We start from the raw sequence: 56,107 nt of genomic DNA, 5'->3' as shown, positions 1-56,107 counted from the left end.
GCAACTCATGCAAAATAGTTTAAGGCCACAGTGAACATACTCTATCCAGCTGCCAATATTCACATACATGTGTTCTATGCAAATATTTTATTAACAAACCCAGTCAAGATAAGCATGTATTTGATCAAGAAATGCATGATAAACTGGTCACTGTACTGTGTGTCAAATTGTGTGCCTGGATGTGGAACTGTTGTGAGAATTGAACTAAGGCTTTAAGTGCAGCATATGGACTGTACAATTTGGTTGCTTTAAACAGTTGTCTTACAAATAATTGGTACCACAATTCCATCCTTACCTAGACAATATATTGTTAGAGCTGAAGGTTTTAGGTTGGAAAAGGTTAGAATAGAATTCCAGTACTTAGATTTATTTATAGTACTTGTTTGGGTTTTTTTCAGATAGTGAAAAAATTATCATACTTCAAACATAAATAACACACTACACAGTCATAAAGGAACATAGTTTGGTTATAACTCCTCCCATTTTAAAACAACAAACCATAAATGAATCAGAGAAATTGAAAAGGTACTTGAGTCAGTGCATATCTAACTGAAGGTGGCAGTACCAAGCTGATGCTGGTTAATCTCAAAAGCTAAACAGGGTTGGTTATGGTTGGCATTTAGGGGAATCTCTTGCGAATAACAAGGCTCTAAACTGGATTACTAAACTGAAAATACAGTATACCCTGAAAGAAAGTAATGGAACACTGTTGTGATATATGAATCCATTTCAACAGGGGCGTGCATAAGCGCACCATTGTCCCTGTCCTATTGGTTTTTTTCTTATTCGTATCCATTTCATGTATTCATAACCATGTTTATACTTATTCCTGTTATCTAATAATCGCTTGACAAAATAAAATAAATAAAATAAAACATGGGAACAGAAAATTAGTTTTTACAAACTACAGTGGAGATCTCTGTAACTTTGTCATTATCTGCCATTCAAAGTAGTTTATTTATTTATTGTATGGCATGTACAGGTCATGCAATCACTGATACACAAATTTAGTTTAAATAAAATGTCAGCATTATATACACACGCAACAAACATATTATGTGGACAATACAGTATAGGAGATAAAATATTAAGATAAAACCATAATAAAATTGTCATAATATGGAGTCATACAATTGCAATGGGATAGATGTTATAATTCGATATTTAAGGAGTTAATAAAGTAGTTAACTTTCTTCAGAAGTTTTGGTGGAGGGAACACAAATGAGACTAAAATTACATGTAAGACCAAACTAATGACAACCAAGCTTAGGAATGATAATGAAGACTTTGGTCAGTACCTTCCGTCTTTTAGAACTATGCAGATGTTACTCCATTGTAGCTCAACAGTTAGATGTGATAATATATAGCAAAATTTCCAATTTTCAAACCTGTATCTGACCTTGGGAAATCAAGCCTATGATTCAGTCATTATTCTGAAGTCTATTATTGTAGCCTTCTAACTGATATCCTCCATGTATTTTGTGATTGCAATTCTCAGAAATATCAGCCAATATGACTAAATCTACAGGATGCCAGATTGAGGTTTCAATAATTACATGTCATTTATTCCTTGTGATTTAAAATTTTCTGTATGGGTTGTGTTTTGTTAGCGTCTTATCAGATCATTGTGGGATTCTTCCTGCATATTTTAAACTAAGTGGCACCTTTGGTAGTGCAAGATGAACAGAAAAGCACAATAAATACAATCCTTAAGAACTTGTCTGGACTTGTAGATAATGCATTACAAAATACTAATGAGATTTTAAAAAATAACTTATGAATGCATTTTAATTTTTTCTGACCTGAAAATATGACTGTCAAGCAAATATATCCAAAAGACTAAATGTTAACTAAAATGCAGTTTCAATAATTAAGATAGAAGAGACATTATTTCACATTTCTGTTCTTTTTCAAAACCAATTTCTGTGAGTTGTATCAGAGTCTCTAAGTTCTTTCAGAATGAGTTTCCCACGTTGGGAGCTTATGAACATGAGTGAGAAATCAATCAAATAAAAAAATATACTCAGGAAACCACTGGAACTGTGGGGACAATGTCAGAGAACTTGCTGCAATTCCAAACCATATAGAATTGGTTCAAAAAGCACCAGTGGACTGGAGGAAGGAAAACTGTCTATACTGTTTTGGAAAGGATAAAATTCCCTTTAAAGAAACAGGTTTGCACTAGGTGGATGTTTCTGGATCTCAGAATACTTAAAAAGGCACCATCCTTTACTTTAGTCAGCTCTCTAAGGCACTGGATGTATGGATTTTAATCTTATTCAAATGATTGCTTTATTATGGCATATTTGGCACTGATAAATCTTCACATTTTAAAAAAAGGCAAATTAGTAATTTTTGAATAACAAAAATACAGCTGGATGAAAAAACCCAAAAGGCAATACTTTGCACTAAACTGCATAGGAAATGAAATTATCTGTAACTTTTAATTCTCATGCAGGAATCTTTTCAGATTATTCTGCACTTCCTTAGGTCTGCTTCAAAAGGCATTTCCAATGCTCAAAACAGGTCATTTGCCTACATCAAACCTACTCAATAATAATCTGCAGATGAACTCGATAGTCCCTTAAACTAAAGAACTGTGATGGGACGGTAATCTGAGAGTTACTAGTATTAGTTTAGTGCACTATTCGCCCTACGCACAGCAGCAGAAAAAAACCCACTTTGCATAGAAGAGAAAGTACAGTTGATTTCATCGCTCTTTAGTCTCGTTTATGAGACACCGCGTTATGCGGGCATTTTTGTTTTGTTTTAAGGATTGCAATCCTCTGCCTACCTAAAAGTAATTTCCATGGAACTTTATCGGCCTTTACGTCTTAGTAAATAACAGGGAACTGTAGGGAAGAGAGAACCGCGACTACTTCCGACGCGCACAGGACAACAACCTCAAATCGAATAACTTGCCTTAAATTCTTTACAAAATTAAGTGCGCAAAAGAAAATGGCAGTTGACTCGATTTCAAAAAAAAAAAACCTCAGAAAAGTTGCTTACACACGCTCCGCCCTGGAGGAAGAACTTATGGTAATTTTAAGGACCGCCTCGCCCAATAGTTGCTTTTCTTGAGCCGCGTAGGCGGACCTACATGTGGCTAAACGTGGAAAGAAACCCAAGACCTGTTTGAAAACAACCGCAAATGAGTGGAAGGAACTGAAACTGGTTGTCCGAGGAGAAAGAGCTAGAAATCTGCGATCAGGGACTTCTGAGGAAAAGGGTGACTTTTCAGCCTCTTCACTTTTAAGTAACAAGTTCTTTTAATGTTCTTCCTCTCTCCTCCTTGTCGCGCCGAAGAAATTAGAAGGATGAAATTGCTCGTGCGCCAGGGCCATCTTATTACCCAGGAGGTGCAATGTGTTGGGTTTTCTCCATCTGAACCAACGCGAGCACGGTTCGCTCCGTTGTTTAAAATGATAATTTTAAAAAAGTGCACGGGAACACGTTTTGCTTGCCCGTAGTTGAAAAAACTCGTAGAAAGGGAAAGATGTTGACTTTTCTGGTGTTTCAGTTGCACTCAACCAGATAATTCTGGTTACCAAATCAGCTTTTGGCCAATCTGATCAGCGTGCGGTGTTTTCGGAAGTAAGTTCCGCTGTACTGAGTAGTTAGACCTTGCTCTGTGAAAGATTGCAGGCTGAGCTACAGGTACCGGAGGCTGCGTACAATCCTCAGTTTCTGTTCGATAGATCTCGCTACGGAATAAGCCTCAGATCTATAGCACGTGCACAGCATTGTAGCTTGAAATCGAGGTTTTTTGTTTTTTTAAAAATAAGTCTTGCTATAAAGGCAGCAGGACGTACTTTGAAGAAATACGTTTATACTAACATGTTTTACAGATTAACCCTCCACGTATTTTATACTCCTAATCAGCCTACTATTGATTTTTCTGATTATTAGAAACGGGGTGTGAGTGCTGTTGCGTAACGGGCTTGCTTTATACGGAGTGGAACTTTTGCATGCCGTGGCTGCCGTTCTTTAACGGGAATCTACGAAGGCTTGCCAGGGTTCGAAGTAGCATAATCCGTGGAAGTAGCGCTTCCATACCTGGGCTGCAGATACGCAACAAAAGATAGAGGAAATTAACAATCCTAGATTGTAGGTCCTATGGAAAATACCGTATGTTAAGTTCTTCTCGATTTTTCAGTTATGGCCCTCTGAAGTTAGAAAGCGACAGACTGTTCCCCCATCCAAAACATAGTAGATAATCTTTCCTAGTATGGACTGTAAATTTCCCCCTTTAATTTCTATAGGGCTTCGATTTTTCCTCTCACGCCAATTATTTTTATGAGTCAGTAAAAAAAGTTGATAAGCAGTATCCCGTGGATAATTTTGCTCATATTGTTTATCTGACTGGAAAATAATGCTTCTAGCTAGTTTAAATAAGTAATGCTATTGGATATGGGTTTTTTCCTATTTTTTTTCTACATTTCGTATCTGATGTACTTGAAGATGTGGGTAATCATTGCCTAGTTGGAATGTTTATATGTGAATACATTTATTTGGGTTTTTAGACCTTTGTTGTCTCCGGCAATGGACAAGGTATCATATAACATAGGGTTACAATTGGTGAAAAAAGAATACAGTATAACTATTGAAAAACATGAAGAGCACAGCCTTTGGGCTAGAGAACAAGGGTGTTCAAACTTGGGAAGTCTAAGACTTGTGGTCTTCAACTCCCAGAATTCCTGAGCTAACATGACCAGAGGAGGAATTCTGGGAGTTGAAGTCCACAAGTCTTAAAGCTGTCAAGTTTGAAAACCCTTGGGCTAGAATAATACTCATTAGGCCCTAATCCTCTCTGGAACAGCCATGTTTTCAAGGCTGTTTAGAAGCAAATGAAGAAGAGGATGGTCCAGATATCTGAATATAGTGGCTTATCAAGAATGCTCAGTTGCATTCCCTTTGGCAGTGGATCCTCAGGAAGCCTTCTTTTTCTCATCTTGTTGATTCAAACATAGAGAAGATATCTCTGAGTTATCCTGAATCTTGAAAGGCTTTCAAGATAATAAGCAGCACCTTCAGTTGTATCTGGCTGCTATTCAGCAACCAATTTATCACTTGGCAGGGATGTTACTTGAAAAAAAAAAAACCCTTTGTTGAACAGTTGTGGCTTCTGAGTAGTCTTTGAGAACTACTTATGTGCAGTAGCCAAGGCAGGAGGTAACAAGGGTGTGAATAACTGTGCAAAGCCTCTTTTAAAAAAAGCCACAGCTTATGCAGAGGATGTTTTAGCCACAACCTCACTTAATGCATAGCAGGAACTATGAGTCGAAAAAGACCCCCAAACTGCACAGTTTTGTTTGGGGAAAGAGTAATCCAGGCCTAATGATAAGACACTTTCCATTCCATCTTGCTTAGATTTGGCCTAAGCCTATTTAATTTATCCAGACCCTGATCGAAACTGCACCACATCTCTTGCTCAGCTCTGAATGGCGATATACAGTTCTGTTTGTAGCTTCTACCAGAAGATGACCTCTTCCAGCAGATTTATATAGATGTTGAAAACAGGTATGATAAACTAAACCTGCAGCATTCTGCAATTCAGTACTCATAGATGTGATTTCTTCTCCACTGAAAATAGCCTCTCAGAAAGGAAGACCAGTGAAAAACAGTGCCCCCCACTTTCAACTAGCCTAGATCCAAGGTATTCAAGATTCAGCAGAATGAGGAGTCTTGCATTCTCCTTATCCCACTCCCACTAAAGATCATCAACAAGAACAATTAATTGTTTTTCTCCTATGCAGATCTGAATCCCAACTGAAAAGTGTCCAGCTAATCAGTTTTTTATAAAATATGAAGATTGGAGACTGATAATTATTGAGGATGGGTAGGTTCAGTACCTCCTTGGCAGCATTCACAAAACTGATAAAGGCCGGGATTTAGTCTTCACATTGCAGAGCTTACAGCACATAGAATCCTGCCCCTGTTCCTCAAGAAGCACAGACTCAAACTGATCCCAAATAATCTTGGAAGACAAGGCATCTATCTCAGCTAATGTCCAACTCACAGCAAATCCTCAAAGGATCAAATCCTTTGATCCTCCACATACTTAATAACCCTTCTTCTAGCCTGGATTAACAATGGGATAAACAAAGGGATAAACCAAGGCTCTTCAAACTTGGCAAGTTTAAGACTTGTGGACTGTTAGGGTTTGGAGATTAACCCCTAGCAGAGTATTGCAGCAGTAGTCAAGCCAGGCAGCCAAGCGAGAGCGGAAGGGCCCCAGAGTATACACACACTGAACACAAACACTGTTTGTAGTTTAAATAGTTTTTAATCCAGTTAGAGTTTAAGCATTGTCATTCAGTCCATTAAGTCATTCACAGTATTTCCATCCAGTAAGACTCACTAGTATAGTCCAAGTTTAAGGTCTTTGCAATATCTTTATCAGCCGATAAAGATATCTTCTCCTCCTCCGGTTTCACTCTCCAGAGAAACAAACGCTGGATATTCAGCAAACAGTAGCAAACAATAACAGTTCAGTCACAGGCACTCACAGTCAGTAATCACAGTTAGTCGCAGCAGCACACAGTTACAGTCAGTTCACAGTTAGCTTACCAGCTTCTAATGCTTCCTTATATAGTAACTTCTAACCGCACCCTTAATCGGCTAATTGCCTGCTGCATTGTGCTTAAAGTGATAAGCACTTAAACCATGATATCTAAGTTTTATATATTTATTCACCCAAACCATATTTGGTATCAATGTTATACCTAACATACTCCCTTTTGGGTGAAATAAATATATAATACCTTACAATCTTATCCCATATTTTTCACAACTCTCCTGGTGCTTACTGGCACCTTGGGCTTTAGTAAAATTATCAGCTAAATTGTCCTCCGACATACAGTACTCTAGCTGAATCATCTTACTTCTTACAGATTGTCTCACGTTTAGGTATCTTAGATCTGTATGCTTGCTCCTTGTTTTTACTCCAATATTTGTGGCCATTTGAATTACTGCCTGATTATCTTCATGTATAATTATAGGATAATCTACAGTTATACCTATATCAATTAACATTTGTTTATACATTATTAACTCTGTACATAACAATGATAAACAGGAGAATTCTGCCTCCATAGTAGACAAACTTATATGCTGTTGTCTTATTGACTTCCAGCCTATTAATGTCTTACCCAGCATTATGGCTGTTCCTGAAGTCGACTTTCTAGTGTCTCTTTCTGATGCAAAACTAGCATCTGCATAAGCACACAGAATTAAATCACCCTTTGGTTCTAAATACAATGAATAATTCATTGTCTTTTTAAGATATCTTAATATCCTCTTAGCTGCATTCCAGTGTCTTTCACATGGTGCAGAATTGAATCTAGCCAACTGATTCACGCAGTACGATATATCTGGTCTAGACCAATTACTAATATAACTCAAACTACCAATTAAAGATTGATAAATCACCTTATCAAACTCAGGGCTTTGTACATCAGTGTTGCTAAACTCCTGACTCATTGGAGTCTTAGCTGGCTTACAAAGCTCCATCTTGTAATCTTTTAGCAATTTGCTTATCTTATCTTCCTGAGATATCTTAAAACCTTTCCGTGTTTTCTTTATATTCAAACCGAGATACTTCTTTATCTCCCCTAATTGCTTGATCTTTATTCTCTTTCCTAATGATGCTATTATTTTATTTGCTTCATCATTAGTTTCAGTTATCAATGCAATGTCATCTGTGAATAGTAATAATAATGATACTTTCCCATTTGTCTCCCTCTTAAACAGACATGGATCGGCTAAACCAGCTTTAAATCCTATATTGTCTAGTTCCTTTACAATATACTGGTTCCATTCATAGCCTGATTGTTTTAGACCATAGAGGCTTTTCTTTAACAACCAACAATCATTATTATCCTTACTTTCACTTTTAATACCAACAGGTTTTTTCATATAAATAATATGTTTTAATGGGGCGTGCAAGTAAGCAGTTTCCACATCTAAATGGTTAACTATATAGTTTTACTAGCTGCCCACACTAAAGCTGCCCTCAAGGTTGCTGCCTTAAGACTAGGTGCAAACACCTCATCATAGTCATTAGCATTCTGCCTAAAACCTTGGGCTACTAACCTTGCCTTATGGATTAAATTACCATCTTTATCTATTTTTACCTTAAATATCCATTTGCAGCCAATGGATTTCTTTCCTACAGGTAATTTGGCATTTTCAAACACCTTCATATCACTTAATGAATTCAGTTCCTTATTCATTGCTGCATACCATCTTTCTTTTTCCTTATTAGGATACTTTTAATTTCTTCAACAGAATTAGGAACTTGATTAATCTGACACACTGTGTTAGCCTGGTACCTATCAGGCGGTCTAGATACACGTGTAGTTCTTCTGGGAATTACAGGGCTTACAGGAGGACTTTGTTGAACTACTACCTGTTCATCTTCCTCATCCTGTTCAGCTATTGAATCTGTTTCTTCCTTTATGGGCACTATTTCATCCTGTATTTGTCTCTTTACTTTATTTTTAAAGTTACAGGGATAACTAATGGGATTTCTATAGGATTCAATAATTACATCTTTATTGGCATCCTGTTCTATTTTCTCCCATCCTTCATGTTCTAGAAATTGGGCACTAGCACTACATAACACTTTAGATGTGCCTTTCTCCCAAAATCTATATGCCCTATGGTTTGCCTGATAACCAACGAAGAAAAATCTTTTAGCTCTATGTTGCCCTTTTTTTCTGAGTTGTGCAGGAATATGCACCCATGCTGGTGCACCAAATGTGTGCAGGTAACTTAGATCAGGTTTCCTGCCATGCCATCTGGTGAATGGCATTTCACCTGTTGTTGTATTAACAACGTTGTTCAATATGTTATTAGCACACATTGTAGCCTCCCCCACAAAGAATCAGGTAACCCAGAATCATTTAACATTGTTCTAACCATTGCCTGTAGTGTTTGGCCTCTTCTTTCAATAAAAGCATTATGTTCTGGCCTGTATGGAGCAGACTTCTTATGCTCTATTCCAGCTACCTTAAGTCTGTTCTGGAATTTGTTATTAATAAATTCCGTGCCATTATCTGTCACCAGGGTTATCAGTTGTCGTTTAGACTTTCTTTCAGCAAACCTAAGCCAATTGAAAAAATGTTGATATGTTTCAGTTTTGCTTTTCATTAAATAGCAAAACCCATATCTAGAATAATGGTCCATAATGCTCAGTATATATCTAGCACCTCCCATACTGGGTTTCTTTGGACCTATTATGTCTGCAAATACTACTTCTAAAGGTTCTTTTGTTTTGAAACCATTTAGCCTATTTGCAGGCAATACTTTGCTCTTATCTTCACAGCAAACATTACAACGCAAATATTTATCACAAGGTTTTAACCTTATTCCTTCAGATAACTCAACTGTACGTTTTAGCATTTTAAAATTTACATGCCCCAAACGCCTATGCAATAAATGGATACATTCATTATGAGGTTTTATATTATTAAATACAGTTTGAGCCTCCCCTTTCTTACTATTATCTAATACATATAATGTTCCATTTAAAGCTGCAGTTACCCTTTTGTTATCTTTTTCAATTATGCAATTATTATCCTTAAAAGTAATTACATAATCTAATTTATCTAATACCCTTACTGAAAGCAAATTAAACTTTAGTTGCGGTACATACAACATTTTTATATCCTGGTTTATGTACGGACAACGTGCAAAACCTTGACCTTTCGCTTTCAGGTTCCAGCCGTTAGCAAGAGATATATGTTGAGAACTTGTAGACATTTTTATAAATTTTGTCTTATCTCTTGTGATGCAGTGGGATGCGCCACTGTCAACCACCCATAAATTATTCTTCACATCAGAGTTGCTAAACGTGGCTAGTTCAAATGCTTTCTTTGGCTTTTTACATTCTGGCTTTTTCTCTTTTTGCAGAACTTTGCCAGATGTCCTCTGCCTCCACAATTAAAACACTTTTTAATTGTGTATGCTGTCGAAGATAAATTCTCTTCTTCCAGGTGCTTTACTTTGCTTTGCTGGTTTCTTTCAAACTTTGAAGATAATTTCTCTTCTTTCTTATCTTCTCTCAGCTCGTCACGCTCACGCCTTCTTCTGGCTTCTTCTAGTAGCCTGCCTGTAATATCGGTTAATGAGAGGCTTTCTTTTGGCAATACCTCTAACGAAGTCACATAGTCATCATAGCTTTGATCTAATGAAGATAATATTATGTAGACTTGTTGCAGTTCATTAAATATAAGCTCTTTTTCTTGCAAATCTTGAAAAATGCTTTTCATACAGTTTAAATGAACTAACATATCTCCATTCCTCTGAAGATGCGTTCGAAAAAGCTTCCGTGTAAGATTTATATGTGCTCCTACACTGTCCCGAACATAAATCTTCCTGAGGTTCTCCCAGCAGTTGCAGCATTTTCTTCTCCACGAATATGGACAAGCTGCTGATCACAGAAGTCAGTCCTATGATGCATAAAGCCTGCTCATTCTTCAGTTTAAAGACTTGTAACTTTTCTTTATCATCATCATTAGCAGGATCCCAGCTACTCACATCTGGTGGGTTTGCTATAATGTCCCACAAACCTTCTCTGCGTAGAAGTAAACTACATTTCATTGACCATGAAACATAGTTTGTTCCATCCAGCCTGGATATCATGGACAGTTGTGACAAATTTACTTGTGCCATTACTCTTTAGATATTTTGACTATTTTAAACTAATTAAAACAGTTTGTTTTTACAGTAATGTGCAACTCACACCAACTCTCTCTGCTATATCCTGGTTAGTTAGACTATGCTGCTGGGCCCATAACCAATGTTAGGGTTTGGAGATTAACCCTAGCAGAGTATTGCAGCAGTAGTCAAGCCAGGCAGCCAAACGAGGCGGAAGGGCCCAGAGTATACACACACTGAACACAAACACTGTTTGTAGTTTAAATAGTTTTTAATCCAGTTAGAGTTTAAGCATTGTCATTCAGTCCATTAAGTCATTCACAGTATTTCCATCCAGTAAGACTCACTAGTATAGTCCAAGTTTAAGAGTCTTTGCAATATCTTTATCAGCCGATAAAGATATCTTCTCCTCCTCCGGTTTCACTCTCCAGAGAAACAAACGCTGGATATTCAGCAAACAGTAGCAAACAATAACAGTTCAGTCACAGGCACTCACAGTCAGTAATCACAGTTAGTCGCAGCAGCACACAGTTACAGTCAGTTCACAGTTAGCTTACCAGCTTCTAATGCTTCCTTATATAGTAACTTCTAACCGCACCCTTAATCGGCTAATTGCCTGCTGCATTGTGCTTAAAGTGATAAGCACTTAAACCATGATATCTAAGTTTTATATATTTATTCACCCAAACCATATTTGGTATCAATGTTATACCTAACATGGACTTCAACTCCCAGAATTCCTGAGCTAACATGACTGGAGGAGGAATTCGGGGAGTTAAAGTCTTAAAGCTGTCAAGTTTGAAGACCCCTGGGATAAACAAAGGGATAATCAATGCAGTCCCCTGTACATTTATGTGTTGCTATGAATATTTATTGAATATTTTTTCTCTCTATACAATTATGTCTGATTCTTGGACACTGCCTAGACAAGCCCCTGCAGGTTTTTGGCAAGGTTTTTCAGAAGTGGTTTGCTATTGCTTCCTTCCCAGGACTGAAAGAAAATGACTGTTCCAAGGTCACCTAGCTCATAGTGTTTGGGTATTTAGCCTGATGCCTTAACCATTACTACAGTAGTGAAATTACTGTTGAACACATAGGGCATTAGCTAGCAAAAGCATGGACTAGATCCATTGGTGGGCCTTGAGAAAATTTTGGTGGGCTGCAGAGAAATCTCACTCCCAGAGCACCCCCCCCCCCAGCAATTAATCCAGGCAGTGCAGAAACACAAGGCTGTGCCACCCGCCGGAACGCTCCCTACTCACTCACTCCTTACCTGGCAAACTTGCCTGCTAAAATTGCTATTTTTCCTTTTTCCGACCATCATCTGTTCTGCTGTGCCGGGAGATTTAGATTAGCTAGGAAGCAGGAAATGGTTGGACTTCTTGCTTTCTAGCTAATCTTTAGATCTTTGGCTCTGCTTTTAAGCACAGCCGAACCTCCCTTAGGACTGAAGGTTTGCTTGCAAGCAAATTCAGTGCAGACTTACGGCAAGCAAATTTGAGAGACTGAGCTAGCCGATGGCAGATAGATAGATCACTGAATGATTCTGTGAGCAACTCAATCTGCCTGCTTTGCCTGATTTTGGGTTAAAATTGCTCTTTTTTAAAGTAAAAAATTCAATATTTACATACAGGGTGTGTTGTGAGTTAATTTTGTGAGTTTGCTTGCTAGCAAATTTTATGAGTTTGCTTGCAAGCAAATTTTATGTGAAAGATTGAGCTAGCCAATGGCAGATAGATAGCTTTCTGAATGAATCTGTGATTCTGTGAGCAACTCAATCTGCCTGCCTGCTTTGCCTGACTTTGGGTAAAAGTTGCTCTTTTTTATAAAAAATTCAATATTTATATAAATATTTATAATATTTACATACAAGCCATGCCGTTAGTCACATGACCACCAAGCCACACCCACAAATTACACCATGCCCACCGAACCAGTTAATGGTCCCTGGGATCAAAAATTATGAGTTTGGTGGTCCCTGAGGTCCAAAAAGTTGGCGACCACTGGACTAGATGACCTTTGTTTCTTCAAACAGGTCTTACCTTTTTTAAAGAAATAGCTCTCATTTTAGCTTCTTATGGTTGTAATATAATGTACTAAATTATAGCCTACAGTCTTTTGCATTTTTATGTAGTGCTTTAAAAAAAACATGGAAACTAGAAATTAAATGTTAAGGCACTGCCAATGGGTTTAAAATATGCTCTTCCTATATTATAACCCTAACCCTATATTATAACCAGGATATTTCTTTAACCTAATTGCTCTTAGAAAGAAAGACTTCAGTTAGTGATAGAAAGTAAAAGCATGCCTCATTTTTTTAATATATAAATAGAATTAGGAATGTGCAGGTCATTTTGGCTGCAATTATAAAGGAACAATGATAATAGTTGTTCATATAGGTTATTGCAAAAAAGAATATTGCCTTGCTTTTCAATGATTTGTTTTTCAAATTATTTGACATATTTATGCACAATTCTCTTGTAGAATAAACATAATTTCCATCATTCGCTACTGAGATAAATATTTATTAAACAAATATATGACTGCTTGACTCGCACATGACTTACTAATCCTTTGTTTGCAATTATTTTCTAATTTAAAAAAAAGATTACTTCCTTTGATGCTGCAATGGCAAAGATGCTAAAATGAAGTTGAACTGTTTCGAAGAGTGTGTTTTTGAGGAAGAATAAGTAAGATCAGTTTTAGATTCTAAGTGATTTGCTCCAGCCATTTCCTAGTAGAAGAAGAGAAATGCTGGGAGAGTTAAAGTTTAGTTTGACTTTTGGTGAAGCATCAATAATGGGGATACTTGACTGAATTTTTAGCATTGCTATTTTTAACTAAAGACAGCTGCTAGCTATTCAAATGTTACACTATATCATTAAGGGGGAGGCTCTATACACTAAAGCAGGCTAACTGGAAGGTCAGGGAGAGTCTTTTTTAAAGGGTGGAGTGAGGTTAATCATAAGCTATAAGTGCACATTCTTTTGTAATAGAAACGTGAACCCAAATAACATTTATGGCAGCCCTTTCAGGTGCAGTTCTGCCAGGAACATTTTAATACAATCTTTAGATGATTTCTTTTGAAGTCCCCCCCCAAGTTTGCATTTTACTGTACTTTTTGACAGCATTCTTGGCTTCTCATAAGTGCACCTACTGAATATATTGCTGAATAATAAATTAATGAACTGCAAAGGTGATCTAATACTTTTTGAAAGTGCAAGTACTCTAGTAGGAGAGCAGCTGTTTATGTATCTGCTGAGGTTCAAAACAGGCAGCTTATAGCTGTTCTTAAACATTCCTGTAAGTTTACTTTACTTTCCTGTGTATGTTCACTTAGAAATCCCATTAAGTTTAAGGAATCTATTCAGAAAGTAAATTAGGGGCTTGAATTCTGGGATGGGAATAAGAATTACTCTGACAAGCTGTTTGGAGGCCATACATTCACCAGTAATTCAGCCACAGCCTTCTTTATCGCTGTGGTTTTTTTTTTCCCCTGGGGAAAAAGAAGCGGGTTGAATTTACCATTACAGGACATGCATTGATAAGGATCTTTTATTTTGCTCTTTTACCTTTGAACCTTAACCTGTTTGACCCATTTATCTGCAATTACCTCCATCGCTGATATCTCAAAGTAATATATCCTCCTTTTTACTTGAGATGGTTTCGTCAACTTCTAACAAGGCATCACCCCCCCATATTATTTTTAAGCAATCCTCCGTAGGATCACCTGGCTTTTCTCCTTTTACATTGGTTGTAGCGGCCAGGGACAAACTGTCCAATCAGATTCGGGCGCTCGTGTTGGTGTTGCTGGGCAGAAGAAAAACAAACAGAAACCAAGGGAAAGCGAGTACTGGCGAGGGCGACTTAAGGGAAGGGGGAAAAAAAAGAGGTGTGGCCGTCTGGGCAGCTCCGAAGCCGCCGCCTACGGTAATTCGACTCCCTAGCTGTCCTCGGGGAACGTGACGTTAAAAGCGGAGGACTCGCCTTTTGGGCGGCGCTGTGAGGGGGAGATGTATTTTTTATGTCTGAAGTCGGGAGAGAGTTACTTTTCACATTTCGGAACTGCCCCTCTCCCGCTTCTCGAACTGGTCGGGGGGAACTGCTGTGCCGTCTCTCCTGGCACTGGTCCTTTCTGAGGTAGAGGTTCAGACAGAGATCGCAGGTCTCGTGCGGCTTCCGCTTTCGGTCTTCTTTCCCCTGCTCTTGGTCCCGTTTCACACAAACGACCGTCCTGATAATAACCCTGAGGCGGCTGGGGCTCTCCTCCCATAAAAGAGCGCGAAGTGCGCGATAAGAGACGGCTCCGTTTAAGTGCCCGATCCGAGTAAAAATCACCACCTAGATAAAAGTAGAACGCATACCCATCCTTTGCTAATCGCGGTTGCTTTGAAAAGGAGACGGGGCTGAGGAATAATAGCTTGCAGAAACAGAATCTTGCCCTTTTCATGGACATTAAAGCAGTTGCTGTCCAAGCAGCTGCAGCTCTTATTGCTGTGATCATCCTCCTGTCACTCTCAGAGTAGCCTTAGATTTTACAATTCTTTCTTTGGTTTTCACATTATGGAGACTCCCCAAGACACAACTTTAGGATGCCAATCAAGTTTCCCTGAAAAAGTTTGTTTTGGTAGTGGTGCTTGTAATTATTTAACTGATTTGAGGTACATTCGGTAGGTTGTGCTTGACTTGATCCTGTTGCTGAACTGTAATGTCAGCTGTAATTGTTGACTTCTGTTTCAACCAAGTTACTGTGGTTTGTAAACCTGGATTTGTGGTTTAACATTTTGGATGAACCCTTGCAGTTGTGGTTATTCAGTAAACTATGTTAAAATCATTTGTGGCTTAGTGGGTTATACAAATGTAGCTTTAATTTACATGAAGCAACAGCTGCTAAGCCTGGTTCTTTCTCTGGAAGAGAAAGAGGAGAAGTCACTGTGGAAAATGATACAACTGAATTCTGAAAAAAAAAAAGACTGCTCTACTTTATGTGGCAAAGGCAGGTACTCTATGCAAGTTTGTGTCTGATTTCCCATTTGATTAATTTGTTGTTTTAAGGATAGGTATCAAATGCAACTACATTTTTTCCTTCATTCCCTCAAGGGCACCAATTATTTCTTTTAAAACAGAACAGAAATTTGTAAGCATTCCAAAACTGTTATCTAAAGTTACCCAAAACATTGTTTTAGTGAAAGTAAGTGTTTCAGAATTTCTAGTCTGGAAAAATTAGTCATGAATTATTCCCTTCTTTGAAATTAAGATAAATGGTGGGGTTCTTGTGGAAAGACAGGTTCTGTGAGATTCTGGTATTAAGAGATGGTTACTGGATTTATATATCACAGTAAACCATGTTTTACGTAGCATAGGTTCTTGAATTTAACCCATTTTATTCAGTTTATTGAGAGCCAGTTTGGTGTAATGGTTTAGACCCAGGCTATAAATGGGAGACTGTGAGTTCTGTCTTAAGCACAAAACCAACTGGTGATCTTGAATCAATCAGGGCAAACTACTTTTGAAAATCTTGACAATAGATCTCCAGGGGCTAACCCAAGCTGTTTCCAGCAGTCAATGCTGACTTAAAGACAAACCCATACAAACAAAATCAGTTTATTGCTCAGCTTATCATATGTCATGGATTTTAGTTCTGAATGTCAAGCTTCATGCTGAGCCATTACCCCAATGTCGGCACTGTCTGGGTGTACTCTGAGACACATAATTCACTGTCACCTTGACCCTTGTTCTCTCCCACCCCCTGGGTATATCATAATTCATATTCCCCAATGAGACACATCCATAGCCAAAAATCATCCATCATGTTCTCCATTTTTTTGCGCGGCAGAAACTTCACTCACTTAGTTACAATCTCTGAAAAGCTATGTATGGAATGCACTCTTGATTTCCAAGCTGCCGCACTGTTCTTTCAAGCCCCCTTTCCCCCTCCCTTTCTGTTGGCAACTTTAAAACTGCCATAGAAATGTTTTATGATTTGACACTTATACTCCAAAAATATGGTAGATAATTCCAGCATTTTATAATGCCTTTCCAAAACAACGCCTGCCCAATTTAAAAGTCCACAGTTTTAAAAGGTATTTATAGCTTTTCTCCATAGTTTATTTCTTTCAATTCTAGGATTTTTCTATGATTGTTTGCCGCTTTGAGAAATAGTTCTAAGAGTCTCTTTTCCTGGATTTTTCTCTTTCTTTTTTTCTTTAAATTTAGGGTCTAAATAAAAAAGAAATCTTCTTACCCAGCTCCAATCATTGTTCATCTACACTGCTCCTGCACATTTCTTTGTTTCCTCGGCTGTCCCAGCTTAGTGGCAGCCTTGATGGCTGCCTCTTCTCATCATGGATGAGAGGGAGGACTTGCTGCTCTCCACGACTTGCAGGGCGCCCCTCTTCACCACCCCTACACAGTGGCTTTAGGTCCTTTCTATTTTTAAAATACTCTGCTATGTGTTCCAAGAAAACAGCTTATACGTTATACAAATTGGAATAACAGTCTGAATTTTTGTATGTATATATGCATTATTCAATAATACAGTGTTGGCAGCCTGCATTTTCAATATTGTTTTTCCTTTCTCAATAAGCAAACCATTTCCTGGGTTTATTTGCAAACTCAAAATTCTTCTGTTTTGCATAGTTCAATTTTGTCTGTTTTTCTTATATTTAACATAGGTCATTGTCATAAAATGTTGATCTGATATACAAAAATTGAATTTGCCAGTGTTTTTTGTAAACCATCTTTTTAAAAATTTCATTCAAAATAGCCTGCAATTTTTTGGGACTTCTTTTTCAAATGCCATAATATTGAATAAAGTAAGTAACCTCCCATAAAGGTTTATTTGCATTGCAATCAATCCTTAAATCAATACCTTTATTTAAATAGTTATAAAAAAATAATTTCTTTTTACAGTCATCTGCCACTAATTACTTTTGTAATATCCCTTCATTTTATATCTCTACCAAAAAATTGTAGATTTTCTCTTAAATATTAAACCGTTATCAAGTTAGAAAAAGTTTAGTTAAAATATCCACCTTAGAAACCTTATTTGCTAAGTTCTTAAGAATCCATATCATGTCATCTGTGTGTTTCTGAAAAATAAGCATATTCTTTAGAATTAATTCCTTTCCTCTTGATGCCTTCCATAACATAAAGTCAGTCTCCTTGAAAGCAAAAGAAAAACACAATTAACTAGCAAAATCAGTAATAACACAATTATTGTTTAGAATTACTATTCATCTGTCTCTAAATCTCTACCAAAGCCAGATTATTTATTAAATAATTTAAAAAGTAATTGTTGTCCTTTCTTTAGACATTTTAGTTTTAACTAATTACTATTATTGTCTCTCTGCCAAAGTCAAATAGCAAAATACAGTGTTCCCTCAGTTTAGCTGACCCCAGTGGATTTCATATGCAACAGGTCAAACAATTCAGTGACTAATACAAACGAGGCAAATACTCCATTTGGATCAGTATAGGTAATGCAAATTTGTGAAAAATGATCACCTCTCTTCCCCAATCAATACATATACCATTCTTTTAGGTGCTGTGATGTTTAACTATGGGTTTTTTGGATAACCTATGTATGCTTATACACGGTATTTATTTACTGCACAGAAGTAAGTTCAAGTTCAAGGCTTTTAGATGAGTGTTTATAAGATCAGTCACAAGTATAACATCTTAGAAATACTCTAAGCTGGGGGGTGGGGTGCATGTTCATTCCTTATTTAAATAAATAACGTGAGCAAGATGTTATTTTCTATATAAGTTGTGATTATATTTGGGTGTAAACTACTACTCTCAAGAAAGGTTGATAGTCCCACACCCTGAGTTTGATTTAACTACTATAATAATGGTACACTTTGTGTAATGTACATTCAGTTGATAAAATTCAACAGTATATAAAATCATTCTGGGTTCACAAAGTACTATTGTGTTATTACTGATTTTGCTAGTTAATTGTGTTTATCTTTTGCTTTCAAGGAGACTGACTTTATGTTATGGAAGGCATCAAGAGGAAAGGAATTAATTTTACAAACTAATCTGTTACTTGGACATCTTGAGTTTTTGAGAAAGATCTAAGTGAACTTTTCTAGCAAAAAGAAAATATATCAGCAACCTGTATAACTTGTGCATGATTGGCTGAGGTAATGCAGATAAATTCCTTGCTGTGAGGTATGAAGTAAGACACCTGATGTCATAATATGAGCCCCTAGCAATGCATGGTATTTACTTGTTAAAGGTGGAGGAAGAATGTGGAGAAAGAAGATATATTGGTCAAATATTGACTGAGAACTTTACTGGGATTTCTTAATACATAATAAAAGGCTCCCAGGTAAAATTTAAAATTATGTTAGGATGGTTGTCTGCTTTTTCTCTGATATATGTATTGTTACCATCTTATCTAAACTCAATGTGATTAGAAATAAAACTTGACAATGGTGCTAACTTATTTTAAAGTATTATGTTAAAAATGTCATACAGTATAAAATTCAAAGTTGACAAGTGAACACAGAAATTCCTGAAATCCAATTATCTACTTTTATGATAAAATAATGCATACAAGCAAAATGGTATGATATGTATAATGTTTTGAGAACTACAAAAGAACCTCATATAGACAAATTAGGCAACCAGTATTGGTAATCAATTTCTACTAAAATAATGGTAATAAGATTCTATTTAGGACGTTTTCTTATGTGAGCTAAACAATACATATATGAGGTGTAGAGCCTACAATTGCTGTTACTTGTATTGAATTGCACAAGTATATGGATATATTATTTTGGTTTGTTAAAAAGTTATTCAATTGGTGAAATAAAAATATTTTACCGATCCAAGTTTTAAACAGATAACAAGTAGCAAAAGGAAATGTTTTTAAATCATGAGAATGTATTCATCTTGCTAACTCACTGTTAAATAACACTACAGTTAATTTAATATTCACTAAGTAGCTTTTGTCACTTTGTAAAGGAATATAGCTCTCATTAGCAACCACAATTGGGATCGGTCATTAGGCAAAGCAGTTGCTAAGTGAAAGTATGACTGTGCTTGTGATCTTACATAAGCTTTTTGTTTCTAGACTAGTGAAGGCTGTAAATGTGAGGATTGAAAACATTATTTTTCAGCCCAATTGATGACTGACTACCTGTACAGGATTTTCACAAGTTACTAAAACTGACCAAATTGTAATAAATTTTCTTAATTTCCCTTTCCCTTAACTAGGTCAGAAACAAGAAGATAAAAATTTCATTTATATTCAGTGTAGTTGAAATACTGTTGAACAACTATGGAAGTAGAAAATGAACAGACAGACATCATTAATACAACAACAGGTAAGAAACTGAAAGAAAGCACAGTTAAAAAGCAGAAAGTATTCACCTTTTGTACAAGTATCTATGAATATATTTTATTGTACATTTAAGAAAAAATATATGTACATTCAGGAAAGGAAAAGCATAAAAAGGGGGAAAGAGTAGGAAAAGTAAAAAAGGGATTCACAAGTACAAAGAAATTAAAACTTTTCAACATTTCATTAATTGATTGTAACTAAACATATTTTAACATTTAAAAACATGAAAATTGCTTTTAAACTCTATGTAGATTATAAATCAGTGATGGCTAACCTTTTCAGCTTGGTGTGTCGAAAATCGGGAAAAAGTGTAGCCTTCCTCGGGTCGTGTGTCACTTCAAGAAATATCAATAATTTGGTTTATGACGGACTGGGCTGGGGTGATCACACAGGGCTGTGAAACTCGTCTCCCTGGTCTCAAGGCTGCAGGTGCAGGATGTGGGGATCGGCCACCTTACAGGGCTGTGAACCTCATGGATCTCCTTTCCTCCTGTAGCGTTCCTGAGGTAATGAAACTGACAAACCTCAGTTTATGGCGGTTAAAACTGGTTCTCTGCTGCAAAGATCTTGCGGCAGCGGTGACACCACGCCTCCACACAACAAGCAGGGAGCAGGGATTGGAGCAGAGCACAGGCAGCCTCTAAATGTGCAGGTTTTCCCCACACCAACAGGCGTGTCAGTCAAAGTGCCTCGGCGTGTCACAAGTGACACGCGTGTCATAGGTTAGCCATCACTGTTATAAATAGGATCAATAGTCAATACAATAAGTCATAAAATGAAATTGTAAACTATAAAATAAATCCTGTCCCTGCTACTAGATATCCATATTAATATAAGAAATCCTATCAAACTGAATATTAACAGTATATAAAGAGGACCTTATATTTTGGATGTGATACAAATGCATGCATAAAATTGTAATCTAGGATTGGTCTCTAAATTGAATTAAGTTCTTCTCCATATAATATTGACCAGACATTTTTCTATAGGATTTTTTTGGTTTAACTTTTCTTCCCCACAATGGCATGGCAGCTGTGTACAAGCAGCTCATAAACGTCTGTCTGTCTGTCTGTCTGTCTGTCTGTCTGTCTGTCTGTATCTATTTTTATATCTATCATGTATCCACCTATCTATCAAGTATCTATCTATCTATCTATCTATCTATCTATCTATCTATCTATCTATCTATCTATCTATCTATCTATCATATTGACCATTATATTTTTTCATGCAAGAGTGTGCCTTCTAGTTACTCTTAACTATCAACAACTGCCTAAACTAGTCCCTTGCATATATTTTTGGAAATGTTTTGACATGGTTTTCTTCCTAGACTGCGAGAAAGTAACTGGCCCAAAATCACCCAGTTGGTTTTATCCCTAAGGCAGGATTTTAACTTTGTGGCTTAAAAACGATATCAAACTGGCCCTCATCCTTTACAATAATATAGGTTTTAAAACAATATATACTGTAACTCATGTGACTTTTTAAGCAACATATGATAGGAAAATCTGTATCAATTTATGTAATCAATTAGATATCCTTGATTTTCAGAAATTTTGAATACTTACTGACAATTCCTCACCATATTTGAAATTCTGTCCTCAAGGGTGTACAACTACTCTTAGAACATTTCAAATAAAATAACCTCCATGCAGAACTACTTGGTTGAAAATTTGAGGCCAACTGATGGCTTCTTCATTTCATGAAAAAAGAGATATTTTGATGAACCCCCCTAGCGTAATATATGATTTATACCTGAAAGTAGTAGGTAATGCATGTGGTAGGATAGTCTGAAATTTTTAGAATGTAAATATATCATGCATGACATCCCACATTTTGAATTCAGAGCAATTGCTTCAAATTTGGAACAGGCTATTTGAAATACACACACACATATGCACACACTCTTAAGCATAATTGGACACCAAATTTTTGAAGAACTCATCTAACAGATCCAGAGCAGTTGGATCTATCAGTGGACCATTCTAACTAGTCCTCTGTAGTTGAAACCGCCTTCCATCCTTCTGAGATCAGTAAAATGAGGGCCCAGATTGTTGGAGGCAATATACTGACTCTAAACTGCTTAGAGAGAGCTGTAAAGCACTGTGAAGTGGTATATCTGTTATTGCTATTGTGTGGATCAAGGGGATCTGTGATCTATAGTTTGATGAGGAAGCAATTTGTCTGTTGCAAAATATTGATGTTAATGTCCTCCATGTTCAGGTCATAGCCCTTATCTACACAGAAGTATGGTCCAAGTATTTAATTTGTTTCAGCTGTAACATGAAGTTAAAACCATTAAGAAAATCTAATTTTGCAACATAGATAATTTTAAATATACCGTGCTGAATTGTGTGTTCCATTATGACTATAATGTACTCTCAAGAACATTAGTATGTGTTTTCAGGTTTGTGTTTTTTTCAGAGGAATAGATTATGCTGAAAGCTTGTGTGTGTGTGTGTGTGTGTGTGTGTTTCTTTTTTTAGAAGTGGATAATCTTAGTGATACTCCTTTTTCTGGTGATGAGGAAAATGTTGGACCTGATGAAATAAAAGTTGAAATCAATGGCAACTGGATCCCTGTAACATCTATTAATGAAGCTAAAATCAATGCCAGAGCAAAGAGAAGATTGAGAAAAAACTCCTCTAGAGACTCTGGAAGAGGTGACTCAGTGAGTGATACTGGTGAAGCTCTGAAAAGTGGAGTTGTTGTGCCAACAAGTCCAACGGGAAAATATCTTGATAGGCGGTCTCGATCTGGAAAGGGAAGGGGCCTACCAAAGAAAGGTGAGTGCTCTTCAGGTTTTTTTTTTTTAGCAAACAGCAGTGGGAGGGTGGTTTTTATTTTGCTTTTTTCTTCATGTCAGTCCTTTGTTGCCTTTGCTTAATTTAAGTAATAAGAAGATGAGCAGCAAAGAGATTTGAAAATCTAGAACTCTTAAATTTAATATTTGCCTTAGAATTCTTTGGGAAAAAAAATTAAGATTGCTAGTTTTAACATTGACAAATGTTGATACAGTTAATTTAAATGAAATGATGATTTTAAAACAAGTATATTTATTAAAAATGTGACATGTCATCTTGTCCAAAACACTGAAGAATTGTCAGCTGGGCACGTAACTTTTGAAGCTTGTGTGTGTGTGTGAGAGAGAGAGAGAGAGAGAGAAATGGGTTCACTTGAAATATTAGAGTGAGGTAATAAGAAAGTTGCTATATTCATCATTATAATCTGGTTTTTACATTTGGTCTTAAACTCACCCCACCCCTTTGGCCAGGTGGTGCAGGAGGCAAAGGTGTTTGGGGAACACCAGGGCAAGTATATGATTTGGAGGAAGTGGATATTAAAGATCCCAACTATGATGATGATCAGGTAAAAAAATGCTTAGTTTGTTCCTTAATTGTTCAGAATGAGTCCATATAATTTGCTTCCCTATTATGTACAATGATACTGTGATCACTAATTTATGCTTATGCAGAACTCTTCTGTGATTATTATATGTATAACTGGATGTGCAGGGCTTCAAAATTGATTTTAAAGAGATTTTTGAAATATGCAGGAGTAAGAATAAATTGTATTTTTTTACCTTCTGTTTTGACCATTATCCCTTCCTTATCCCCAACTTTTAAAATGTGAAGTTGTTTTTGAGCTCTGCTCCTGGTGACTTCATGGAAATATCCTTGTGGTCCTCCATTTACAACCATTTGTTTATTGAATACTAAAATTATAATGGTGCTGGACGAAGGGACTTAAGACCCAGCCTGCTGTGTGCCACCCTTAACGTGCATGGCAGTGCTGCAACTCCATTATTTTTCACCATTGACTGTGAGACTTTGGTTAACTAGATCCACTGATGTGCTGGGCATAACTGAGTCAGGCTGGAAGGCTTCAGTCATTAAGGCCCAGCAATGTGCAAGCCTTCTTCCTCCCCCTGGCACTGCTTAGAAGTCTGGTCTTTTCCCTGCTCCACCACTCCTGGAAGGTTCAGTGTTGCACAGGCCTCCTCTTCCAGTGTTGCAAAGGCCCCTCCCACCACTCTCTCACCACTCTTGAGAAGCCTCCATTAACTTCCCATGCCTGGAAGGCCACATCCGTGTAGGCCCAGCAGTATATGGGTCTCCCTCACTCCTGTTCCGAGCCAACCTTGAGAAAAATTGCTTCTCTAATCTTGAGGAAGATTGCCTTCACTATCTTTATAGCTGAGCCTCATACTGGCTGGCTGCACCTTTCAGCACCTAAAGGAAAGGGAAGGTAAGTAGACCAGTGTATTATGGGGCGGGAATGAGGCCGGGCATTTTAGGAGTGGAGGACAGGGATGAAGCCAACATGTTGCTGTGCCTAGCTGGCTGAGACCTTACGGGCTGAGTCATGTTTCTATATGCTAGTGGGCACCAGTTCTACAAAGATGTCCCTGACCTGCTCAGTCACTTAATGACTATAGTAGGGAGAGCTGGGATTGTTTGTTCAGCAAGGCAGTTGTGGATGTCTTGCTTAACAAGTACAATGTCCTATGACTAAAATTATGGATTTATTTGTGGACATAATTTGAGGACTAACTATAGTTGAAAATGATTTTCCACTCCCTTGTTCCAGGATGTTTCTTTGACTTCCCAGTTTAATTTATAGCCCTGATATTTTTCGGTTGTCTTATATTCTGTTGAATTATTATAAAAAGTAATATTCTGTTGAAGCCTGTTTGATTTTTGAGATCAACTAACTAAGGCTGTGTGTAATGCCAAATACATTTTAAAAGCTTGTACAAATCCTTGACTCCAAAGTAATCACCGTAAGTACCTTTGTTTTAAAATTTGTATATGTAGTTGGAGAGATATTCAGTACAGAAAAAAGGCCTTTTTTCTGGCCCAAGAATTGTGATAATGTTCAGATATATTTGGTAGTCTACCTTCAAGATTTTAACTGTACATTTTTTGTTAATTTGCCATAAGAGATTATGGTAGAAGAGGAGCAAAGTGGTGGCAGAAACCGCTAAGTAGTAGCAAAGGAAATATTCTTAATATCCAAATATGTTTGTTTAGTAAAGTATTTTGTCTTTGTTTGACATAGGATAACTGTGTCTATGAAACTGTAGTTCTACCTTTGGATGGAAAAGCATGTGAAAAAACACTTACTCCAATAATTCAAGAATATTTTGAACATGGTGATACTAATGAAGTAGCGGTATGTCTAATTACTTTTCAAAGGCAGATAATGATCAGTGAAGTTTAAAATGTTTTTGAAGAATGGAGTCTCTTAATCACTTAAATTTTACTGCATAATTTTAGTATATTTAATAAATACTGGTATAAATAAGATTTTTAAGAGTTTTGTCATGCTGTTTTCAGTCCTTTATGCTTTAGAATATAGCCATCCAGTTAAATATGTTTGTTGTTACCAGTATTATTAGATTTGAAATTGTTTATACCTGAAGTTGCACTTCAAGTTCAGGACAATTAACTTATTATGTATAACTAGAGATGGAACAGTGCCTTTCTGAATGTCCCAAAAATGTTCAGAACTCAAAAGTACCATGTTTTAGTTTAAAACCACCTTCTCTTTGTTCCCATCTAAAAAATTCCACAAATTTTGAAGCAAAAATATTTTCTGTCCATGAAATAAATTGAGTTACCAAAAGTTTTTCTCCACAAAATGGTCTTGTAAAAGAGGTAGCCTCATGAACTAATGTATTCCCTTGTGTTTATTCTGTAGAATATTCAAATTATAACACTGAAAAATAAAGTGACAGTTTACTTTCTACTCTTCTAGGAAATGCTGAAAGATCTTAATCTTGGTGAAATGAAATGTAGTGTTCCAGTGTTAGCTGTGTCATTGGCATTGGAAGGAAAGGCTAGTCACAGAGAAATGACTTCAAAACTTCTTGCTGACTTATGTGGGACAGTTATCTCCAAACATGATGTGGAAAAGTCATTTGACAGGCTTTTAAAAGACTTGCCAGAATTAGTACTGGACACTCCTAGAGCTCCACAGGTTGGTTTAGTACATCTGTTATCAGATGCTTCAATCCTAATCTGCATTGCTACTTCAAACAGAAGTATTTTAGATGTAAATATGAACAGTAGAATCTTCTTCAACTAAAGGTTTGGTTTCTGAAATGGATGGATTAGCCAAATTTGCCCAGTTTCAGAAGGTAAACTCTAGTGTAAGAGCATGGATTGTATCTCAAATTGGTATTCTGTGATATAAATTATATTGAATGTTCATTTCATTCTTATATGAATGAAATGAAGACCACCTGCATATGTAACATTTTGAATACTCTTGGTACTTATCTGTTTGTCTCAGAATGATTGGGTTGAAGATGTATTAGCTTGAGTTTACCAAAGCTTTCTGACAATTTACATTCTAACCACTCAGAACCATACTTTAGTATTGTAATATATATGCATACCATTTAAAAAAATCATAAAAATTACTTGTAACAGAATGAAATGGAATTTGCTATATTTACTTGCAAACATTTCCTAAACAAAGTGCTAATGATACTTTTAAGTGAAAAAGTGCATGAATTAATTTAAAATGAAAATGTTTTCATTTGGCAACTGTCTCTTGTCTTACACTGAATTCCCTGTACACCTACCGTATTTATCGGCGTATAACACGCACAGGCGTATAACACGCATCTTCATTTTAAGAGGGAAATTTCAGGAAAGCGCCCGTTTCACCCCACTCCCACCCCCCGCGCGCTTCAATCCACAGTGTCCCATTCTGCCTGCCTGCCTACCTGCCTTAGTTTCTGGTTGTTTGGGAGCAGCTTCGGCTGAGAATAATAACTATTCGCCTCTTTTACTCAGCCGAAGCTGTTCCGATTCAACCATTAACGAAGGCAGGCAGGCAGGCAGAGCAGAGCACTGCGGGCGGGCGGGCGGGCGGGGGGGGAGAAACGGGCGCTCAGAAGCCCCGCTTCTTTGAAGCAGTTTCTTCCTGTGCTGGTGGAGGAGCGAGAGAGCGACTGAGAGAGCTGACCCAGAGAGAAGGACAGGCTTCGAGTTGCTTCCTCCTCCCCTTCTTTCATTTGTGTCCTTGATCCCGATCCCAGCAGCATTCACCGAAGGCTTCTTAACATTATATCGGCGTATAACACGCATACATCATTTGCCCCCTATTTTCAGGGGGAAAAAAGTGCGTGTTATACGCCGATAAATACGGTATTTCCTTCAGTTTTGTCCTATATATTTGAATTGGAGGGAAAATCATGTGATCTGGAGTTAAGAGGTGGAAGTAAAAGTAAACATATCTTTTTTTCTCTAGCCTGAGCATTTCCAAATGTATGTTAAGCAACATTTTATATATACCTTTTATACATTTTATATACACCTTTATTAGCAATCATATGATGATTTGTATTAAGAACATTTTCATCATCTCTCTTTGTTAAGTCCCTATTGTCCCTAAATGGAGAGGTGGAAGAGTGTTTACATTTATTTGTGGATCTACTAACATACAGTTATTATTCATCTTGTGCCTCTGTTAAGCTGCAACTTGTTTAATACTATAGTACATTGACTAAATCACAATTGATTAATTGCAGTGATAGAAGTGGTATGTAAGTATGTGTATAAAATAGATGATGGTTTACAAATTATAATAGCTGGGTTTGAAAAACCTGTTAAGCTCCAACCAGACAAAACCTTGTAGTGGCTTAGTTAGATATTTTACCTAGTCTTAAATAAACTGAAAAGTAATTTATTTAAAATGTATTTATTTGCTTTTTGTTTTGAGAGGATAGGGCTGAAAATGGAGGTGTTACCTTGAGTGAGAGATGCAAGCTAACATGCTAGCTTTGCCTATGCTGCTGCATAGGCCAGCAAAGAAAACCAGTCTCTGTTTATTCCCCCATTTTATGGGTATAGTCTTGTTTAGTACAATATTGTATCTGTCTCAACTTTGCTCTGAAAAAATTGTTCCTTTTTTTTTTTACAGCTGGTGGGTCAGTTTATCGCAAGATCAGTTGGAGATGGGATATTATGCAATACTTACATAGATGGTTACAAGGGTACTGTGGATTGTGTTCAGGCTCGGTAAGTGGTCTGCCTTTCATATATCAGTCATGCATTACATCCTCTAGTTTTTAAATTCTTTATAATGCTAATTACAAATAAAAGTTAGGTAGTGATTATTTTTGTGATTTTGCAACAAAGTATGCCAAACACTGATAGCTAAAAGGACAAGATACAAGGAAAGACATGAACTTAATGGAAGGGATAGTGATAATGGATTTTAAAATTCATAAATAAATCCATTTATTAGATTTGTATGAAAATTACTGCAAATGTGGGGTAATACTATATATCAATATGAAATTGTCAAATGAGAACAGAAAATTCAAAGTACAAAATAAAGTTCTAGCTGGTTCAGACATACACAATGTTAAATGTTTTTATTTTTATCTTGATTAAAGAATACAAAGATTTCTTTATCTTAATTCTCATTACTACAAAACCCAAACTAAATTGTTCAAACTTGTACCACATACTAGTCATGTTTGGCTTTAGTCATGGTTTCTCAAAGAAGCCAAACTGCTTGGTTTTCACTTAAAGAACTTGGAGTTTATGGTGGTTATGATGTTGAATGGTAGTGGAAAGATTCAGGTTCAAATCCTTACTTGAGCTGGAATTCATTGGTTATGAACTTGGAACTAGCTATTGCTTTTAATTGTATCTAACAGGATTGTTGTTCTGAAAATAAAGTTTTGGAAAACTCATATGATGTCCATGTTTGAACTCTGAGAAGAGACAATGATATTTTGGAAGGCAAATTATACCTAATTTAAAAGCTGGGGAAAAAAACACATTTATTAATGACTCCTTGCCATGCTGTAGAAAAGTGTGATACTGAGAAGATTGCTAAATTATGCTTTAGTACTACTGTGTCTGACTGAATTTGTAATTTAAGATTTTCAGATAAAATTGTGATTATATTTATTTACAATTGCTTGCCCTGCATATTAAGAAACTCATTATAATCCATTTCTTTTATAGGGCTGCTCTGGATCGAGCTACTGTACTGCTGAGCATGAACAAAGGTGGAAAACGCATAGATAATGTATGGGGCTCAGGTGGTGGGCAGCAGTCTGTAAAACATCTTGTTAAAGAGGTAATTAACACCCAATGGTTTGTAATTGGTTCCATACTCAATCATGAATTCAAGATAATTCTGGCCTCAAGGACACATTTTTAAGCCCTTCATTCTTTTCTATCCTCACTTAGGTTGTTATCTATAAATATATAGATAAAGTATATAGATAAAATATATAGATAAAGAAAGCAAGTGGACAAACGTCTCCTACAACTTCTCATTTGTCCACTAAATCTTTAGACAACATTACTTTCGTGCAGTTCTTCCTGCTGCCTCAATCAAAGAAAGTATTAAAAAGCAATGAAGATAATAGCTAATTGTTCCACTTTTCTGTTTTCTCAGGGGTTGGAGCTTATACACTACTGTTGCAAAAGTGAAAGTACAAGGGGAAAAGAACAGCAAGATGACATTTTAGGAAGTACAGTAGCTGCTGCTTTCTTTTTCTATATTTACTCTCTCTGGGTTGTCAGTAACTTAGTCCTGCTGCCCAAAGAGACAAGTCAGGCAGCGGTTGAAGCCTCATTTTGGTTGCATGGAGGATCTGTTGAAGCCTCATTTTTCTTCTAGGGAAGATCTGTTGATTTTTTTTCTTTTTCTCTTATTAGTTTACATTACCACAAAACCCATAGTAAATTGAACTTCAAATTTTGTTTGAAGTGTATTAACTGGCTATAAATATGTGGTAATTGTTATTAAGAAAATCAGTTGCAGAATTGTTATAGACATTTTATAGTCCTTTATTTTTCTTTGTTACATTTTACTGTTTCTGCAGCTTTAAGAAGAAAAACAGTAAGCAGAGGAAGTTGCAATAGTTCTGTGCTGCTTGCTGTGAATTGGGTGGTAGGGAAAGAACACAGCATGTATTTGTGATGTTGCATGAAGTAATCTTATGGTGCAACCAATCAAGCATTAGCACGGTGTGTTTGTGCCTTATTGGCTCCTACATCTAAAGTCAGATCTGACAATAGAGAAAAAAAACAGCCCTGTGAAATATACAGGCAGACCCCCATGAACAACAAGTTCCATTCTCAGTCTATCCTCAACTTTACATTATGTATAAGTCAAAACTCGTACTTAAGAACGGATAACATTTCTTTCCTTGAGCTGAAGAACCGCTGAAACTATGCAATGTGTTTATACACTGCTGAAAACAGGCTTTATATTAAAAATGTGTGGCATATACATACCGTATATTTAATGTAGACTATTTGTTAATTTTATATATTATTTAATTATTGTACAACACTTCGTCAGTTCTTCTAAGATGGGCAACTGCAAATTGATTAATAATTTAAATTTTATATTTGATATAATTATATACATGCATTTATACAAAGTATGTTGATCACCTACACAAAAATTATAATTTAGACTAGAAAATGACCCTTGTATTTTGTACTTCTAGCACCTCAGCATAATGAGATTTTTAAAAGAATAAAACACTGCATGGATTTTTTATGACTTCATATTAACTTTATTCCTATAAATGGTATATCAAAAATCATGACCTATATATAGACAGTTTATCACATAAAAATACATTAAATGTTTGAATTGGTTGCTATTTTCTTCTAAACACTGGCTTGTTCGTTTGATGCATGACTTTTGGACATTTCTAAGTACAATAACGTTTCCTTTAAATAATGTTCATAAATATATTAATAAAATAATGATATTAATAAAACATGGTGACTGTGGGGTCTGACTTGTGTGTGTGTGTATGTATTTATGTATGTATATATTTATTTGTTTGCAAGTTGGGACTGAGAAATTCAAAGAAAATAGTAACCGAAACATAATAAAAATATATAATTGTTATAGACTGTGAAGATATGTATATAATAAATGTATAAATATTACTGTGTGCTGTTCGCATTTTATGATTGTTTTTTATTTTTTGCATATGAAATGGAAATGTAGATTTACATCCTTATAGGTTTTAGAAAAAACTTAGTTTTCTTAGCCTAATATAGTGTTATCTTTTTAATTCAATAGATTGATATGCTGTTGAAGGAGTACCTCCTTTCAGGAGATGTTTCTGAAGTGGAACGTTGTCTTCAAGAGTTAGAAGTACCTCATTTTCACCATGAACTTGTATATGAAGTAAGGCAGGAATAAAACATAAAAATTGGCAGTAGTAATTTAATTGTTTAATAATCAAAAAATATAAACATATAGGAAAGATTATGACTAGGTAGTTTATATAATTATACTATCTGTAATGGTTGTCAAGCTACTTCTTGTAAGCAGCCTAGGGTACATAACAGCAATAGCACTTAGACTTATATACCGCTTCACAATGCTTTACAGCCCTCTCTAAGTGGTTTATACAGTCTGCATATTGCCTCCAACAATTTGGGTCCTCATTTTGCCCACCTCTGAAGGATGGAAGGCTGACTCAATCTTGAGCCTGGTGAGATTTGAACTGCCAAATTGCAGTCAGCAGAGGTAGCCTGCAGTACTGCACCTAACTACTGTGCCACCACTGCTCATAAAATACTATTTTAATAGCTTATTTTGATAAACATACATTTTAAATAAGTTCCTTTCTGCAGTAAGTGATCCTGTCCAAGCTCATTCAAATGTAATGAAAAACCTAAAACTCTTTAAGAATGCTGAATATTCTAGATTTAGCCTCTGGTTATCTGCAAGTAAGATGGAAATACCTACTACCTGAAATCATGGAGGGCAGCTGCCAATAATGTTGGAATATTCTAAGTGGACTGGTGAATATGACACAACAGAAATCTTGCCTGAATTCTTTTATAAATTTAAAATGTTTATAAACATTTTGTATATGCATATATTTTATATTATTGAAGCAATTTTTTTGTCAAAAATGAACCTGAATAACAAAGTGTGATTGGATAGCATCAACTTCTTCAATTCTAGCCTCTTTTTGACCCTGATGCAATAGCTAGGGCCTTCTCTATAGTTCAGCAATTTAAAAATACATATTTTTTTAACCATTGTAATTAAAAATTAAATTTATATTTACATTTTAGGCAGTTGTGATGGTTTTGGAATCAACTGGAGAAACAAACTTTAAAATGATGCTCAGTTTGTTGAAATCCCTCTGGAGATCTGCTGTCATCACTATGGACCAAATGAAAAGAGTAAATGTGCATTATACATTCCCAAGTATTATCCATTAATATTTTAATGCTTGATAGATTACACCTATTTGTATTCACCAAGTCACATTAATAGCTCTGTTCTAAATTAAGATTAGATAACAAAATGTTTGTTTTGTTACATAACTTGAAAGTATACATTAAAAAAAATAATGGAAACTGCTTTGCAGATCAATGTTAGAACATCTGAGTTTATTTTGATTGGGCAGAAATCTTTGCCATTATTTGCTACTTGACCTATTTATCAGAAAATGCTCTATTTTAGAGCTTTATTTATTGAAATGAAAATTTAAAGGTAATATGAAGATTGACTATACAGAATCGGTCTGAGATAAATTCTAAATACTTCCACCTAATATTGATGTTGCAGGGTTATGAACGTGTTTATCATGAAATCCCAGACATTAATCTTGATGTTCCACATTCATATTCTGTACTTGAGCGATTTGTAGAGGAATGCTTTAGTGCTGGAATAATTTCAAAACCATTAAGGGATCTCTGTCCTTCCAGGTAAACATTTAAGTATATGTGTATTTGTCTGTATATTTATGTTCGTATGTTTCAGAAATAACTAAAAAGTATGTTGCAAAAGGTTCTTATTCATTATTCATGTGAACGTCTCAGAAATGTGAATAACCCTTTTAAAGCTAGTATTCAAATGTCTATCATATAGACTTGTCCATATTTTGTTGATAATGGGCAACTTGTGTGTCCAAAACTATGTTGCTTAAAACTGTCTATAAAACCATTTATAATTCTAAATAATGACATGTTGATGTCTTTATTAAGACTACATGACATATTGCTGCTGAAACACCAGCAGCATATAAAATTATAAGCACCATACAAAATTTTTATTACTGTTGCACTATTTGTTAATTACATATAATTAAAAACCTGCATTTCCTTTCCCATATTGAATCTTTTGTATTTTGCTTTTATTTGGATTAATACTTTATCTGCATTGCTAGGTTGCAGTTAGGCACAATGTGCAGATAGCTAAAGTCTCACTTATTCAAACCATTAAGGTAAATTTTTTACATTTGTATTTACATTTATTTATTTTTGCAAGACTAGACATATTGCCAGATTCTCTTCTGAGCTCCGCCATATTTTTTGCCAAATACTTTTACATAATATTTGAAACATTCTGTAATTAAATTAAGGGTAAATTCAATTTTTATTTATTAAAACTATTCTGCTTTTCATTTGGTTATGAAGAAAAGTGCTTTTTCTTGGAATCTCTGTTTAGCCTTAATTATGCCAGAGTTTCTTCATAGCTTAATGGTGGCCTTAGCTATTTATTCCTTTTACCAATCTTAATCTTACAAGCAGAAAACCTGGTAATTAAAGTCTGTATGTAGCTGATGTACCCTTGATCAGTTGTTTACTTAATGTATAATTTCCCCAGATTGATGGATAACTCTCTAGTCATGTAAAATAATAGTGGAGATGCTGAAATGATATCTGTATTTTTTTTTTAGGGGAAGGAAACGCTTTGTAAGTGAAGGAGATGGAGGACGTCTGAAGTCTGAGAGCTACTGAATACGTGAATGAACTCTTGCAGCTGTAGATGTTTAAAGGGAATATATGTGTATATATTCTATAGTAATAGTTGCTTAGCACAGTTCATTTATTTTTAAAAGATGCACTTGTTTGGGGCACTAATAATTTCTGACGGTTATATAAACTTGTGTTCATGCAAGAAATCTTCCAACTTTCATTTCTCTGACCTATAGTTGGACAGAACAAATAACCAGATTTCTATGGAAATTTGCAAAAACAAGGCAATCTTTTATTAAGTGCCGTAAATTCATTCCAATCATTCCATGTTTTGCATTAATGCCTGCTTGCAGCTCCTTTCTTTTGAGGACAGCATTTTGTGATAAAATCATTGGTTTATTCAAAGCAATGGGTTATATTAAGCTGCTAGACCTACTTTGCTGCTACCAAGACAGAAAAAAGTTACTTGTTTTAAAGGAGCTAAGACATTTAGTATGATCAAAACATATTTTTCAGAGGACGATCTTGGTCTTTAGTTCAGCAAATGGTGGCTGGAACATCTATTCTTTTTCTATAAAACTGGAAAAAGGGTAATTATAGAGTATATTGTAAAATAAATTTGTGGAGCAAATTCTTAACTTCTAGAAGTACCTGTTGATTTACATTGAAAATTATATCTAAATCTCTCACCTTAGTCCTAAAAGGAGGTACATGTTCGTATATTACTTGATTTCATCAGTGAACTAAATTTGGGAATAAACAAGCACAATGCATGTATAATTACATTCTTCCTTTTTTTACATACCTTTAGTATGTTGGGAATATGTTGTAAACTAGGTTCCACTGAGACTACAGTAATGCTATACAGTCATGATATCCTGATGTTCCTTTTTCATAAACATTGTTCATTGGGGCAACTTTCCCTTTGCCCGATGCAATTTACTAATCTGAGCAGTTGTGGAGTCATAAAAATTATTCCAGTAATATGCCAGAAAGGTTGGAGTTGAATGTTTAGAAGTTTAAGGCTGGATCTGGGAAGAGGAAGCCTCTAGAAAGCATACTACTCTCTTTTCCATTAATAAATTTCAGTAGATTTGAGGTTTCTTCAATGTGTTTGCTTTTTAGAAATACCTTTGCTATATTCAGACCTGAATGCTGAAAGCCTACTAGCTAACTTAATTACAATAATTGTAAGTGGGGACTGATTAGTCTTTCTAAAGCATCCTCTTACTCTCTTTATGCTCAGAGTAGTGTTTTTCCCCACTTCATAATTTATGTCTTGTGAGGACAATATTCCAGATGAATATTAAATACATCATAAGGCCTCTAATAACAATCATTACTCTTGAACTTTCTAAATCTGGTTTACACTGAGTCATGATTTAAAAGCTGTATTCATGTAACACATAAAGTCAAAATCAAGAAATCACTTTATGGCTCAGCATATATGAAACCTTGGTAGCAAAACTGTTTATTCAGAAATTCCACTAATGTTATAACAAGATATGCAGCCTGTAAAGCAAGAAGCTGAATATAACTTTGATAGTTTTCCAGATATTTACAAATTATAACACATGTAAACATTTATCTAAAATGCATTTGATAAAAATATTTCATCTTGTTGTCCATAAGTCATTGTATTGCTACATACACTAATATAGACCCAGTAGGAAAATCATATAGATTTTTTATTGATCAAGAGCAGATGTTGAACACTGCTGTGCAGCTTGTTCCTGTTGTTGAATAATTTCCTGTGCTTCGCGTTGCATTTTCTCAAGTTTTTCCAAAGTAACAGATTTTAATGGCAGCAATTTAGGCTTGCACATCACCATGGTAGTTACATCTTCTACTGCTAACATCCCTAAAGCAATAAAAATAGATGTCTAATAATATCAAAGAATAAATTCAGATATATTGAGATTAAACAGATTCAAATATTACAGTTCCTGTTCGGATCTCATAAAATTATTGATGTGTATATCCGTGTATATGTAAATACTGCAAAATAGGGGCTGATTTTTCACACAAGACAATCACATTAAGAGATTTCCAACTTCACACTCAAAATGGAATCACAGCATTTTAGCTGGCAAAATCGACTTCAGAAAGGGATAATTTAAAAGACAGAAGTCCACACAGCCAGAAAAATTGACTGCTGCTGCTTTAAGGCAAAAACAAACTTGTTTTGTAATTGTTAAGTTGGAAAATAGAATTCATCCAATCTACCTTTTGACTATCTTTGGTCTAAACCAAGTTCTAGTAGGTGAATCTTGCTATTTGAACAAAATCACTCATATCTTCAGTCTGAAATAAGCTTCCATCTATGTCATATAGACTACTTTAAAAGGAAATGGTATTATTGCCAAGAAGGAAACGTGTGTATTTTTCATATAATATAGAATGATAAATTACTAGTTATCTGTAATTACTTTGTGACTTTATTAAACTAATTTTTATAACTTACCAACTCACACAGAGGTGATTCCAAACAACTTACAACATTTAAAAATCCCCACATAAGCTCCCCCCCTTAATTTAAAGTAATAAGTGCAGAATTCTTACAAAGGACTCTGGAGAACATTAAGGTGGATTTTGCTGCTTCCCCCCATCCTTAGTAATAAATGCTGCTTACCTTGCTTGGGCAAAACCTCACGAAACTTTGATTCAGACATTTTGAAGGTGACAAGGTATAAATTTCTGATTACAAATCAGGAAATTCCTGTAAAGATAAATATTAGTTGTTCAACTTAGTACCGTTATTAAAAACTAATTTCCATGATTCAAAACTTCACAAAAATGCTCCGATTAATCAATCGGGCCTGGCATCTCATCATCTCATCTCTGAAAAATTACACAATTAAAATGCCTAGAAATGAAGCTTCAAGCTTACAGCAACCAGAAACGCAAAACACTTTTCCGCCCTTTACATGGTCCGTGGCTTGAGCCTGCGCCTTGAGGGGCTCCACAGCTGCTTTTGGCCGGAAAAGAAGGAAACCTCTGCTTCAAAGGCAGCAAAGTGCTGCCATCCCCTCTCCTCTTCGTTCTCGTCCCCTGATCTCATTCCGCGATTATTGGCCCGCCTTACTTTCTTTTCCCTCCGGGCACCGGGCTCAGCCTTGGAGACCTTCCCGGGAGTCGTTCACCGCAGACTTCGTGAACGCCCGTGTCTCGCAGCGCTCTCCTTTTCCTACCCGACTACCGTCAACGGAATTCCTTGCCTGTCATGGGAACGATAGAGAGGTGGCGCGCCGAACTCAGCCAGGGCGCTGCCATATTGGCTAAAAGCGGAAAAGGCTTTGTTGCTCTTAGCAACAGATGAGTAAAAGGCCGAAGAGAAAAAGAGCTTTCACATCCGCATCGCGAGAAAGCTGCATTTTATCCTGCTTTAGGATGATTAGAGCGCAGTTGGGAGTACGAGGTCGGGTCTGAGTACCGCATTACTGATTGTATAAGCGTGGAGAAGCGGGAGCGGACTCAGAAAATACCTACCAAGGCCTAGTTAAGGAAGCTGGAGATGTTTATCTTAACAAAAGAGAAAGTTAAAGGCAACGTACGGTCGCCGTGCTTTGTATAGTTTGACTTCGATCAGTGTTCAAACTTGGCCACTGTAAGATAAGTGGACTCAGCAGGCTGGCTGAGGAACTTTGAGAGTTGAAATCCACACATCTTAAAATTGGCAAGTTTAAAAAGCACCGATTTAGATTATCCTCTGATGCTATTAATTAGATTGTTCATTATTGTCTTTCTCCTTTTGTTGCTTTTAATTCTGTGCTTGGAAATGGACAGATCGAATGATGTAAACATTCTTAAAGAGCCATTTAGTGACCATGTCTGTAAATAGATTTATATTTCATATTAATTAGGTTCAACATTTCAAAACTCTTTTTAGAATTCATACCTTTCATTTTCTCACAAGGAAGCAGGCTATTTCATACCTTTCAAGAAGCCAATAGTTTACTATGTGTTGTAGAAAAGTAGCTTGAACGAATTGCTGTTTCAGTTCAAATGAAACAAAAGCAGGCAACTTTTTTTTCTTCCTATCCACAGTGGTATTATAGGCTTCTTCATGAATTGAAAAATAAAAAATGATTGGGAATAGGGAAAGCAAACACACAATCTTAAACAAAATATATGATATCATGGGAAAGATGGAACTGGGATGTCCATAACAGGTACTTATGTACTGTATCTGCATAGTTTCCAAATCCAATTTTGCCTCTTGAATCTGGATCTATGCATAGGCCTACAGCAGGGGTGGGCAAAGTACGGCCCGCGGGCCACATCCGCCCGTTGGTCTGTCCATGCGGCCCGCCCCTGAAAAAAATCGCTGCCATTGGTCTGTCCAATGCGGCCCGCCCCTGAAAAAAAATCGCTGGGCGTGGCGTAATTGCCCTGTGCGCGTGGCCCCCAAAGCTGCAAAACAGTGCGGAGCGATCTAGGGTTAGGAAAGAAAAGAAATTTGCAAAGGCCTCGGCTGGGAGTTGAAATCACCTTTGAGTGCGACCTCTCCGAAGGTGAGTCCCCCCGATCCCCTTTTTTTCCGGGGCTTCAGGCTTAAACTTTGCAAAGGCAAAGCTTGCAGGCTGGAGCGTCTTCCCGCCGAGGAGCGGGAAGGGTTCCACCGGCGGGCGGGGCGGGCTGCTTGGAGCCACCTAAAGCCAGGCCGCTGCTGGTGGAGTTTTGCCCTGCCTTGGTGCCCCGCTTCCCGGCTTGGCGGTCCTGCTCGGGTGGCACTTTAAAAGCCTGCTCCCAGCACCGAGCAACTTCCCAGCAACTTTCGGCGTTTTCACTCGCGGGCGCCGCGCCTGGCCCCGCGCCGTGGGGAAGCCCGGCGGGCAGGCGGGCTGCTTGGAGGAGGCGACCGGCGGCGCTCCGGCTTCCCTCTGCCATGCGGCTCGGGCGGCGCAGCGCCCAGCAAAGCAAGCAAAGTGCTGGGAAGTTGCCTCGGTTTTCCGGGCTTTGCAAAGGCAAAGTTTGCAGGCTGGAGAGTCTTCCGCTGAGGAGCGGGAAGGGTTCCGCCCGGCGGGTGGGGCGGGCTGCTTGGAGCGGGCTGCCGTGCTGCTCAGGGTGAGGCGTGAGCGCCCACGAGTTAAAACGAAGCCGCAAGTTGCTGGGAAGTTGCTCGGGTGCTGGGAGCAGGCTTTTAAAAGTGCCGCCCGAGCAAAGTTTAAGCAGCCCGCCCGCCCACTGGGCGGAACCCTTCCCGCTCCTCGGCGGGAAGACGCTCCAGCCTGCAAACTTTGCCTTTGCAAAGCCCTGGAAAACCGAGCAACTTCCCAGCAACTTTCGGCTCGTTTTAACTCACGGGCGCTCACGCCTGGCGGAGAGGAAGCCCGGAGCCTCCTCCAAGCAGCCTGCCCGCCTGCCCGGGCTTCCCTTCGCCGCGCGGCTCGGGGCCAGGCGTGAGCGCCCACGCAGTTAAAGGAAGCCAAAAGTTGCTGGGAAGTTGCTCGGATTTCCGGGCTTCCAGGCTTAAACTTTGCTCAGGCGGCACTTTAAAAGCCTGCTCTCAGCACCCGAGCAACTTCCCAGCAACTTTCGGCTTCCTTTTAACTCGCGGGCACTCGCGCCTGGCCCCGAGCCGCACGGCGGAGGGGAATCGGGCGGGCGGGCGGGCGGACTGCTTGGAGGAGGCTCCGGGCTTCCCTCCACCAGGCACAGCGCCTGCGAGTTAAAAGGAAGCTCAAAGTTGCTGGGAAGTTGCTTGGTTTCCAGGGCTTCAGGCTTAAACTTTGCAAAGGCAAAGTTTGCAGGCTGGAGCGTCTTCCCGCCGAGGAGCAGGAAGGGTTCTGCCCGGCGGGTGGGCAGGCTGCTTAAACTTTGCTCGGGCGGCACTTTAAAAGCCTGCTCCCAGCACCCGAGCAACTTCCCAGCAACTTTCGGCTTCCTTTTAACTCGCGGGCGCTTGCGCCTGGCCCCGAGCCGCGCGGCAGAAGGGAAGCCTGGTGGGTGGGCAGGCTGCTTGGAGGAGGCGACCGGCGGTGCTCCGGCAGCAGCAAGAGGCAGTTTCCCGGCTCCACTCAGGTGTCCGGATGGGGCTGTCAGGAGTTGCTACCGCCGCGCAGCTCAGGCGGCTCCAGTCCCACGTTGCCTTGGGAAGGAAAAGGCAAAACCAGGAGCCGCTGAGCCTGAGCCTCTGGTGCCGCTGCTCCGTTGCAAAGCACCGCCGCAGCTCTTTTTGCCTTTCCCTTCCCGAGGCAACGCGGACTGGAGCAGCGGAGCCGCGCGGGGCGGTAGCAACTCCTGACTCAGAGGGCCTCCGAGGGGAGGGAGCCCCGAGGGAGGGGAAGGAGGAGAAGAGGGGGGAAGGCGGGCGATTCCCAAAAATCTTGTGCTGACCCGGCCCGTCTGTCAAATTTTAAAAGTCAATGCGGCCCCCGAGCCAAAAGTTTGCCCACCCCTGGCCTACAGACTAATTGTTTTGGACCACATTGTGGGCAAATTTAAAGCAGAGTGCTTTTTTCCTTTGTAATCATTGTTTTCCTGACATCTCTTACCAAAGTGTTGAAGGAAAAAAATACATAGCTGTGACTTTATAGTGCTGTCCATCCTGCAATTATAACTCTGACCCTTGATCTTTTCTAGAGGTATAATGGGATAAAACTAAAGCTTTCAGGCATTTTACTGCATAAGTGCAGCAAAACATGATTACTTACTAACACTATCAAGCCAGTAATTACTTTGTGTATGAAATCCTATGCTTATATGTATTTTGACTGTTATCTAGCCAGTGAAGCCTTTCAGCCTTATTAATAGATATCATTAAGAGGTATTTATAAACCATTAGGAATTAATCAGAAGAGGACCATAATGTAATAACTTGAGGATTTCCCCCCTGAAAACATTTGTAGAAACAGGTAAATTCAAGATATATAAACAGTTCATGTTCAAGATGGTAAAGTTAAAATAGTCTCCCTAATTTAGCTCAGAGAGGTATGAATGCCATGATTCTGAATCTGTTCCATTTTCAAAAGTCTTAGTTTTACTTAACAACCCCACCTCCTTTTTCATACACCTGCAAGTATAAGAATAAAAAATGCTAAGCTGAAGTTCTATGCATATTTGCTTGGGATAAAGTATCTCTGAACTCAATAGACATGCAAATTTATGCTATGGAAAATGTTTCTAGTGTTTGGAAATTGAGTTCTGAAGTTCAGTTTATTTCTCATCTTTCCCTAGGACAAAAAAATTAAAATAATAAAAAATAGTGTAAAAGAAAGTGTTTTATACAATTTTCATGAATAGTATTTATCTATTTAAAATTGTTGGCAGCCCAACTCCAGTGGGCTATGGGTAAGGTACAAAACTAGATAAAAGACAATATTAAATGAAACATTCCAGAGCAAAATATCAGAGAGAGCAAAATTAACACAATAAACAACAAACTAACAAAAAAATGGGGGTCATTGAACATTAATCTGGGCTGGGACCAAATCCAGGTTTTCAAAATAAATTAAAGTTATATTAATTTGAATAAGTTTTCAATATTTGTATGAATCATAGAATTAAAAAATTCAAACCCAAACTAGAAGTCCACATGAATAATTTCATTGATAACCTCTGTATTCAATTGAATGCTGCATTATTAGTTCATCAGCCTAATTACAACAATGCAGTCTTTCCAGATAAGGAGAAGCTATGGTAGTGATGGTGGCAGGGGAAACAGGCAACTGGGAAAAAACAGATGCTCCCCTTGGGTCTAGCTGGGGTAATGCCTTGATGCCAGGCCATCGTTCATCTTCCTTGGGGCAGAATCATGCTTTGTTCTTAGCTTTGAGTTGTTGGCCTCAGTGACTGTGATGAACCCAATGAATGTCACAGTGCTCCACGTGTCTGCCAGTTACACAATGTTCCACATGTCTTGCTCAACTATGTCCCCAGAGAGCATCAAGTTTCTGGTCATGACAGACAACCTTCTGCTGTAATTCTGGCAGTTGCTGTCTTTCTATGTACAATGAGTGGGAGCTTTCCATTGTTCTGGGCCACAGATGATATTCTTCCCATCCTTCCCTCTTTGTCTCTGTCTAGACCATCTGTCTGCTTTGCTCTTGCTTCTCCCTACACCCACAGAAATGGGTGGAGAGCATGCAACCTCACCAATCAAGAAAAATATAGTCCAGAGGGCTTATCTTTCATTGTTGCTTGCCACCAAAATGTCATAAGCTGCATGTGGCATGCGAGTTTAACACCCCGTGTTAGGGTAACAACACATATTTTATTATTTTGATCTTTTGCTTCTATATATCTTTGCAAAAGGAAACAACAAAGAAAGGTCAGCTGATAACTATATACTTTAGAACAGGGGTCCCCAAACACCGGTCCCCGGACCAGTACCGGTCCATGGATCATTTTTTACCGGGCCGCAAAGCTTGGGCGCCGCCATTTTGTTTCGACGGCATTTCTGGGGTTTTGGTTGCTTCCAGGTTTTCGGTTGGAAAGTGCTTCCGGGTTTTCAGTTGGAAAGCGGCGTTTGGGTGCTCGCGCCTTAGTTTCGTCGAAAGGGGGGCGGCGGCTTCGAACGAAGAGCCATCCCGATGGCAGTGGAGTCTTGCGTTACTCAGGTACCGGTCCGTGGAAGAATAAATAATTGTGAAACCGGTCCCTGGTCCAAAAAAGGTTGGGGGCCACTGCTTTAGAAGAATCCATAGTACAGGTAGTCCTCGACTTACAACAGTTCACTTAGTGACTGGCACTTGAAAAACTGACTTATGACCGTTTCTCACACTTATGATCATTGCATCATCCCCATGGTCACATGATTTACATTCAAATGCTTGACAACTAACTCGCATTTATGATGGTTGCAGTGTCCTGAGGCCATGCGATCATCTTTTGCGATCTTCTGACAAGCAAAGTCAATGGGGAAACCAGTTTCATTTAACAACTGTGTTACTAATTTAACAACTGCAGTGATTCATTTACAAATATGGCAAGAAAAGTTGTAAAATGGGACAAAACTCACTTCACAAATTTCTCACTTAGCAACATAAATTTTGGGCTCAGTTGTGCTCATAAGTTGAGGACTCCCTGTATATAATGTCTTATAAAATGCATGTTGTTTTGTAGCATTGGAATGCCATAAGTGTCATGTGCAGCACAATCCAAATGGTTCTGTTTATGATAGATCCAAGTCTGACTAGTGTTTTCTAACAGCTATGTAATAGCTAAAGGAAGAGGCAGGCCACAGTTTGAAACTGACAGCAGATTTATCTGTTCTATAGATCCTGGTATATATTTATTTTAAATATGTATTATATGTGGATCTCAGTTAAAATAAAAAATAGCATATAAACATACCCCCCCCAAAACCCCCCCCCCCCCCCCCCCCCCCCCCCACCAAAAAAAAAAAAAAAAAAAAAAAAAAAAAAAAAAAAATCCCCCCCCCCCCCATACACTTTCCATAATTACAAATAATACTTTATACAGTTTTTAAATGGACATGTTCATAGTTATAATCATTTTACCTTAAGGTATATAATAATGGATATGATATAAAAATATATTAAATTCAACATTCAATATAGAATGATTAAAGGAGTAGGAGAAAGCAGTTGCTTGTAACTTTCATACATTCTAGCATGCCAGAGAATTCTAACCATATCTACTAAAATCTAGACAATGGAGAGGGAGTGGGGAGACCTTTTTCAAATGCAGACAGATACAACCACCCTATAATTCAGTAAGTCCCCTATGTACAGAACTGTAATAAATTTGTTTAGGTCAAACCTAAATTTTGGCCAAGAAGCCTAGAAATTAGTAATAAACTTCTTAAATAATAAAAGTACTCATTTTTTGTCTTTGGTTAAATGAACCCAACTAAAGGGAGTTCTTTGAAAAGGAATTAACTTGCTGCCAAGCCTTACAATATGTTTGAATCCTGATTAACTGCCTGCAGAATTAAGAACACTCTGATATAGGAAGCTTGCCCAAGAATCCAGCTTGGGTTCTGTTTTACGTTAAAAGTATCCTTCAAATGATACAGACAGATCCAAAGTGAAATTTAGCATTCTATTAAAACATGCAGCAAATGCTTATATAATCATCTACAGCACCATTTCTATCTTAGTATTGATAAATGTTTTTGATTTTACAATATCACAAAATATTTTGCTGTTTCAGTTTGTTTTCATTTTTATACAAAAATTTACATCTTGCTGTCCTATGTAAATTATGGTTTTGGACTATATATAGTGGCAGAGTGGTTAGAAAGCAGTATTGCAAGCTAATTCTACTGACTACCGACTGCCAGCAGTTGGGCAGTTTGAATCTCGCCGGCTCAAGGTGGACTCAGCCTTCCATCCTTCTGAACTCAGTAAAATGACTGCAATATGCTGACTCTGTAAACTGCTTAGAGACGGCTGAAAAGCACCATGAAGTGGTATATAAATTTAAATGCTACTGCATTTATCAAGTTAATCATTATGTTAATAATTCATCAGATATTCTTCCATCCGTAACAGATTAAATAGTAATGCCCTAAAGCACGGGTGTCAAACCTGTGGCGTCATATTGCCATCACATGTCGTATCACGATGTTTTTTCCCTTCACGGAGCTGGGGTAGCCATGACCTGTGCATGATGCATCCAGCCCAATTTAATACCTGTGTCCTAAGGCATTTGACCTGGGGCAAAAAATCCAAAAATTCAAATTCATATACTCAGGAGAATAAATATAATAAATTAATCAGCTCTCCTTTAATATAGCCTTTTTTGTCTGTTTCCCCAGACAAGTTATTTGATAAGGCCGATGATAGAAATTTTTTCCTTCCTAGCAGTATCTATTCAGTTCAGAATAATTCCATTTTACATTTATTTCCTGTCTTTGTTCAGTTGGTGCTAAACTCAGGATATACAAGAGAATATAAGATTAATCAACTGTGCCAACACCCACTTGCTATAAAATTTAAACATTCTTAAAAGTTGTTTGAACAATATTTCTATATTTAAAAACTATAAATATTTTATTTATGGCAATGAAAACATAATGCTTTAGCTATGTCACAGGAACTTCTGTAGGTGCCTGTAAATTTTATTGCAATTTTCCCAGTAAGTCATCCCAAAAAGTTTTTTGCCAGTTCTTAACAAAGATTCTTAGGTATATTAGACAATGGCATTTTTCCTGATTTTTTTTTTCAGTTTTAGATCCTGGTATACATCTTAAACTCCCAATATTTCCAGCCAACATGTTGCCTGCAAATTATTAGAGTTGAGTTACTGTTTATTTGATGCATACCAGACTATATGGAGCTCCAGTAATAGTGGGCAATTTCTTTATTAAACTACTAAGACATTACATTACACAGAGTTTCTGAGTAGGCAACAACACTAAAAATCCTTCTACCGGTCTGTACAGTAGAGGCAATGCCAAACTGAGGAGCAAACTTTTCTTTTTCCACATCCAGGATGGAAATCAACATGATTGATTGAAAAGAAATGGTGAAATCTGTTCCAGTTTCAACAGTCAACATTTGTGAGGGGTCCTTGGTGCTCTTTTGAAATTGGTTGGTTTTTTTGCAGACATTTCATTACCCAAACTCAGTAACTTCATCAGTGCTAGTCTGCTGATGTTATCTAGTTTGGGTAATGAAATGTCTGCACTAAGCACTAAGGACCCTCCATTTCAACCCTGAGTTACAGATAACCTTTTATTGGTACTAATCATATGTTGCATTTGTGATGTAAGGAACACAGTGGCTCACATGGTTAGAATGCTGGGTGGACAATCAGCAAGCCCTCATTTGATACCTGAGTGCTGCTGTGTGATGGGGTGAGCTTCCATCGTTCACTCCAGCTCCTGCCCAATTAGCAGTTCAAAACTATGCAAACGTGAGGTACCAATAGGTACCAATTTGGTGGACACATTAACGGGGACATGAAAGGAGCCATCAACTGGGTGTCCCCCAGACAACAGAGATGTTACCAGCTAAGTCTTTCAACCTAGAAGCATCTTGGTGCTTCTGACGTGAATAGGACAGGGATCACCTATGGCAATCAGGCAAGTTATTAAATATAAGTAAATTTTCAGTACCACTTTCTTTATAATTCTAAAGAACTCTTTTATAACTGGTAATATAAGTGCATTTATAATGCACTTCTATAATGTATTAATTTTACATATTAATTAAATATTAGTTGGTATTTACCTAATCACAAACTGAAATATCTTTAAAGTGAATTTTAGAGGTCTACTGAGTAAATGGGGCCATACATATATCTTTCCAATGTTGCAATATCAGTCTAGCTATAATAAAGGCATGGAGAGAATCTATTTATGTTACCCAGTTGTCAAATTCCATGTACTAGGTATGTAATTCAAGAAAATATTTACTGAAAAATTTAGCTTTTGTCGCACAATCCTGTTTTTATACTTTCCCCAAAAACTTAGCTAAGTATAGGACATAGCTTCAGATTTGGAAAACCAAATCCTCCCCCATTAATCTGGAATTGCGTTTCTGTAAAGTTATTCTCAGAATTGAAGAACCCCATAAAATGTTGTAAACAAGTAATACATTTTCTGAATATATTAAAATATTAAACCAACAATTATTAAAAAACAACAAAATGAAAATAAGACTCATTAATAATAGTATTAAGAGGAGAAAATCTGACAATCTTAATATGCAAATGCCCGTGTGAATAGCACATTTTAAGTTGTTTTCTTTAAAAAGAGAGAACTTTGGGGGTCAAAGTTTTTTAAAGAGAGAATTACATAATAGGAGCACTGAGTTGTATGAACCAGAGAAATGTATGAGAAACTAAGAGCCTTTCTGATTTTAGTGAACAAGTTGAGTGGTATTGGAGAAAGAGATCTTTTAAGGAATTGGGTCCAAAGCCAACAGCATTAATACTTAATATTTTACATTTGATGATAGCTGATAAAAGATTTTTCTTGCCATGCAAATACACATAATTCAGGCAGGTATAAGCATACACACACACACACACACACACTACACCCAGATCTGCTGAAGAACTGTCACTGCATTAAGAACTCCTGGAACACTATTGTTGCAATTTATAATAAAATTGTTCTTCCTTGGATGATAATTGCTTATTTGCTTATCATAGAAAATCAAGGTTTTTTTTTCAAATGTAAGGAAAAATGGAATGTTAAAACAATATATTTTCAGATATCTATTTATGCAAATTATTTATTAAAATGAATTTGAGGTAGTTTATTTACATATCTGAATAATAAAAATACATTTCTTTAAAGGATAGAAGGTATTTTGATCCATCCATCCATCCATTCTCAAACATCAAGAATTCCCAGAATTAGAATTCCTTCTGGCTTTATTCAAAACCCTAATTTGTAAAAATATTGCTGACTAAATAATTTGATGTACTCTGCAGGAAGAAAAACATAGTTGTTACATTCCTTATATATTCCCCACGCCTATATAATAAGAATCTTGGTTAAGCTCCCATGCATCTCTATCTATATAGCCTGCCCTCTTGTGGCCTCAGATACAATAGTTATCTATATATCATCACAGAATAATAATCCAAGTTTTTAAAACAAGCAAGTAATCACAAAATAGTATATAATGATAAGTTATTGTGTTGTTTTCACACTCTTTCTTTTCATTAAGAATTTCATCCCTTTTTATTTAAAAAAATAAAGCACAAGAATGTTAATAATTATGCAATTCTATGCAAATTTAGGTAAGATTAAGTTTGCATGATTTTTAGAAGTGCATTTATAACTGTTTAGCAGTCTTTGCTAATATTGCTTCTACTGCTTTTATTTATTAAGATTTATATCTTACACAGATCCAGAAATTTCAAATAACTCCTAAAATTACCACAAACATTTCTGTACATTTGCTCATTAAACAACCAAGAGATTACCTAAACTTGTTTATTCTCTGCTCAGTATTGACCATTCACTAAATGTTTCATTCTCACGTTTTAGTTCTCTCATCTACTGCTTTTGTTGCATCCAACAACCAATGTACAACTCCATACTCCATACAAAACAATCCAAGATCAGAAGAAATCTTATTTTTGTTAGGGTTTGGGAATTAACCCCTAGAAGAGTATTGCAGCAGTAGTCAAGCCAGGAAGCCAAACGAGAGCGGAAGGGCCCCAGAGTATACACACACTGAACACAAACACTGTTTGTAGTTTAAATAGTTTTTAATCCAGTTAGAGTTTAAGCATTGTCATTCAGTCCATTAAGTCATTCACAGTATTTCCATCTAGTAAGACTCACTAGTATAATCCAAGTTAAGAGTCCTTGCAATATCTTTATCAGCCGATAAAGATATCTTCTCCTCCTCCGGTTTCACTCTCCAGAGAAACAAACGCTGGATATTCAGTAGAATTACGCAGTAAATCAGCAAACAGTAGCAAACAATAACAGTTCAGTCACAGGCACTCACAGTCAGTAATCACAGTTAGTCGCAGCAGCACACAGTTACAGACAGAGTTACAGACAGTAAGCTTTCCAGCTTCTAATGCTTCCTTATATTGTAACTTCTAACCGCACCCTTAATCGGCTAATTGCCTGCTGCATTGTGCTTAAAGTGATAAGCACTTAAACCATGATATCTAAGTCTTATATATTTATTCACCCAAACCATATTTGGTATCAATGTTATACCTAACATACTCCCCTTTTGGGTAAAATAAATATATAATACCTTTACAATCTTATCCCATATTTTTCACAACTCTCCTGGTGCTTACTGGCACCTTGGGCTTTAGTAAAATTATCAGCTAAATTGTCCTCCGACATACAGTACTCTAGCTGAATCATCTTACTTCTTACAGATTGTCTCACGTTTAGGTATCTTAGATCTGTATGCTTGCTCCTTGTTTTTACTCCAATATTTGTGGCCATTTGAATTGCTGCCTGATTATCTTCATGTATAATTATAGGATAATCTACAGTTATACCTATATCAATTAACATTTGTTTATACATTATTAATTCTGTACATAACAATGATAAACAGGAGAATTCTGCCTCCATAGTAGACAAACTTATATGCTGTTGTCTTATTGACTTCCAGCCTATTAATGTCTTACCCAGCATTATGGCTGTTCCTGAAGTCGACTTTCTAGTGTCTCTTTCTGATGCAAAGCTAGCATCTGCATAAGCACACAAAATTAAATCACCCTTTGGTTCTAAATACAATGAATAATTCATTGTCTTTTTAAGATATCTTAATATCCTCTTAGCTGCTATCCAGTGTCTTTCACACGGTGCAGAATTGAATCTAGCCAACTGATTCACGCAGTACGATATATCTGGTCTAGACCAATTACTAATATAACTCAAACTACCAATTAAAGATTGATAAATCATCTTATCAAACTCAGGGCTTTGTACATCAGTGTTGCTAAACTCCTGACTCATTGGAGTCTTAGCTGGCTTACAAAGCTCCATCTTGTAATCTTTTAGTAATTTGCTTATCTTATCTTCCTGAGATATCTTAAAACCTTTCCGTGTTTTATTTATATTCAAACCGAGATACTTCTTTATCTCCCCTAATTGCTTGATCTTTATTCTCTTTCCTAATGATGCTATTATTTTATTTGCTTCATCATTAGTTTCAGTTATCAAAGCAATATCATCAGTGAATAGTAATAATAATGATACTTTCCCATTTGTCTCCCTCTTAAACAGACATGGATCGGCTAAACCAGCTTTAAATCCTATATTGTCTAGTTCCTTTACAATATACTGGTTCCATTCATAGCCTGATTGTTTAAGACCATAGAGGCTTTTCTTTAACAACCAACAATCATTATTATCCTTATTTTCACTTTTAATACCAACAGGTTTATTCATATAAATAATATGTTTTAATGGGGCGTGCAAGTAAGCAGTTTCCACATCTAGATGGTTAACTATATAGTTTTTACTAGCTGCCCACACTAAAGCTGCTCTCAAGGTTGCTGCCTTAAGACTAGGTGCAAACACCTCATCATAGTCATTAGCATTCTGCCTAAAACCTTGGGCTACTAACCTTGCCTTATGGATTAAATTACCATCCTTATCTATTTTTACCTTAAATATCCATTTGCAGCCAATGGATTTCTTTCCTACAGGTAATTTGGCATTTTCATACACCTTCATATCTCTTAATGAATTCAGTTCCTTATTCATTGCTGCATACCATCTTTCTTTTTCCTTAATAGGATACTTTTTAATTTCTTCAACAGAATTAGGAACTTGATTAATCTGGCACACTGTGTTAGCCTGGTACCTATCAGGCGGTCTAGATACACGTGTAGTTCTTCTGGGAATTACAGGGCTTACAGGAGGACTTTGTTGAACTACTACCTGTTCATCTTCCTCATCCTGTTCAGCTATTGAATCTGTTTCTTCCTTTATGGGCACTATTTCATCCTGTATTTGTCTCTTTACTTTATTTTTAAAGTTACAGGGATAACTAATGGGATTTCTATAGGATTCAATAATTACATCTTTATTGGCATCCTGTTCTAATTTCTCCCATCCTTCATGTTCTAGAAATTGGGCACTAGCACTACATAACACTTTAGATGTGCCTTTCTCCCAAAATCTATATGCCCTATGGTTTGCCTGATAACCAACGAAGAAAAATCTTTTAGCTCTATGTTGCCCCTTTTTTCTGAGTTGTGCAGGAATATGCACCCATGCTGGTGCACCAAATGTGTGCAGGTAACTTAGATTAGGTTTCCTGCCATGCCATCTGGTAAATGGTATTTCACCTGTTGTTGTATTAACAACGTTGTTCAATATGTTATTAGCACACATTGTAGCCTCCCCCACAAAGAATCAGGTAACCCAGAATCATTTAACATTGTTCTAACCATTGCCTGTAGTGTTTGGCCTCTTCTTTCAATAAAAGCGTTATGTTCTGGCCTGTATGGAGCAGACTTCTTATGCTCTATTCCAGCTACCTTAAGTCTGTCCTGGAATTTGTTATTAATAAATTCCGTGCCATTATCTGTCACCAGGGTTATCAGTTGTCGTTTAGACTTTCTTTCAGCAAACCTAAGCCAATTGAAAAATGTTGATATGTTTCAGTTTTGCTTTTCATTAAATAGCAAAACCCATATCTAGAATAATGGTCCATAATGCTCAGTATATATCTAGCACCCCCATACTGGGTTTCTTTGGACCTATGATGTCTGCAAATACTACTTCTAAAGGTTCTTTTGTTTTGAAACCATTTAGCCTATTTGCAGGCAATACTTTGCTCTTATCTTCACAGCAAACATTACAACGCAAATATTTATCACAAGATTTTAACCTTATTCCTTCAGATAACTCAACTGTACGTTTTAGCATTTTAAAATTTACATGCCCCAAACGCCTATGCAATAAATGGATACATTCTTCATGAGGCTTTATATTATTAAATACAGTTTGAGCCTCCCCTTTCTTACTATTATCTAAGACATATAATGTTCCATTTAAAGCTGCAGTTACCCTTTTGTTATCTTTTTCAATTATGCAATTATTATCTTTAAAAATAATTACATAACCTAATTTATCTAATACCCTTACTGAAAGCAAATTAAACTTTAGTTGCGGTACATACAACATTTTTATATATCCTGGTTTATGTACGGACAACGTGCAAAACCTTGACCTTTCGCTTTCAGGTTCCAGCCGTTAGCAAGAGATATATGTTGAGAGCTTTTAGACATTTTTATAAATTTTGTCTTATCTCTTGTGATGCAGTGGGATGCTCCACTGTCAACCACCCATAAATTATTCTTCACATCAGAGTTGCTAAACATGGCTAGTTCAAATGCTTTCTTTGGCTTTTTACATTCTGGCTTTTTCTCTTTTTGCAGAACTTTGCCAATTGTCCTCTGCCTCCACAATTAAAACATTTTTTAATTGTGTATGCCGTTGAAGATAAATTCTCTTCTTCCAGGTGCTTTACTTTGCTTTGCTGGTTTCTTTCAAGCTTTGAAGATAATTTCTCTTCTTTCTTATCTTCTCTCAGCTCGTCACGCTCACGCCTTCTTCTGGCTTCTTCTAGTAGCCTGCCTGTAATCTCGGTTAATGAGAGGCTTTCTTTTGGCAATACTTCAAACGAAGTCACATAGTCATCATAGCTTTGATCTAATGAAGATAATATTATGTAGACTTTTTGCAGTTCATTAAATATAAGCTCTTTTTCTTGCAATTCTTGAAAAATGCTCTTCATACAGTTTAAATGAACTAACATATCTCCATTCCTCTGAAGATGCGTTCGAAAAGCTTCCGTGTAAGATTTATATGTGCTCCTACACTGTCCCGAACATAAATCTTCCTGAGGTTCTCCCAGCAGTTTGCAGCATTTTCTTCTCCACGAATATGGACAAGCTGCTGATCACAGAGAGTCAGTCCTATGATGCATAAAGCCTGCTCATTCTTCAGTTTAAAGTCTTGTAACTTTTCGTTATCATCATCATTAGCAGGATCCCAGCTACTCACATCTGGTGGGTTTGCTATAATGTCCCACAAACCTTCTTTACGTAGAAGTAAACTACATTTCATTGACCATGAAACATAGTTTGTTCCATCCAGCCTGGATATCATGGACAGTTGTGACAAATTTACTTGTGCCATTGCTCTTCAGATATTTTGACTATTTTAAACTAATTAAAACAGTTTGTTTTTACAGTAATGTGCAACTCACACCAACTCTCTCTGCTGTATCCTGGTTAGTTAGACTATGCTGCTGGGCCCATAACCAATGTTAGGGTTTGGGAATTAACCCCTAGAAGAGTATTGCAGCAGTAGTCAAGCCAGGAAGCCAAACGAGAGCGGAAGGGCCCCAGAGTATACACACACTGAACACAAACACTGTTTGTAGTTTAAATAGTTTTTAATCCAGTTAGAGTTTAAGCATTGTCATTCAGTCCATTAAGTCATTCACAGTATTTCCATCTAGTAAGACTCACTAGTATAATCCAAGTTAAGAGTCCTTGCAATATCTTTATCAGCCGATAAAGATATCTTCTCCTCCTCCGGTTTCACTCTCCAGAGAAACAAACGCTGGATATTCAGTAGAATTACGCAGTAAATCAGCAAACAGTAGCAAACAATAACAGTTCAGTCACAGGCACTCACAGTCAGTAATCACAGTTAGTCGCAGCAGCACACAGTTACAGACAGAGTTACAGACAGTAAGCTTTCCAGCTTCTAATGCTTCCTTATATTGTAACTTCTAACCGCACCCTTAATCGGCTAATTGCCTGCTGCATTGTGCTTAAAGTGATAAGCACTTAAACCATGATATCTAAGTCTTATATATTTATTCACCCAAACCATATTTGGTATCAATGTTATACCTAACAATTTTGATCATAGATGGGCATATATATTCCAAGATTCAGAAAATCGAAGTACAACGCATTTCCTTTGCTGCTTCGTTTATTTCTTAAAGAGTCTTGAAGCAGTACACGGTGGTGGTGATTATTCTTATAGTCCTGTACTAAGAAAATCTGTGCATATAAAACAAAATTCATATAACAAAAGCTTATGAATATGACAAGATAAATGCAAACGGATAAATACCCTGATAAAAACAGTGGTTGTGGCCTTCCTAAATGTTGTAGCAATTAATCGCATGTAAAGAGAAATGTTTAATAGAAATGTTTAATAGGTAATCCTTGACTTACAACAGTTCGTTTAGTGATTGCTCGAAGCTGCAATGGCAGTGGAAAAAGTGATGTATGACTGTTTTTCAGTTACCTTTGCAGCATTCCCACAATCATGTGATCAAAATTAAGATGTTTGGCAACTGGTTCCATGTTTATGAGTTGCTGTGTCCTAAGGTCATGTGATCACCTTTTGCGACCTTCTTGCAAACAAAGTCAATGCGGAGTCGATTCACTTAACAACCTGGTTATTAACTTATCAACTGCAGTGATTCACTTAACAACTGTGGCAAGGAAGGTTGTAAAATGGGACACAACTCACTTAACAAATGTCTCACTTAGCAACAGAAATGCTGGGCTCAATTGTGAGCCTCACTTGAGGACTCCTTGTACTCGATTGGGAGTGCTTATAACCTCTGCGTATTTAGGAAGCCTGATCTGACCTGAATTTGGCATCATCACCCACTTCTTTTGCAGATGCTGCTTCAAGGCAAAACCAAATTCTTTGTGGTTTACTGGTCACACTACAAAAAAAATGCTGAGACTTTGGAAAAAGTTCAGAAGAGCAACTAAGACGATCAAAGGTCTGGAGACTAAATTATATGAAGAATGGTTGCAGGATTTGGGTTTGGCTAGTCTAGAGAAAAGAAGGACTAGAGATGACATGATTGCAGTATACCAATATTTGCAGGGCTGCCACAAAGAAGAGGGAATCAACCTATTCTCCAAAGCACCAGAGGGCAAGACAAGAAACACTGGATGGAAACTAATCAAGGAGAGAAGTAAGCTGGATTTAAGGAGAAACTTTCTAAAATTGAGCACAATTAACGAGTGGATCAGTTTGCCTCTAGAGCAGGGGTCTCCAACCTTGGCAACTTTAAGACTTGTGGACTTCAACTCCCAGAATTCCTCAGCCAGCAAAGCTGGCTGAGGAATTCTGGGAGTTGAAGTCCACAAGTCTTAAAGTTGCCAAGGTTGGAGACCCCTGCTCTAGAGGTTGTGGGAGCTCCATCACGAGGTTTTTAAGAGACTGGGCAGCCAATTGCCTGAAATGGTATAGGATATCTTGCTTCAGCAGGGGCTGGACTAGAAGATCTCCAAGATCCCTTCCAGCTCTATTCTATTCCAAAGAACGGATTGGAAGGGAGAGCCTACGACCTCTCTCTTCCAATCGACTTATTTAGGAAGCCCGATCCGAGCTGAACTCGGCCACTTCTTCTACGGGCGCTGCTTCGAGGTAAAAACGAATCCGGCATCTAGGCGAAGGGATGCTGTTCGCTCCCCCTAACAATGGCACTCGGGAGCCCCGGCTCGACTCCCTGGTCCTTCCAAACTGGGCGGAGAACACAGTGGGAGGGAGGGCGCCCTGATCTGGCCTTTGGTGGCGCGAGCCGAGGGCGTTTATCCTTTTGCGTTTGGCACGACCATCTTCGCGGCGTTGTGCGACAAATGTTGCCTTTTAGGGGGATCCAAGGGAGAAAAATTGCAGTCTTTTGGCGTTAGGTTGATCTTCGGGTTAGAGTCCAGAAATATTTTATTATTACTTTCCACTTTTGCCACGTCTAGTGAAAAAGTTTCTTTCACGCACACATTTACCACCTTTCTCTTTTGACGTTTTCCCTCAGTATTCTCCGCAGTTGTACTTGTCCGTTGTCACAACTACCGTAAGCCTTTTCCGCCCTTAATCAATATGGCGGCGTCCGGCTTTAAAACACGGGTCGTGGCTTCTCTAGCCGGCCTCTTCTCTATGGTTCCGTGGAGGTCTGTGGGCAGGGAGTCCCGTGACGAGTGGCTTGGTACGCGATGACGGTGGCCGGCAGGAAAAACCGGAGCCTTCTTGGTTAAGGAGGGGTTGGGCAGTGAGAAAGAGGCCTGCGGTAGGAGCGGGCGCCGAAGGGAGTAGCTCTCCGGCTGCGGCTGGAATGTGAGGCGAGAGAGAGGCAGGCAGGGAGGAAACGCTGCAGAGAAGGCAGTCGGAGGGGGTAAGGCTGTTGGAAGGACTGGGATGTATGAAAGGAGGCGGGCGGGAGACTGGCGGAGGGAAGGCGAGGCGAGTCTGGCGGATTAACAGCTTGGGGAGGACGGGAGGCGAGCGTGTGGGACACCGCCAAGCGATTGCAGGAGGCGGAGAGGGAGGTTTGGGCCCAGGCGCGGAGCGGAGGAATGTCTGGGGCGACCCAGCGGAACCCGAGCCAGCGCGGCTGCGAAGGTCGGGCGAGAGAAGTGAGGGAAAGCGATTCCTGGGTGCTGGAAGGGTCTCCGAGGCTGGGCGTGGAGCGAAAGGAGACAATGGGCTCAGCCGTCGGGCGGACTAGGAAGGTGTTTAGACGGACGCGGCTCCCGGCTTAGGAGCCAAAACCGAAAACCAAAAGCGGAGGGCTGAAAAGGGGAGAGCGCAAGCGAGGCAGGCGGTGTTGAAAGGGCGGGGGTGGAGTGGGGAGAGCAAAGGGACGGCGGGGCTCTTCTGCTTTCGGAGGGGGAGGCTGTCTGCACCTGTGCCTCGAGATGGAGCTCAGATCGGTGGGTCGGACCCGCGGAAAGAAGTGGCAGTTGTTCAGCGGCCAACCCGGGGCTGAAATTCAGGTTGTGGGGTCGATGGAAAGGGCTGGCGAGGCGAGGTGGTGGTCGTGGAGGAGGAATGTGGTTGGGTTTTTTTTTTTTTTTTTTTGCCGACCTGCCGTTTTGCGTTCCTGCCTGCTGCAAATCTGTAGGTGGAGAAGCCTCTGATCCAGGCTGCGCTGAGAGGCGGTGGCTGCTGACAACCGAAGGC

At 37.8% G+C, this 56,107-nt stretch overlaps 2 protein-coding genes across 16 annotated transcripts in view; both read left to right on the top strand.

Annotated features, from left to right (window-relative positions):
• Positions 1-3,149: 3,149 nt before the first annotated feature.
• PDCD4 (programmed cell death 4) lies at positions 3,150-34,521 on the top strand. Of its 12 annotated transcripts, XM_087964566.1 has the most exons (15): positions 3,150-3,229; positions 5,401-5,520; positions 18,646-18,809; positions 18,905-18,997; positions 19,888-19,997; positions 22,501-22,800; positions 23,289-23,383; positions 25,076-25,189; positions 25,775-25,996; positions 27,950-28,047; positions 29,008-29,122; positions 31,100-31,207; positions 32,110-32,220; positions 32,609-32,748; positions 33,723-34,521. In XM_087964566.1, exons 5-15 carry the CDS (start codon positions 19,952-19,954, stop codon positions 33,781-33,783), a joined length of 1,410 nt encoding a protein of 469 aa, XP_087820692.1. In that variant the 5' UTR covers positions 3,150-3,229; positions 5,401-5,520; positions 18,646-18,809; positions 18,905-18,997; positions 19,888-19,951; the 3' UTR covers positions 33,784-34,521. The 12 variants fall into 12 exon arrangements, with proteins under 12 accessions (XP_087820692.1, XP_087820683.1, XP_087820686.1 ...); XM_087964557.1 differs by lacking the exon at positions 5,401-5,520; XM_087964560.1 differs by lacking the exon at positions 18,905-18,997.
• A 20,593-nt stretch (positions 34,522-55,114) lies between these two features.
• The window catches only part of SHOC2 (SHOC2 leucine rich repeat scaffold protein), a 69,537-nt gene continuing 68,544 nt past the window's right edge, over positions 55,115-56,107 (top strand). Inside the window, exon 1 of one of the 4 annotated variants that reach the window (XM_087964552.1) lies at positions 55,115-55,214. The gene's annotated coding sequence lies outside the window, so the exon portion shown is untranslated. Of the gene's footprint in view, positions 55,320-55,371; positions 55,561-56,107 lie in introns of those variants that run through there. The other 3 variants (XM_087964555.1, XM_026667418.2, XM_087964553.1) reach the window with 3 other exon arrangements.

Source organism: Notechis scutatus, chromosome 4, assembly GCF_049901735.1.
Source record: "Notechis scutatus isolate UNSWTSFEM ecotype Mainland chromosome 4, rNotScu1.2, whole genome shotgun sequence".
In the NCBI taxonomy this organism is placed as follows: Eukaryota; Metazoa; Chordata; class Lepidosauria; order Squamata; family Elapidae; genus Notechis; species Notechis scutatus.
The sequence above is the reverse complement of the archived record's forward strand: the minus strand, read 5'-3'. Positions and strand labels throughout refer to the sequence as shown.

Bases quoted from the DNA above. Each gene is read 5' to 3' on its own strand.
- PDCD4 (XM_026672257.2), top strand. From the start codon at position 19,952: ATGGAAGTAGAAAATGAACAGACAGACATCATTAATACAACAACAG. The intron at 25,997-27,949 runs GTTGGTTTAGTA...TTTTTTTTACAG, and splicing joins ACACTCCTAGAGCTCCACAG to CTGGTGGGTCAGTTTATCGC. The intron at 29,123-31,099 runs GTAATTAACACC...TTAATTCAATAG, and splicing joins TAAAACATCTTGTTAAAGAG to ATTGATATGCTGTTGAAGGA.